At 38.2% G+C, this 72,089-nt stretch overlaps 2 protein-coding genes across 4 annotated transcripts; both read right to left on the bottom strand.

The window, feature by feature from the left end:
• Positions 1-15,222: 15,222 nt before the first annotated feature.
• Positions 15,223-21,470, bottom strand: GPRASP3 (G protein-coupled receptor associated sorting protein family member 3). Its single transcript, XM_072743883.1, has 4 exons — positions 21,060-21,470; positions 20,053-20,153; positions 19,576-19,650; positions 15,223-18,829 (listed from the first exon to the last, which is right to left on the bottom strand). Exon 4 carries the CDS (start codon positions 18,536-18,538, stop codon positions 16,886-16,888), a length of 1,653 nt encoding a protein of 550 aa, XP_072599984.1. The 5' UTR covers positions 18,539-18,829; positions 19,576-19,650; positions 20,053-20,153; positions 21,060-21,470; the 3' UTR covers positions 15,223-16,885.
• Positions 21,471-21,938: 468 nt separating this feature from the next.
• On the bottom strand, positions 21,939-61,289 carry ARMCX5 (armadillo repeat containing X-linked 5). 3 transcript variants are annotated; one of them, XM_072743885.1, is made up of 4 exons: positions 61,181-61,268; positions 56,981-58,919; positions 30,451-30,660; positions 21,939-25,185 (listed from the first exon to the last, which is right to left on the bottom strand). In XM_072743885.1, the coding sequence occupies exons 2-3, from the start codon at positions 58,415-58,417 to the stop codon at positions 30,628-30,630; spliced, it is 1,470 nt and encodes a 489-aa protein (XP_072599986.1). In that variant the 5' UTR covers positions 58,418-58,919; positions 61,181-61,268; the 3' UTR covers positions 21,939-25,185; positions 30,451-30,627. The 3 variants fall into 3 exon arrangements, with proteins under 3 accessions (XP_072599986.1, XP_025843934.1, XP_072599985.1); XM_025988149.2 differs by lacking the exons at positions 21,939-25,185; positions 30,451-30,660 and adding an exon at positions 60,902-60,960 and having other exon boundaries at positions 56,615-58,919; positions 61,181-61,289; XM_072743884.1 differs by lacking the exons at positions 21,939-25,185; positions 30,451-30,660 and having other exon boundaries at positions 56,615-58,919; positions 61,181-61,289.
• Positions 61,290-72,089: the final 10,800 nt, after the last annotated feature.

Below are 72,089 nucleotides of genomic sequence, written 5' to 3'. Positions count from 1 at the left end.
GCAGAGGGAGAAGCAGGCTCCATGCAGGAAACCTGACGTGGGACTCGATCCCGAGTCTCCAGGATCACACCCCAGGATGCAGGTGGCGCTAAACTGCTGCACCACTGGGGCTGCCCCATCGGTTTGTTCTCTATAGTTAAAAGATTCTGTTTCTTGCATTTTCTCTCTTTTCCCCTTTGCTCATTTGTTTTGTTTTTTAAATTCAACACATATGTGAAATCATATGGTATTTGTCTTTCTCTGCCTGACTTATACTTAGCATTATACTCTCTGGCTCCACCCATGTTGTTGCAAATGGCAAGATTTCACTCCTTTTAATGGCTGAATAATACTCCATCGTGTGTGTGTGTGTATCTATATGTCTTATATATCTATATAATATCTTCTTTATCCATTTATCTATCCATGGACTGATTCCATAATGTGGCTATTGTAAATAATGGTGCTATAAACACAGGGGTGTATGTGTCCCTACAAATTAGTGCTTTTATTGTTTTGGGGGCAGATATCCAGTAGTGTGATTACTGGATCCTAAGCCATTCTATTTTTAAGTTTTTGAGGAACCTCCATTCTGTTTTTTACAGCGGCTGCAGTTTGCATTCCCTCCAAGAGTGCTCATTGTTTCTTTATTTTCTCCACATCCTCACGAACACTTGTTGTTCCTTGTGTTTTTTGTTTTAGCCATTCTGACAGGCATTAGGTGATTATCTCATTGTAATTTTGATTTGCGTTTTCCTGATGATGGATGATGTTAAGCATCTTTTCATGTGTCAGTTGGCCATCTGGATGTCTTCTTTGGAAAAATGTTTGTTCATGTCTTCTGCCCATTTTTAAATTATGTTATTTGGTTTTTGTGTATTAAGTTCTTTATATATTTTGGATACTAAACCCTAATTGGATATGTCATTTGCAAATATCTTCTCCCATTTAGTAGGTTGCCTTTTTGTTTTGTTCATTGTTTCCTTTGCTGTGTAGAAGCTTTTAATTTTGAAGTAGTCCCAATAGTCAATTAGGCTTTTGTTTCCCTTGCGTCAAGAGACCTATCTAGAAAGATGTTAGTTACGGCCCATGTCAAAGAAATTATTATTTTTGCTCTCTTGTAGAATGTTTATGATTTTAAGTCTTTAATAAATTTTGAGTTAATTTTTGTGTATGGTATAAGAAAGTGGACCAGTTTCATTCTTTTGCATGTATCTGACCAGTTTCCCAGCACCATTTGTTATAGAGATGGTCTTTTTCCCAGTGGATATTCTTTCTTGCTTTGTCAAAGATTAATTGAACATACGAACCCATTTCTGGGTTTTCTTTCTGTTTTATTAATCTATGTGTGTATTTTTGTGCCAGTAGCATACGGTTTGAATTACTACAGTTTTGTAGTTAGTATAAGTTGGAGTCAAATTGTGATACTTCCAGCTTTGGTTTTAGTTTTCAAAATTCCTTTGTCAATATGGGATCTTTTGTGGTTCCATATAAATTTTAGAATTGTTTGTTGTAGTTCGTGAAAATGCTGTTGGTATTTTTACATGAACTGCATTAAATGTGTAGATTGCTTTGGGTAGTATAGACATTTTAAAAATACTTGTTCTTCCAATCAATGAGCATGGAATGTCTTTCCATTTCTTTGCATATCTGCAATATCTTTCATCAATGTTTTATAGTTTTCAGAGTACAGGTCTTTCATGTCTTTGGTTACATTTATTCCTAGGTATTTTATTATTTTGGGTACAATTGTAAATGGGATTGTTTTCTTAATTTCTCTTTCTGCTGCATCATTATCAGTGTATAGAAATGCAACAGATTCCTGCACATTGATTTTGCTATCCTATGAGTTTACTGAATTCATTCATCAGTTCTAGTAGTTTTTTGATGGTGTCTTTCAGGTTTTCTATATAAGGCATCATGCCATCTGCAAATAGTGAAAGTTTTACTTCTTCATTACAAATTTAGGTGACTTTTATTCCTTTTTCTTGTCTGATTGTTGTGACTAAGACTTCCAGTACTATGTTGAATAAAAATGATGAGAATGAATATCCTTGTCTTGTTCCTGACCTTAAGAGGAAAGCTCTCAGTTTCTCCCCATTGAGTATGATGTTCACTGTGGGTTTTTCATGTATGGCCTTTATTCTGTTGAGGTATATTCCCTTTAAACCTACTTTTTTTGAGGGCATTTATTATGAATGGATATTGTACATTGTCAAATGCTTTTTTTTTGCATTTATTGACATGATCGTATGGTTTTTATCCTTTATCTTATTGATGTGATGTATCATATTGATTGATTTGCAAACATTGAACCACCTTGTAATCTCAGGAATAAATCTCACCTGATAGTGGTGAGTGATTTTTTGATGTATTGTTGGATTTTGTTACCTAGTATATTGTTGAAGATTTTTGCATGTATTTCATCATAGACATTGGACTATAGTTATATTTTATTGTTATATATTTATCTTCTTTTGGCATCAGGATGATACTGGCCACATAGAATGAAAAGTTTTCCTTCTAGTTTTTGGAATAGTTTGTGAAGAATAGGTATTAACTCTTCTTCAAATGTTTGGTAGAATTCGCCTGTGAAGCTCTCTAGTCCTGGACATTTGTTTGTTAGGAGGTTTTTGATTACTGACTCAATCATTGCTGGTAATTAGTCTGTTCAAATTTTCTATTTCTTCCTGGTTTGGTTTTGGTAGGTTATGTGTTTCTAGGAATTTATCCATTTCATTTATGTTGTCTAATTTGTTGGCATATAGTTTTTCATAATATTCTCTTACAATGGTTTATATTTCTGTGGCATTGATTGTCATTTCTCCTCTTTCATTTGTCATTTTACTTATTTGAGTCCTCTCTCTCTGTCTCTTTTGATGAGTCTGGCTAGGGATTAACAATTTTGTTGATCTTTTTAAGGAACTATCTCCTGGTTTCATTGATCTATTCTATTCTTTTTGTAGTTTCTATATCATTTATTTCTGCTCAAGGAGCAGGGCACTCAGCTCCTTGGGTTAAATGATTAAATTTGTTGGAGATTCTCTGTACTTGAGTCTGGATATCTGTTTCCCTCCCCAGATTTGGGAAATTTTCAGCTATTATTTCTTCAAATACATACTCTGCCTCCCCTTCTCCTTCTGGGACCCCTATGATGAGAATGTTATTATGCTTGATTGAGTCACTGAGTTCTCTAAAGCTGTTCTCATTATGCAATATTTGTTTGTCTCTCACCTCTTCAGCTTGATTGCTTTCTATTTATCTATCCTCCAGGTCACCTGGTATGTTTCTCTGCTACCTGTAGCCTACTATGTATTCCATGTACTGTATTTTTAATTTCATTTATTGAGTTCTTCATCTCAGATGTGTTATTTTTTTATCTCTGATGTCTTTCACCCTTTTCTGAAGTCCAATAAGTATTTTTATAATCATTATTTTAAATTCTCTATCAGGCCTACTACTTATTTCTGTTTCATTTAGATCTCTTGCTGTGATTTTGTTGTGTTCTTTCATTTGGGACATATTTTTCTGTCTCCTCATTTTGTCCACCTCTCTGTGTCTGTTTTTGTGTGTCAGGAAACACAGCTATGTCTTCTGTTTTTGAAAGTAGTGGGTTTATGAAAAAGAAACCCTGTAGGTCCTTGCAGTGCAGTGTTCCCTACTCACCAGAACCTAGCACTTCAGAGTAGACTCCTATTTGTGTTGTGTCATTCAATTGTGTATGAGTCACTTTTCTTTTTTTTAAGAAAGTTTTTATTTATTTATTCATGAGAGTCGGAGGGAGAGAGAGAGAGAGATTGAGAGAGAGAGAGAGGCAGAGACACAGGCAGAGGGGTAAGCAAGCTCCCTGCAGGGAGCCCCATGTGGGACTGGATCCCGGTATTAAGCCCTGAGCCAAAGGCAGAGGCTTAAACGCTGAGCCACCCAGGCATCCCGAGTCACTTTTCCTTTCAGTCCAGACTTCTGCATTGATTCCCTGCCTGTTGTGGGCTGTGCTTGCTCTCTGTGTTGTTAGTGAGGCCCTTGTAGGCTGGCTCTGATGGCGTGACCACAGGAGGGCTAGAGAGCAGGGTGATGGTTTTAGCAAAATTTGCAGTGAGCTGCTAATCTTAGGCTGAATCCTTGAAGTGCTGTGGCAGCCACGGGCATGGTGTGCATTAGCCATAGTGGTCTTGACCAGGGGTGCAGCAGCTGGGTAGAGCACAGCTCACAGTGCATTAGCAAAATTTATGCTTGAGCCACGAGTCCTAGGCAGGATCCCCAAAATCATGAAGGCTGCTCAGGGCTTGGTGTGTTTGCGGGGGTGGAGGGCAGCAGCTATGCAGGGCACTCAGCGTTAAAAAAAAAAAAAATTGCACTGAGCCCAGGATCAAGGCCAGCAGGCTTGGAGTGGGTGAGTCCTCAGGAGAACTCGTGGGCGGGACACACTTTTAGTAGGATGGGTAGCAAATGTCTGTCCAGTGCTGCCTCCTGCAGGTGGGTCTGTGTTTGAACTTGGTAGGGGGTAGGAAAATGGTGTCTACCAGTTCCTTTGTTCCTGGAGAAGTCCCCCAACATGCTCTGAAACCCTTATAAACTGACCTCCCTCCCATTCGCCCCAGGCCTTGTGCTAACTCTTTAAGGGTGGGGATCCAGCTATCACTGGCTCTCTTGGCTGGCTAGCTCAGTGCTGAGTTAGCGGACTTTTAAAGCTCCAGGCTCCAAATAATGCGGGTTATACAAACTCCCAGAATTCAGATCCTCTGGTTTTCAAGGTCAGATATTATGGGGATTGTTTTCTCCGTGGCTTCCTGTGCTTTCTTCTCTCCATGTCCGCAGCTCCCTCCCTCCTGAAGGCAGCTCTTCGCCAGTTTCTGCCCTTCCTAAACCCTGTGATGTGGCTTCTTCTCCACATTTGGTTGTGGAGTTTGTTCTGCCAGTCTTTGCTTGCTCTGCAGCTTATTTACTGGGATGTAAGTAATATCTAGTTGTAAGCACGGGATGGGGTAAGGATAGGGTCCTCTTACTCTGTCATCTTCCTGGCTCCTTTCTATTTTGTTTTTCAATAGCATCTAATTTCTAGCTCATTCTTTGCACAACAAATGTATTTCATCATTTTTGTGACTCATTAGTTGGTAGATATTTACTGAGCACCCACCAGTGACAGAAAAAGCAGTGAAAGAGAACATGATGAATGTAACACAAAATGTTTCAGGGTTATGAAAATAATGATGTAGCAGTTAGGTTGCTACTTAATAGCTATATAACCTTATGCAAATGACTTTTTTAATAGTTTCGTTTATGGAGTACAGATGAAAATGGTGAAATGAGATGCCATACATAGAGTGTCTAGCATAGCGTAGGGCCTGGCTCCTGGAAGATAATCAAATCTGCCCTCCCCTCCACCATGGTTTTTGTGCTCATTGCTATATCCACGGGTACTTGTCTGCCAGATTGAGTTCTATTGTGCAGAAGATAAGCACATTACCAGTATTGTCATTCTCCTAGGTTGTTGTTTGGGTATATACGCTAATGAATGATTCAGCGTAGGCACCATATCAGTCAAGGTTTAAACTGGTCAGTACCTGGACCACAGAAAAAATGCTGTGTATAAAGGAGAATTGAGCAAGTGTTTAGAGCACAGTCATTGAAATCATACAAAACTATATGGGAGTTCTGGCTCTGTCACTCAATTAGCAATATAACCTCTGAAAGTTTTCTTAGCTTTGTTAAGCCTTGGTTTCTCCATCTAGCAAATAAGGATAACAAGAAATATATCAAAGATTTTAGAGTCAGGGAGGAAAATAAGCATACATTTACATTATATATAAACTTCAGAACCATTTTTATGTTGTAGAATGATTAAGGTGATATAACTGGGACAAGGATGAAAATATCACCCATGTAAAAAGTGTGTGTACATTCCTGCTTCCTGTACAAAAACCCTCTTGTTCAGCAGCAGAGAAGTGAGAGAACCTGATGTTGGTTCTATCCATCAAGTTACACAGAGAAATAATTTTACAAAAGAACAAAGCAAAATAATGATTCTGCTGAACAAAACACCATGAGAGGAAGAAAATCTGGATCCCAGGGCTATATTAACCACATTCTCACCTTATGATATTGCATGAGTCACTCCCCCTTCCTTACTTCCATCAGAAACACTAGTAATACCACCTAGCCCTGATGGTCATCCAGAAAAAGCATAATGAAGAGACACTTGCTCTGTTTTATTCTAAACTAATTACAAGGGTAAAACCATTAAAGTTAATACAAGTATGTATAATTTAGTAAAATAGAATAGAAAGCCCAGAAAGAGATCAAATTATTTATTTATAAGTGCTTATTATGATGAAACTGGCATTTTCAAATCACTGTGTAAAGAACTTTTAGATTATCTTTATTAAATATTCAAAAGAAAATAAAGTTAGATTTTATTCCTCACAGCATTTTATATACCATATAAGGTCAAATGATAAAAGTATTATTTAAAATAATATATTTATTAAGATCCCAATATTTAATAAAAAAGCAAACAGAACCTCTATTGTGCCTATACATACAAAACATTCATGAAGTAGTTCAGAGTCACAGTTTGAGTTGTTTCATTTGAATCATAAAGTTTGCCTGATCAGTAACGTGGTGTGTGAATAACTGAAGAAGGGACCTACACAAATTCAATGCATTGTTTCTTCCACAGTTTAAAATATATCAAAGACTATACTTTCCATTCAAGAGATTTTTGCATTTCCGAAGGACTAATGTTTAGTTCTCAACTTACATTTTATTTTTTAAAGACTATTTATTTGGGAGAGAGAGAGAAAGAGAAAGAGCAAAGGGACAGGCGAAGGGAAAGAGTCTCAAGCAGATTCAAAGCTGAGGATGGAGCCTGGTGCAGGGCTCCATCTCACGACCCTGAGATGACCTGAGCCAAAATCAAGAGTCCAATGCTTAACCGACAGAAACACCCAGGCACCCCCTTGACTTACATTTTAAATATAAGGAATTGTTTTTTCAATATCTAGGGCCTCATACTTCATTCATCAATTCCTTTACTCATGTAATAAAAGAACCCTCTGTTGACTAAGTGCTAAGTTTTTTTTCACTGTAGAATTGAAGATGGTAGTGAGGGTATTATGCCAAGTATTAATTGTTCCTCTTGATACTGAAACTATATTATTGAGTGTAAAGAATGTCAGCTTCAGGGAAAAGATGTCTTCATTGGTTACTTTTTGTTCCAATCACATGATAATCACAACTGTCTAGGCAGGTACAACTTAATAAAAAGACATAAGACATTTAACAACCAATTGTTTCTGTGGCTGGTTAAATAAAGGTAAAACATAATTTTTTTCATTCAAAAGTATGAACATTTATATTTTAATAGATATTGCCAAATGACCACTAAAAGGAACTATGCCAAATTATCCCTCTTTACCTACAATAGTATATGAAATTGCCTGATTCTCTGCAACAGTAATTTTCAAATTTGCCTATACATTAGAATCATGTAGGTAGCTTTTTAAAAATTATCAAACTCCACGTTTCTCTCCAGACCAATTAAATCATCATCTGTGGGAGCAGGAACTTGAGCATTAGTATTTTCTAAAAGCTCTTTAGGAGATTACAATGCAACCAGGGTTGAGAATAACGATTCTATACCTTCAACAGCAATGAAAATGTTTTATTCACACCTAGAAATTCTACTTCTAGAAACTTTCTGAGAGGAATACCTGCACAAATGAATGTGTATCCAGTCCAGGGCTCTGGTTTTGGCAGAAAGAAAATAAGGCAAGAGAATTGAGAGTGCTGGCATTAAAATTGTACAAAATAATGAATTTGAGACTTATCTTCAAAACTATTACTTATCCTGCCATGTGTGTGACATACTTATTCAAAAGTGGAATTTATGTAAGTTCTCAGACTGTATATTTATATAGAGCCTTTGATAAATTATATAAAGCCTGAACACTGGGGAATCTTTTGCTTAACATGAATAGATCTTTTACTGAAAAAACTTAGTAGACACTAACACTGTCAGTGTTATGAATATGCAGAAAGGCAATTCAGCCATCAGATGTCAGATTCCTTTAAAAGCCAGATGGATATCTATAGAAGTGGTCATAACAATTTTTAACTGCAGAAACCTTTTCCTAAACACACTTTTACTCATACATATGGAAGCCCCATACATATGGACTGTACCCACAGACCCAACTCACTCACCCTGCCCCTGAATCTCTGCAGTGCCTTCTGAAGCATTTTCAGGTAATCCTAGAACTGGAGTAAACAGATTGAAAATCACTGTTCTGGGGTAAAGCGTCCCACCTGGAGTGCTGGAAATGTGTTACAGGTGTGTCAGAGATATTGCTTCCCTGAGTGCTTGAAGTGGTTGCAGTAGGGAATGGGGCAGTTAGAGTCACTGGTACTGATGTCTTTAATGGAAAGCAGATGGTTTTGTTTCTCCCAGTACAAATATTATCATTTTCTGACATGATAAAGTTTAGGAAGCACTGATCTAGAGAAAAGAAATATTCAATATATAGCCATGGGTATAAAATAATGGTCCTTATACTTTATGTGACATAGAAACCAGTTCTGAAGACAATTCTGATTTTTTTATGATTACAGCATAAGTGCATGGTTTTCCATGGAGGCCACTGCAAAATATAGTTCATGTGCACTTACACTTTCATGTTTGTTAAGGAGTGCAATCAATCTCATATCATATTTTCATTGTATAGGATCAAGATGGTTCTTATAAAAGATTAATGCTTCATATTCTTAAACAGCAATAGTATAGCTGTACATGAAAGTCATATAATTTACAATTGCACCAAAACCTGTAAGATACCTAGGAATAAACCTAACCAAAGAGATAAAGGATCTATGCTCTAAAAACTACAGAACACTTATGAAAGAAACTAAGGAAGACAAAAAGATGGAAAAACATGCCATGTTCATGGCTTGGAAGAACAAATATTGTTAAAATGTCTATGCTACCCAATGCAATCTACACATTCAATGCAATCCCTATCAAAATACCATCAACTTTTTTCACAGAGCTGAAACAATCAATTCTAAAATTTGTATGGAAACAGAAGACCCTGAATAGTTAGAGAATGTTGAAAAAGAAAACCAAAGCTGGGGACATCACAATGCTGGACTTCAAGCTCTATTACAAAGCTGTAATCATTAAGGCAGTATGGTACTGGCACAAAAAGAGACACATAGATAAATGAAACAGAATAGAGAACCCAGAAATGGACCCTCGACTCTGGTCAACTCATCTTCAACAAAGCAGTAAAGAATATCCAATGGAAAAAAGACAATCTCTTCAACAAATGGTGTTGGGAAAATTGGACAGCCACATGCAGAAGAATGAAATTGGGCAGCCCCGGTGGCCCAGCAGTTTAGCACTGCCTTCAGCCCGGGGTGTGATCCTGGGGACCCAGGATCATGTCCCACGCTGGGCTCCCTGCATGGAGCCTGCTTCTCCCTCTTCCTGTGTCTCTGCCTCTCTCTCTCTCTCTCTGTGTGTGTGTGTGTGTGTGTGTCTGTCATGAATATATGAATAAAATCTTTTTTTTTAAAAAGAAACTGGACCACTTTGTTACACCATACACAAAAACAGACTAAAAATAGATGAAAGACCTAATGTGAGACAGGAATCCATTAAAATCCTAGAGGAGAACACAGGCAGCAACCTTGGTGACCTCAACCTCAGCAAGTTCTAGCTAGATACATCTCAAGGGCAAAGGAAAAAGGACAAAAATGAACTATTGGGACTTCATCAAGATAAAAATCTTTTGCACAGCAAAGGTAACAGTGACAAAACCAAAAAGGCAACCTACAGAATAGAAGGTATTTGCAAATGTCTTGTCAGATATATGGCTAGTATCCAAAATGTATAATAAAATAATCAAACTCAACACACAAAAAGACAAATAATCCATTCAAGAAATGGGCAGAAGACATGAACAGACATTTCTCCAAAGAAGATAGGGCAGCCTGGGTGGCTGAGCGGTTTAGCGCTGCCTTGGGCCCAGGGCATGATCCTGGAGACCCAGGATCCAGTCATCAGGCTCCCTGTATGGAGCCTGCTTCTCCCTCTGCCTGTGTCTCTACCTCTCTGTCTCTCTGTTTCTCATGAATAAATTTTAAAAAAAGAAGACATACACATGGCCAACAGACACATGAAAAAATGTTTCAAATCCCTTGTTTATCAGGGAAGTACAAATCAAAACCACAATGAGATACAGCTTTAAACCAGTTAGAATGGCTAAAATTAACAAGGAATAATCACAGGAAGGAAACAACAAATGTTGGCAAGGATGTGGAGAAAGGGAAACCCTCTTATACTGTTGGTGGGAACTCAAGCTGGTGCAGCCATTCTGGAAAACAATACAGAGGTTCCTCAAGAAGTTGAAAATAGAGCTACCCTATTACCCAGCAACTGCACTACTAGGTATTTATCCAAAGGATACAAACGTTGTGTTCTGAAGGGGCACATGCACCCCGATGTTAATAGTAGCAATGTCCACAATAGCCAAACTATGGAAAGAGCCCAGATGTCCATCAACAGATGAATAGATAAGGATGTGGTATACATATACAATGGAATATTACTCAGCCATCAAAAGGATGAAACCTTACCATTTATATCGATGTGGTTGGAACTAGAGGATATTATGCTCAGCAAAATAAGGCAATCAGAGAAAGACAATTATCATATGGTTTCACTCATATGTAGAATTTAAGAAACAAAACAGGATCACAGGGTAGAGAGTGGAAAATAAAATAAGATGAAATCAGAGAGGGAGACAAACCATAAGAGACTCTTAACTATAGGAAACAAGCTGAGGATTGCTGGAGGGGAGGTGCAGGGGGGCAGGGTAACCAGGTGATGGGCATTAAGGAGGCCACATGATGTGATGAGCACTGGGTGTTATAGTCAAGTGATGAATTACTGAACTCTACATCTGAAACTAATAATACACGATACGTTAACTAATGGACTTTAAATAAGTATAAAAAAGAAAGCTACATAATATAGTGTGGGCCCAGTTGACCATACTCTCCAATTCAACATTTATCTTCCATTTTTATATTAAAATGACATTTCATCATCGAGGAGGAGGGGATAGCATCTTCTTGATTCAAAGTAAAGCATCTGGAAACACATTATTGCTTCCTGCATCACTCTTACCCCCAACCATTGCTAACATACTGGGCATTTTGTCCATTCCTGACATATTTTAAAATACTTTTTATTGAGGTATAATTAACATACAGTGTTATATTAGTGTGTGTCCATAATACAATTCAGGATAAAATTCTTTTTTTTTTTTTTTAAATTTTTTATTTATTTATTTATTTATTTATTTATTTATTTATTTATTTATTTATTTATTTATGATAGGCACACAGTGAGAGAGAGAGAGAGAGGCAGAGACACAGGCAGAGGGAGAAGCAGGCTCCATGCACCGGGAGCCCGACGTGGGATTCGATCCCGGGTCTCCAGGATCGCGCCCTGGGCCAAAGGCAGGCGCCAAACCGCTGCGCCACCCAGGGATCCCCTGGGATAAAATTCTTTAACACAATGTCAGCATAGCTAAACTCTTCACTCTTCTGTTTTAAATTTAGTTCACAAAGTGTAAGGTGATACAACTTTTCTGGGTGTCAAGTGGTGGTGGTACTTGTGAGGGCCTGAGTCTGAAGATCACATGGGAAGAGTAGCAATGAGGGGGCATACGTAAAATAGGGAAAGTGATACATACATGTATATATTCTGCGCCCTTCCTATTAAGTGATGGGGCCCATCCTCATATCTCTAGATTTAATCCAAAATAATATAGACTTATATTATGAATGTTATGGAATTATGGAATATTATGTAAACTTTAAAATGTTATAAAAAAGACAGATTTTTTTTGCCTCTCAGAGTAACAAAGACTAATAATATTGATGAGTGTTAGCAAGTATATGAAGAAATAGACATTCATGCTTCATGGGTTGAGGGGATATATTTTAGAAATCAGTTGGCCAACATATATCTTTTTCTTTAAAGATTTATTGATTTATTCATGAGAGAGAGAGAGAGAGAGAGAGAGAGAGAGGCAGAGACATAGGCAGAGGGAGGAGAAGCAAGCATCATGCAAGGAGCCTGATGTGGGACTCAATCCCAGAACTCCGGGATCATGCCCTGAGCTGAAGTCACACTCAACCACTGAGCCACCGAGGCATCTCTGGCCAGCATATATCAAAATTTGTAAATATCTGTAAGAAAAGCAGTCCCTGACATCTAGGAGCTGGCCTGGCACTCACAGCCAAGCCTTGGTGTTCTCTTGTTGAAAATAAACAACTTCACAGGACATTAATATCAGATAAGATCACTCTATTACTGTGATGTATCAAAAGAAAAACAAGACCACTGTGTAATCATGTATGAACACTTGGAGACATTGTTCAAATCACAAAAATAACTAAATATCCCCTCATTCTGGATGATATGAGTGATTTCTACTTCTTTATCTATCACAATTTTAGCCCCAGCCTCGTCTTCCCCATTTGTAGAGTAAGATTTTAGATACCAAATCATGCTTCGATTACTCAAGCTTCCTGACAACTTTCAATCTACAGTGAAGCCTCACTCCCTTAAACTGCCCCCTGAATCACCTAAGTCTGAATCCTAGAAGTCATTTCTAAAACCCTCTTATTGGAGTACCAGATGATTTGCCATGGTACATGTTCTCTTTGTAACCAAACTTGGTTCAATTACAGGCATATTCCTGGTGGTTTTTGGCTGGAGAGCATTGCCATTCATGATCTTTGACAAAGAAGTTCCACCTCAAATAATTTATCATACAGAAATATTCAAACAGGCATGATGATATAAACAGAGATACATCAATTTTCACAGGAAAAATATGAATATAAAAGAATATGCTAAAAAGTATGTTGCATAACTACAAAATGCTGCCAAGAGAAATTAAAGGAGACCTAAATAAGTAGAGAGATCTATTTTGTTCATGGGTCAGAAGATTCAATATTATTAAGACGTTAGTTCTCCTTAGTCTATTAATTTAAAACTATATGAATCAAAATTCCAGCTAGAGTTTTTGTAGAAATGGATAAGCAGATTCTAAAATTTATATGGAAAAGCAAAAGTAAAAATAATCAAAATAACTTTGAAAAACAACAGAGTTAAAGAGCTCATGCTGCCTGATTTCAAGACATTATAAAGCTACAGTAATCAAGACAGCATGGTACTGCAATCAAGATACACAAGCAGATCAATGCAACGGAATAGAGTCCAGAAACAGATCCATACGTATGGGGACAACGGATTTTTTGACAAAGATGCAACAAAGAGAACTTAAGAGATTGAAAGAAGTCTCTTAAGCAAGTGATACTGCAACAATTGGATGTCATCGCTATGCCAAAAAATGAACTTTAACTTATGACTTAGGCAATACATAAAATCTCAAAATGGATCAGACCTAAATGTGAAACCTAAAACTATAAAACTTTTAGCATATAAAATCTTTGTGACCTTGGTTAGGGGATTGTTTCTCATATGTAACAGCAAAATACAACTGGTAAAAGAACTGTTCATCAAAATTTAAAACCTCTATTCTTCAAAAGTCCTTTTTAAGAGTAAAAAAGCAATCCATAGACTAGGATAAACTATTTGTAATAGACTTGTATCCAGTAAATGTAAAACCAATGCTTACAAATCAACAATAAAATGAACCACCCAGTTAAAAAAGAGCAAAACATTTACATAAACTTCACTCAAGATATATGGATGGCAAATATGCATATGAAAAGATGTTCAACATCATTCATTATTAGAGAAATGCAAATTCTAACTGCAAATGAGAATGAAAACAGAGTCAGTACATCTTGGGTATCAGTCTGAGCAATATTTTTTTGGATCTATTTCCTCAAGGAAAACAAAAATAAGCTAATGGAACTACATCAAACAAAGCTTTTGCACAGCAAAGGAAACCATCAAAAGAATGAAAAGACAACCTACTGAATGGGAAAAGATGTCTGTAAATGATAAGACTGATAAGGGGTTAATAACCCAAGTATATAAAGAAAACTCATACAATTCAATATTTAAAAAACAAAACACAATCCAATTAAAAGATAGGCAGAGGACCTGAACAGACACTTCTCCAAAGATGTACAGATGGCCAACATAAGTTGCTCAACATTACTGATCACTGGGGAAATGCAAATCAAAACCACAGCATCAGTTTACACCTGCCAGAATGGCTAGTATCAAAGAGAAATAAACCATATTGGTAAGGATGTGGAGAAAAGAGAACCTTCTTGCACTGTTTGTGGGAATGCAAAATGGTGGCTACTATGGAACAATATGGAGGGTTCTCAACAAAATGAAAATAGAACTATCATTCAATCCAGCAATTCCACTTCTGGGTATTTATCTGAGGAAAATGGCACTAATTCAAAAAGATACATGCATTTCTATGTTCACTGCAGCATTATTTACAATAGCCATGATATGAAAGCAACCTGTGTCCATTGATAGATAATGAATAAAGATGTGACATATATACAATGGATTATTTATTCAGTCATACAACAGTATGAAATCTTGCCATTCTTGACAACATGGATGGACCTAAAGAATATTTTAAGTAAAATTAGAGAAAGTCAAATACTATATGGTTTCACTTATATGTGGAACCTAAGAAATAAATGAACAAAACAGAAACAGACTCATAGATACAGAGAATAATCTGGTGGTTGCCAGAGGGGCGGGAGTAGAAAGGGGATGGACAAAATAGGAGAAGGGGATTAGAACGTACAAACATCCAGTTATAAAGTAAGACACAAGGACAGAATGTACAGTATAGAGAATTTAGTAAATAATATTTAGCAATTTTATATGGTGACAGATGGTAGCTAGACTTATCATGGTGATCATTTTGTAACATATAAATGTTGAATCACTATGTTATACACCTAAAACTAATATACTATTGAATGTCAACTGCACTAAAATTTAAAAAAAGAACTACAATGACATATGGCTAAAATTAAAAGACTGACCATACTAAATGTTAAAAAGCATGTGGAGAAATCAGAACTCTAACACTCTTGCAGGAATGTAAAATAGTACAACCACTCTGGAAATGTAAGTTAAATGTATACCTACCATATGATCTAGCCATTCCATTCCTAGGTATTTACCCAAAAGAAAAGCAAAGCACATGTCCAGAGGAAGAGTTGTATACAAATGCTCATAGCAGCTTTATTTGTAATAGCCCAAAATCTGGAAACAACCCAAAATCTCCATCAACTGGCAAATGGATAAGCTGTGATATAACCATATAGTGGACTACTTGGAAATACAAAGCAATGAACTATTAATACACGTAACAACATGGATGGGTCTCAAATAATTATGCCGAGTGAAAGAAGCCATACACTTCTGATCACCACCCCATACATTCTGTATTGTTCCATTTGTATAAAATTACAAAAAATGAAAACAATTCTATATTATCAAAAAACAGATCAGTGGTTGCCTGGGGGTGGGGAGACATGGGGAAAGGTGGGAGGGATTAAAAGGGGCATGAAGAAATTCTGGGGCGGGGGGGTTGATGTTCAATATCTCGACCGTGGTGATAGTTTCACCTATGTGTGAAACTGTATTAAATTATACATATTTTATTTAGAGAGAACACAGAGGGGAGGGGCAAAGGGAGGAGAGAGAATCTTAAGCAGGCTCCACACTCAGTGTGGAGTCCCAATGCTGGGCTCGATCTCATGACCCTGAGATCATAACCTAAGCTGAAATCAAGTCAGTCACTTAACCAAATGAGCCACGCAAGAGCCCCAAGATTGTATATTTTAAATATGTATGGATCAATATATGTTGATTGTATCTCAATAAAGCTATTAAGTAAAAAGCTTGTGGCAGATCTGAATACCAAGTTAGAAAGATAATTGTAAAGATGAGGCAAGTTGCAGAATACCAGACTCTTGTTTTCCCAAAAGAAAAAATATGTACATATTATAAAGAGGGATATGCAATGAAACACTGGGGCACTATGTGCTAATTGTTAATAGCAAAGAAACATTAAATGATTAAAAAATATGTTACAGAAGCACATTTATTGACATGGAAAGATGCTCACAATATACAGTTGGGGGGGAAGCAAGTTACAAACAGTACTTACAGTATGATCTTGTTTTAGTTTCTTAACTATTGAAAAACCTCAAAGCATATAACCTAATATTTTCACACACTGAGACATTCTCTTCAGCTTGCATCAGCAGTTGTAATTTCTACCATGAGTTATCTGATGAAGGTAGAATAAGTGAAAAATAGTAATTCCTCTTATATCAAACAGCCTATAGCAACTCCTGCCTTCTTTACATGTTGAGTGCACATTCAGCAATGAATGTGTAGGTGTATGGATGTATGGGAGTGCTGTTAGTTATCTTTTTGTGTACATATGCTTTATTTCTGCAATGAGATTACATATTCAGTATTTTTTTTTGGTTTTTGCCACTTGAAGCCACAAATGGACTTAAGCAAATATTAATGAACAAGTTAGCCTACTTAAGATGAACTGGTTCACTATCTTAAGTAAAATGTTAAAGTTACCCATCTACACAAGATAAAAAAAAAAAAACCAAGACAAAAATCAACAGATGTTTTCAGGTTACAATGCAATATTCATTGGTATCTCAAAAATGGTCTGGCTCAAACTTAGAGACTGTCGCAGGTAACATCATGTTAAAGATGTAATTTATAATGTACATACTGTAATAATCAAAACATTATGCAAGGCTCTTTAGGAAGAACCAGCCTATTAGACTTTGGAGATTGTTCAAAGACTAATATTATTATTATTTCTTATTATCTTATTTCTGGCTCATTTTACATTGTTTCAATAATTACTTTAACTTCACGGAAAATGGCCATCAGCGTATTATAACTCATGTGATCGACAACTACAATTGAACCCTTTCTGATATGCTCCTTTATGTTAATAAATATGGCCACAGCACTAACAAGATTGGCTTTTGCCTCTTTCTGGTTAAAGATGAGTTTTAAAGCTGCTAAGGCCTTTGTATTGATCATGTCTCTGGCTGCAGCTGGATTTTCAGACATATTCAAAAGTACTTTTAAAACAAGATTTCTGGTTTTACGATTACCCAAGGATAGCAAGTGGAAAAGCTCTGAAAAGTAATTGGCAACAATGTGGTGATGGTCAAAATCAGTAGTCAGTTGCCCTAGTATCCTTAATCCAGATTGCTGTCCCGGTGAGTTCAAGGGAAAAGACATGGTTTCCTTACACATATGCTTAACATGTAATTCAATCTTGCGTTGTCTCTCATCCCCAGAGGGGGGATTCAGAGTAATTATGGCCTTTTTTCTGATTTCAGAGGAAGGAAAACTGAGCAAGCTTTCAATAAGCGTCACGACACCCACCTCATTAATAAACTCTTGGGCAAAGGGGTGAACATTAATGATCCCCATTGCAATTTGAGCTATTTTATGAATGAGAGGATCAGTAGTTGACTTAAGTAAGGTAACAAGTTTTTCAAATTCCTCAGAATCCATGTAGCATTCCATTTTGCAAGGGCAAGCAAATGGCTTAATCCCATTCATTTCCCTGATCCTGATTTGGCGTCTAATCTCCTCTATGGTCTGGATGCAAGGGTCAGAACCAAATGGGTACTCTGGGACAGGCTGTGAGCATGAAGTAGTGCTCCGAGAAGGGCATGTTGTTGCCACAGGCAAAGAATGGGCATTTTCCTCAGCTGAGGCCAGGACAATATATGAAGGAGACTTTGTCTCAAATGGGACTTGGGATCTAAATCCTAACACTGCTGGAGTTACAGCAGGGGCTTTAGGCCAGATGGTTACCTCAGACCAGTCCTTAGGCCTATTTTTTTCATTAATTTCATCCACAGGCTGGGGCCTAACTATCCTGCTCACAGGTCTAGGATTAGGGTCAAAACTAGTTTCATCTCCATCCCAAAACCAGTTTCCAATAACGTTTTCTTCCTCCTCCTCCTCAGTCCCTTGCTTAGCTTTGCAGCTAGCCTCAGCCACAGACTCTAACTTTTCAGCACAGGACGGGGAACCAATACCAGCTTTACCTTCATCCTTAGCACTCGAACGATTACTAGCCTCTTCTCCATCCCAAAACCAGGAACCAACATTAGCCTCTTCCCCAGTCCAAAACCAGGTACCAATACCAGCCTTATCTTTACATGTGGACTTGGTCTCAGCATTAGCCTCAGCCACAGAAAAAATCCCAGATACTTTAGTGGCCTCATCTCTAGCTTTGGGACTGAAACCTGCCAGGGCTCTTTCCTTTCTCTCAGTAACAATCTTGTTCTTAGACTTTGCCTTCATGGCTGCCGCTGCATCAGCTTGAGACCCTGGCTTGGCTATTGCTTTGTCCTGGGTCTTGGCTACAGGTCTGACTACGCCAGTAGCCTCCCTCTTTGCTTCAGCTTGTAAACTGGCCCGTTTTTGAGTTTTGGCTTTGTTTCTACCCTCATTCTTAGCCCCAGTCATGGTTGAAGACCAGTTATATAGATAGCCCTGTATAATCTTGGCCTTGGTTCTTGTGTTGCAGGTCAATGTCTCAACACTCTTTGACTGGGTCAGACATAAACTTTGTAGCAAGAATTAGTCATCAGCTCAGCAGTCACACAGTCCCCTTTTCCAACACACAGCCTCTGTGAATGATACAGAGAGAAGACAGAGGCATTCAGCCTGAGTGAAGATGATGGTTCCTGAGTGCAAACCTGTTGAAGGTGATGATCCGCCACTCCAAGGCCACTACAGCCACCACTGGAGATGGACCTGAGGTGGAAGAAAATGAGCTTTAAGTCACTTCCAACTGTGATTCTCTATGCAGATAGCCACATAAGACATGAGAAAATAAAGATGAATTGTGTGGTAGAATAGTAGAAAACTCTGCTACCTCATTTTATCCCTTCCACACTCCCCCTAATGCCCAACAATGTACTGCCCAGGCACTAACACACTGTTTTCTCTATATCACATTGGAGCAGTGATAATGGAAAAGCTTGCTGAAAGTGAAAGAGCCTAACATCCAGCCCCTTTGGTATATACCACTATACTCTACAGGTCTATCCCCAGATAGGCTTCACACAAACCCATACTCATCTAGTGCAATTTTCTCCCCCTTTCTTATTTCCAGGAACAATAAGCCCTATAGCTGATGTACAGGCTAACCTATGGACAGGAAGTATACAGGAGGGCTGGAATTTTGAGTATTTGGTAGATAGACATATACTCTGGATTCTAAACCTAATATATGCCTTTCCAAACCTAAAACTTTGGTTATATAATGTTTCCAGCCTCCTTGGTCCTCCTTATGGCTTGCCATGCCATTTCCTGGGTATCAGTTACCATATAGGCAAAATCCTGGCTTAACTTATTCCCATTTCCTATAAACAAATGTGAAGATAGAAGTGTCTGGAAAGTTGGAAGACAAATGGCTTCAAGATATGATCTGGTCTTACCTACTTGCCAAAAGCCTATTTCCATCCCCAATCAATAGGAGTACTCATGCTCACACTCACCTTGGATCCAAATGAATAGTTTCGTTCTCTTGCTTAACTCAAAGTGGACAACTATCTACAAATTTCTACAGGAACCTATAAAGAAACAAACTTAAGAATAGATAAAAAGGCAAAAGAGAAAAAATAGACGAGACTGAGCTAGCCCAACACCCATGACAAGTGTTCTAACACGTATATCTGTTTACTTGAGGCCAAGTTAAAAGTCTCCCTGTTTGCTCCTACCAAATGATTCTGCATCCATTCCCCTAAGACCAGCAGCTTGTCTAATTATACTTCCTCCCAATTTTTAGTTCTGTCATTTTCCCAGCAGAGACCACATCTCGTTCCCTGAACAAAATATGAGATGCAAGAGTGGATAGGGTATTGTAGGCAATTGTATTTAGAGAGCCATCAGTGAAGGTAATAGTGACTATTATTTCAATACCATCTTTGCATACCCCTGCCCCTTACTTTTCCCCATGCATACATAGACCCTACCTCATTGCAACCTATGCCAGCCAGCCCACACAGCAGGGATCCTCAGGGACTTCTATCCTTCCCACCAAACAACAGTTCTTTAGCTGGAGAGGAGTCACATCCTGCAAAAAGGAGGAGGAGCATGAATGCAAAACACCAAGAGAATATATTGACAACAGCAGGAAAATACCAGGTTAATAGATTCCCAGAATTCAGGTCCTAACACCACCTGTTGAAGAATCAAGAAGTATAAATGTCATAGGTTCTAAATTGACCCATCAGAAAACATTCCCCTCTATTCTGACCCATTCCGACACCTCAACATATTAAAGTGGGGTGGAATGTTGGGGGAAAAAAAAGGATCCTGGAAGAGAAAGGTGAATTAATACCACCCTATTTCCTTACAGGGACCCTTCCAGTAAAAGGTGATCTACTCCTCTCCCTGTCATTTCCTTGCATTTAACTGGGTGCAAAATAGAAGTATGAAAGGCATATACTGTATTATGAGGTGGATAAACATTTCATTTTGCTGTCTTCATAATGTACCCACTCAACTGCCCTTTTCTTAATGCGCCAGACCTACCGCGCAGAGAAGACTTTGGCAGCTCTCGGACGCCGCCCCCCTCTCCCGCCCCGGCGGCTTCCCTGGGCGCCCCCCACCCCAGCACCCGCTCCGCCATTTCTTCCTCAGCAGCCTCCCCCCAGAGCTCTACCCCGGCACAGGCACCGTCGAGGGCGGGTCGCGGGTCCCTGGAAAGGTGGCTGCGGAGTGGAGGGCGCAGTTCGTCTCCACAGGATCCGAGGGAGCCAGCCTCTCCGGCCAGCCCCCGTGCCCTGGGCCCGGCCCGCGCGGGTCGCCGCCTCTCCTCGCCAGGGGTCCCGTGGCGCTGCGCACCTCTCTCAGGCACCAGCTACGACCGGGTCGCCTCCTCTTTGCCAGGCTGCCAGGGTCTGGGGCCCGGGAGGGCTGGAAGCGGGCGACAGTGGGGGCCTCCCCGCCTCCCCCACCCCACGACACCCCCACTTGCCTTCACAGGCTCAAGGTGCCGGTCGTTGGGCTCCCCCTCCTCTCAGAGCTCCTCACCCGGATTCCCACCGCCTTGCGCGCGGCCACAATTGCAAAGAGGCGTCCCGCCCCCCCCCCACCCCCGCGCTGCCGCACCAAACTGGGCAGGGGCTGCGCAGGATGCGGCACGAAACGCTCGCGGCGAGGGTGTCGGGAAGGGGGGCGGAGGGATACGGCACGAATGGGCTCGACGCCCCCTCCCCGGCCCACCCTAGTTCCGACCCAGAGGGGGCGGGGCCGGGAGGAGCCCCGGCCTAAGGGGCGGGCTCACAGCAGCCCGCCTCTGCAGACAGACCTCGGCCGCGACCACCCCCTCATTGCTGGCACCGCGATATGTGGGACCGGGGGACCGTTAGCGGTGGGGGCTAGCATCGAGAGACCGGGGGTGAGGGGGACGGGGGGGGGGAGGGCGGAGAAAGTGCGCTGCAGGCAGCAGCGGATGGATACCAACCGCCCCTCGGTGTGGGAGAGCCCCCAGGCTGCTCACCGTCTGCATGCCCCCCTCCCCCATTCCGTCCGCCACCCTACTCGAGGCTGGTGGGCGAGGGCCTGTCAGGACAGCAGGCTGCAAGGGGAGAGACGACCTAAGCCCAGACTGCCCCGGAGGTCCTGGGGTGGCCCTTTCCTTCATTGCTTCGCGGGGCCACGGAAGGGAGGAAGGTGGGCGGGGGTTCCCATGGAGGCCTCACCACTGCGCCTTTTCTAATGGAAGGCGACCTACACACCTGTAACCTGAGGAAACCAACCACTGCTCTGCGCCCATTCTTTCTGCCACACTGCTGTTTCCCCCGCCTCATTCAAACCGGTAACATGGACGGGATGAGCACTGGGTGTTATTCTGCATGTTGGTAAATTGAACACCAATAAAAAATAAATTTATTAAAAACAAACAAACAAACAAACCGGTAACATGCTTTGCCATTTCGCGGTCCTCACAGTTAGTTGCCCAAGACGGAGGGCCGTTTTTTCCCTATCAGGACCCGCACTGGGTCATACGATCTTTCCTGTCTGTTGCCCCCGTGGCCCGGTGCCGGGCTGGTCCTGGCTCCTCTTCAACTGGGCTATCAAGTCTCTTGCAGTCCCATCCAAGCTCTCACGATCTTCGGCAGAGTGGAAATGTGGCAGGGATTAGAACCAGCTTGGATCTCAGCCACTTGCCATACACACCTGTCTAGTTTCCCCAGCCACACTTTGGAGGAAGGCGTCATCCTGTACCTACTTCCCCAAGACAGAAGCCTGGTGGTTCTTGAATCCTCTCATTTCTTTACCTTTACATCCTTCCTGTCGTCTTGAGCCCTTCCTTTCTGTGCTCCATGGCACAAACAGAGCAACATGTTTAAGCTCCACTGTGGTTGAGCACAAACCTGCTGGTGCCCATTTTAAACCCAATTAAATGGCACTTTCACTGTGATAGGCTGAATAAAGGTCCCTCAATGATGTCCATATCCTATTTTACAGAACCTGTAAATATGTGATGTCACAGGGCAAAGGATAAGTAAGATTGTTGATGGAATTAAGATTGCTAATCAGCTGAATTTAAAATAAAAATATGCTGGGTCTCTTCCTGGCCAGTGTTAATTACAAAGGTACTTCAGATGTGGAAGAAGTAGGCAGAAGGGTCAGTGTCACAGTGAAGTAGAAAGAGAAAGCATTGCTGGCTTCGAAGATGAAACAAAACCAAGGCCCAAGGAATGCAGGTAGATTCCTGATGCTAGAAAAGGCAAAAGCATTTCAGAGAAATGAATCCTGGCCATCGCCTTCATTTCAGACCAGTGAGATCCTTGTTGTTTTCCCAACATCCAGGACGGTAAGATAATACTTTTGTGTTATCTTAAGCTGCCAAGAATGTAGTAATGTGTTGACAACAGCAGTAGGAACTGAATTTACTCACCATGTTGATAAAGTCCATTCCCCTTGACTTACTTTACTTAGCCTTGAACCCCTGGGAAGATCACCTTGGGGACTCATCTCTTACCCCTATAACCACCCTCTCCAGCAACCCCCGTCTCTATTTTCTAAAGAAGAGATTTTTGCAGTGGCCTTTGAGGTTTATCTTGAAGAAAGTCCCCATTTGCTGAAAATCACTGATGTATTTGAGGATGAAAAGGGAAGCATATTCTTTCCAGGAATTTTCAGATATTTTCATTTCAAGTTTTGTTTTTAAACATTTATTATAACTGTGCAATATTTAGGTGATAAAAATATCTGGAGATGATTCTATACAGTATCTGGACTGACAGTGGATATCAATTATCAGAGGAGGGCTTCTTTTTACTGTGCTGTTTAAATGGCTTTAGTTGAATTGTGGATCATTTTTTTCTTTGTTCCATAGCATACCCTCTTGGTTGAATGCCAGGCTTGAAGAAGGGAGTCTGAGCTCTGCTGGGATCTGTGGGTGTGTGTGAAGGTCTTTACCTCCCTGAACTGTTCTTTCACTTTCTTAAAGTCTCTGGTGCCTTTCATTAATTCAAGAAATACATATGAATATCTTTATCCTAGGCACTGGAATTAGAGTAGAAACAATCGTGAAAGAAATCCCTGTTTTTGTGGAAGCTACATTTACTTGTAGTTTCTTTCTTATCTTTCTCATTCAATTTCTTATCCAAAAATTTTGTGGTTATACCAGCATAAAGTTGTCTGATAATTACCAAGGTTATCAGGTATTCATCCCAAGACATATACTGACAGAGGAGTGGATCTACCAGAAGCTGACTGGTTACAATGTGAGACTTTGAAAATTTGTTGGACAATTTGTTCTCAATGGATTTACAGAACAGGCCCTATCGCTATTTAATATTAATTAAACTGAGAAATGTCCTATTTTATGCCCTTTGTGTGTTAGCACTTTGTGTGTATAAATCATATAAGTGCCATTTTTAATATGTGAGAACATATAAAAGATTGAAACATGATGGTGTCATATGTCTCTGTGGCTGCTAAGTAATAGTCTATTTACTTCCTTCTGAAAGGAATTCTGGTCTGATTGCAACAGCCAAAGTTTCACTCCTCAGTGTCTCCACTAGCACCTATATAACATTGACTAGCCTCTGAAATCTTGTGTAAGTGCATGACACTGAGCTTTTGATTTCCAAGTTATCCACTTCAAAAAATTATCCATTATACTATATACAGAAACTCTAAAGAGTTCATCAAGAACTGTTAGAACTGATAAACAAATTCAGTAAAGTCAAAGGGTACAAAATTGAAGTAAAGAAATCTTGCATTACTATATAGCAATATTGAAGCATCAGAAAGAGAAATTAAGAAAACAATCTCATTTACAACTGAACCAAAAATAATAAGATACCTAGGAATAAACCTAACCAAAGATGTGAAAGACCTGTACTCTGAAAACTATTAAACACTGATGAGAGAAATTGAAGACAACACAAAGAAATGGAAAGAAATTCCATGCTCACGGATTGGAATAACAAATATTGTTAAAATGTCTATGCTATCCAAAGCAATCTATACATTTAATGCAATCCTTACAAAAATACAGCAGTATTTTTCATAGAATTAGAACAAACAATCCTAAAATTTGCATGGAAGCACAAAAGACCCCCAAGCATCCAGAGCATCCTTAAAAAGGAAAAGCAAAGTTGAAGGCATCACAATTCTGGACTTCAAATTATAATACAATGCTGTAGCAATCAAAACAGTATGGTACTGGCACACAATCAGAGCAATAGAACAGAATAGAAAGCTCAGAAATAAATCCATAATTATATGGTCAATTAATCTTTGACAAAGGAGGCAAGATTGTCAGTGGGAAAAAGATGTTTTCAATAAATGGTGCTGGGAAAAATGGATAGCAACATGCAAAAGATAGAAACTGGATCACTTTCTTGCATCTTATATAAAAATAAATTCAAAATGGATTAAAGACCTAAATATAAGACCTGAAATCATAAAAATCCTAGAAGGATGGGATCCCTGGGTGGCGCAGCAGTTTGGTGCCTGCCTTTGGCCCAGGGCGCGATCCTGGAGACCCGGGATCAAGTCCCACGTCGGGCTCCCGGTGCATGGAGCCTGCTTCTCCCTCCGCCTGTGTCTCTGCCTCTCTCTCTCTCTCTCTCTCTCTGTGACTATCATAAAAAAAAAAAAAAAAAAAAAAACCACTTGAATTAAAAAAAAAAAAAAATCCTAGAAGGAAACACAGATAGCAACTTCTCTGACATCAGCCATAGCAAGTTTTTCTAACTAAGTCTCCTGAGGCAAGGGAAACAGCAAAAATAAACTATTTGGATTACATCAACATACAAGTTTTTGCACAGCAAGGAAGCAATCAATGAAACTAAAAGACAACCTACATAATGGGAGTAGATATTTGCAAATGACATATCAGATAAAGGACTAGTATCCAAGATCTATAAAGAACTTACTAAACTCAACACCCAAGAAAAAAAAAATCCAATGATGAAATGGGCAAAAGACATGAACAGAAATTTCACCAAAGAAGACATACACATGTCCAAAAAGCACATGAGAAAATGCTCTGCATCACTGGCCATCAGGGAAATACAAACCAAAACCACAATGAAATACCATCTCACACCATTGAGAATGGTGAAAATTAACAAGACGGGAAACGACAAATGTTGGAGAAGATGTGGAGAAAGGAGAACCTCTTACACTGTTGGTGGGAATGTGAACTGGTACAGCCACTTGGGAAAACTGTGTGGAGGTTCCTCAAAGAGTTAAAATTAGAGCTACCCTCTGACCCAGCAATGGCACTACTGGGTATTTATCCCAAAGATACAGATGCAGTGAAATGCCGGGACACCTTGCACACCACAATGTTTATAGCAGCAATGTCCACAATAGGCAAACTGTGGAAGGAACCTCGGTGTCCGTCAAAAGATGAATGGATAAAGAAGATGTTATATACACACAGTGGATATTACTCAGCCATTAGAAACGACGAATACCCACCATTTGCTTCGACGTGTATAGAACTGAAGGGTATTATGCTGAGTGAAGTAAGTCAATCGGAGAAGGACAATGTATGGTTTCACTCATACGTGGAATATAAAATATAGTGAAAGGGATTATAGGGGAAAGGAGGGAAAATGAGTGGGAGAAATTAGGGTGACAAAACATGAGAGAGTACTAACTCTTGGAAACGAACAAGGGGTAGTGGAAGGGGAGGTGGGCAGGGGGATGGGGTGACTGGGTGACGCGCATTGAGGGGGGCACTTGATGGGATGAGCACTGGGTGTTATACTGTATGTTGGCAAATCGAACTTCAATAAAATATATATGTATATTTTATATATATACATATATATAAAAGAACTTACAAAATTCAACACCCAAAAAACAATCCAATGGACAGAATATATGAACAGAGATTTCTCCAAAGAAGACATCCAGATGGCCAACAGACATATGGAAACATACTCAGCATTACTCATCATCAGAGAAATGCAAATCAAAACTACAATGAGATATCATCTCACATGAATTAGAATGGCTAAAATAAAAAACACAAGAAATAGCAAGTGTTGGCAAGGATGAAGGAAAAAAGGAACCCTCATGCCCTGTTGGTAGAAATGCAAACTGGTGCAGTCACTGTGGAAAACAGTAGGAAGTTTCTCAAAAATTTAAAAATAGAACTACCCTATGATCCAGTAATCACACTACTAGGTATTTACCCAAAGAATACAAAAACACTAATTTAAAAGGATATATTCACCCCTATTTTTACTGTAGCTTTATTTACAATAGCCAAATTATGGAAGCAGCCCAAGTGTCCAGGGGCAGATGAATGGATAAAGAAGATGTAGGAGATAGATATAGATATAGATATAGATATAGATATAGATATAGATATAGATATAGATATAGATATATAGATATAGATATATAGATAGTGGAACATTATTCAGCCACACAAAATAAGTTGGAGCAATAGAGTATAATGCTAAGTGAAATACGTCAGTTAAAGAAAGACAAATATCATGTGAATTCACCGATATGTGGCATTTAAAAAACAAAACAAAAGATCAAAATGGGGAAAAAAACAAAAAGCAGACTCTTAATTATAGAGAAGAAACAGCTGGTTACCAGAGGGAAGGTAGGTGAAGAATGGGTGGAATAGGCAAAAGACATTAAGAGTACACTTATCTCAATGAGCACTCAGTAATATATAGAATTGTTGAATCACTATATTGCATACCTGAAACTAATAAAACTTTGTATATTAACTATTAAAAAAACTGATACCACTCAACATCTTAAAAATAAATAATTCATTCAAAAATTGGGGAGAAGACATGAACAGATGTAGAAAGCCAAATGGAGTCTCTCATGTTAAGCAGGAGTCTGTGTCAAGCAGGGGCCTATGTCAAGCAATGACTCAAGGAGTTAAATACACTACAGCCATGAGATATTACAGAGACCAGCATCAACTGACACCACAGAACTGATAACACGTAGAACCAGAGGAGGTCTGCAGGGGCTCAAGACCGATTAAATCCCTTTAAAGGGGGTAGGATTTTTACAGCAAACTGTTATAGACTCTTCAGACATGACCCCTTTATGTCCGACCACTTAAAAAAAGGCAACTGCCATCAAAGGCTCTGCCCAATTGATCTCCAAACAGAATGGACATCTTTCACTGCTTGAACATAATATGCAGTTAGTGCCAAGAGCCAACCTACACTGGCCTTATCTCAACTGTGTGCTCACAGACTAACTTCCCATTTGGTTCATTAACTTCCTATGCCCTTCTTTTATCGTGTTTGTTGTGTGGTTTGCTTATGTTCTGCTCTATGTGTTATGTAAAAAGCCAAGTTTAATCACAGAGTTTGGAAACTGGAACCTGCTTTATAACTATGATTAACTTTGTCTTATGATTGAATAAAACTGACATTCTGGAAAAATACAAGTCATGTATGCACCTTTATAGCATGCTCATGACAAGAGACATTTTTTTTTCCAAAAAGACCTCCAGATGGCCAAGAGACACATGAAAAAATGCTAAACATCATTCATCATCAGGAAAATGCAAATGAGATTTGACCTCAGACATGTCAAAATGGCTAAAATCAACAACACAAGAAACAACAAGCACTGGTGAGGATGTGGAGTAAAAGGAACCCTCTCGTATTGTTGGCAGGAATGCAAACTGGTGCAGCCACTGTGAAAACAGTATGGAAATTCCTCAAAAAGTTAAAAATAGAACTACCCTACAATCCAGCAATCTCACTATCAGGTATTTACCCAAAGAATACAAAAACACCAATTTGTAGAGATACATGCACCCTTATGTTTATATCAGCATTATTTACAGCATTATTTCCAAAATATGGAAGCAGCCCCAGTATCCATCTATTGATGAATGGATAAAGAAGATGTGGTATAAATACAATGTAATATTAGCCATAAAAAAGATCAAAATCTTGCCATTTGCAGTGACATGGATAGAGCTAGAGAGTATAATGTTAAGCAAAATAAGTAAATCAGAGAAAGAGAAATGCCATATGATTTCACTCATATGTGGAATTTTAGCATCACAACAAATGAGCAGAGGAAATAAAAAGAGAAAGACAAACCGAGAAATGCTCTTAATTATAGAAAGAAAATAGTGGTGACCATAGGGCAAGTGAGTAGGAATATGGGTTAAATAAGTGATGGGGATTAAGGAATGCACTTGTGATTAGCACTGGGTGATGTATGGAACTCCTGAATCACTAAATTGTACACCTTAAACTAATATACACTGTATGTTAACTAACTGGAATTAAAATAAAAACTTAAAAAAAGACATCCATCTCGTATAGACACACTGCTAGGTGTATGACCCACCTACTAGCAAAACAATCAGATAAGGAACTCCGCCACCCCCATCCATGAAGTTACCTTTCAAAATGCCCTGGTTAAATGAAACAACTGAGCTCTTGACGCATTCTGCTTTTTCCTTCACTGTCCTAATTCCCAATCTTATGCCTTAAATTAGCCAATAAGGAGTGTATGTGTGGAACCCTAGGCTCTCTATTCTCAGATCCTAATAAATGAAAAATCCTACCTCTTTTCTCCCTCCCACCCCCCACCATATGCTTGGGACCTATGGAACAACTTTAGAACAAAATAATCCTCCAAGCATTAAGTCAGGGAGGGATACAGAAGCAGCTGTGCCCCAAGCTCCCCCCAGCCCCACCGTGCTGCATACATGCCTGTGAACTTTCAAACTAGCATATCCTTTTACTTGTGCAGGTCAAATAATTTCCTCTTGTCTCTCAATCATCAGAGTCATGGACCCGTTTTTTGCCCACTTAAGTTAATTTGTCTCTCTTCTGTCCTTCATTTGCCTCAGGCAAATTTTCCATCTAAGATTTCCCTTTTGTCTAAGATAGAGCCAAACTACGCATTCTTGGAATTTATCCATTCTCCTATCTCTGAGTTTCAGGAGCTTTACACAGGAACCCAAGTCCCTCACAGGACCAAGAAAGCTGGGTTCAGTTCTTGTGAACTATTTGATGAAACTGGCTCAAAAGATGTCTGCTTCAGTAGTCTTACAAGCCTCAGGGAAAGATCTCAGCCTGTGTCCACTACATGAGACAAGGCACATTAAAAAAACTTGTAGGGAGACCTGACCCAAGAATATCTTCAGGTCACATTTAGAGTGGGTTCTGCCTTAAGAGAGTTTATCTTGAGGGAAAACAGAGCCAGGCGCAATGACCTCAGTCCAGAAACAGCACCTTGTCATTAGGGAAGTATAGCTATTTTAATGGCCACATTTGGGATTAGGACTCCTATTTTTGCCTGGATTAGCATATGCCCTCAACTATATGTCTGTCACAACAAAAGCAGATAAAACAAAATAAAACAAAATAAAACAAAACAAAAACATTTTTTTTTAAAGGCAAGTTATTCCAGAAACAACTGTTGCATATCACTCTATAAAGCTCTGGTGTGCAGATCCCACCTATAAAGTGTAACATAAAGAGAGGAAAATATATTCCTCTACAACATGCATTTAAAGTTTAGAGTAGTACTCAACTCTGACATCATGAGGACTCTGGAATGAGAAAATTCGAGGGAGTCATTGGAGGAACTTAAGTGTTTGGGATAGTAAAGCTTAATATGGCAACAGCACCTGGAAAAATCACGTGAAAACCATAATTCAGGACATGGGATTATGGGTGCCCCTTGAGGATTTCTGGAATTAAAAGGGCTGGTAAGCTAAGGTTATTAGCTTTGAAGGGATAAGAAATCCTGAATTTCCACACTGTCAGCAAACCTAAGTTAACTGAATGTCAAATTACTTTTTAAAATAGAAAATATATATATATATATAAGTCCATAGTACATTTTGTTATGTTTCTCATTACCTAACCATCACTTACTGCTTTGCTATGACAGGACATCATCAACGTCTGCTTCTACACAGCAAAATGAGAAAAAAAAAGAGTAGAGGTAGTCCACACTCTTCTTAAAATCCGTGGTCAAGAAATGCTCACATCATTTCATCTCACATTCATTTGACTGGAATTCAATCACCATTTATTGAAAATACTGTCTGTTCACAAGCTGTGCTGGGACAAGTGGATATCCACCTGCAGAAGAATAAAGTTGTCTCAGCAGACCAGGAATACAGCAAAACTTCCTTCACTTGATAAAGAACATATACAAAAACCCTATAGCTAACATCATACTTAATAGTGATAAACTTGGAAGATCAGGAAAAAGGCAAGGATGTTCGTCCTCTCCCACCATTCCCTTTCAAAGTTGTCCTGGAATCCTCAGTTAATGCATTAATCCCAGGAAAGAATATTAAAGGAATACAAATTGGGAAGAAGAAATAAAACTGCCTTTATTTGCAGGTGGCATGATTGTCTATATAGAAAACTGGAAAAACATAGACAAAAAAAACACTCTTGGAAGTAATAAGTGATAGTATCAAGGCTAGAGGATAGGGCTAATATACAAAAGTCCATTGATTTCCTATATACCAGCAATGAACAAGTGAAGCTTGAAATTAAAAACACAATACCGGGATCCCTGGGTGGCCCAGAGGTTTAGAGCCTGCCTTTGGCCCAGGGCGCGATCCTGGAGACCCGGGATCGAATCCCATGTCGGGCTCCCGGTGCATGGAGCCTGCTTCTCCCTCTGCCTGTGTCTCTGCCTCTCTCTCTCTCTCTCTCTGTGACTATCATAAATAAAAATAATAAAAAAATAAAAACACAATACCTTTTATATTAGCACCCTAAAAAATGAAGCCCATAGGTATAAATCTAACAAATATATACAAGATCTATATGAGGAAAACTACAATGAAATCTTAGAAGAACTGAATAAATGTGGAGAGATATTCCGTGTTTATAGATAGGAAGATTCGATATTATCAAGATATCAGTCTTTCCCAACCTGGTCTATCGATTCAATGCAATTGCAATCAAAATCCCAGTAAATTATTTTATGGATGTTGACAAGCTGGTACTAAGGTTTATATGAAGAGGCAAAAGACCCAGAATAGCTAACTCAATATTGAAGAAGAACAGAGTCAGAGGACTGATATTACCTGACTTCAAACCTTATTATAAAGTTACAGTAATCAAGGTGGTGTGATACTGACAAAAGATTTGACAAATAGATCCGTGGAACAGAAGAGTCCAGAAATATACAGACATAAATACAGTTAATTAATCTTTGACAAAGGGGCAAAGGCATATAATGCAGCAAAGATAGTCTTTTTAACAAATGGTGCTAGAAGAAATGAACATGCACATGCAAGAAACCGAATTTAGACACAGACCTTATACTCTACAAAAAATAATTCAAAATGGATCACAGAGCTAAATAAAAAGAACTAAAAAACTCCCAGAAGATAACATAGGAGAAAACTTGATGACCTTAAGTGTAATGATGACTTTTTAAAACAGCTTTATTGACATATAACTAACATATTAAAAACTGCATATATTTAATATACACAATTTGGTTAGTTTGAACATATGTATACACACTCATGAAACCATCATCACAAAGTAATAACATATTATCTTCTCCAAAAGTTTACTTGTGCCCCATTATTGTTGGTGTTATTGCAGTTGTAAGAACACATAACACAAGATCTACCATTCCTTTTTTAAAGATTTTATTTATTTATTCATGAGAGACACAGAGAGAGAGAGGCAGAGACAAAGGCAGAGGGAGAAGCAGGCTCCATGGAGGGAACCTGACATGGGACTTGATCCTGGGTCTCCAGGATCACGCCCTGGGCTGAAGGCAGCATTAAACCTGAGACACCTGGGCTGCCCAAGATCTACCATTCTTAACTAAATTTTAAGTGCACAAAACTGTATTATTATAGGCATTATGTTGTACAAATCTCTAGGACATTTTCATCTTGCACAATTGAAACTTTATACATCCTCAACAACTTCCCATTTCTCCCTCCTCCCAACCCCTGTTAACCACCACTCTACTATCCACATCTGAGTTTGATAATTTTAGATATCACCTATATGTGGAATCTATCACAATCATGATGTGGAATCATGTAGTATTTGTCCTTTTGTGACTGCCTTATTTCACTTAGCATAATGTCCTACAGATTCATCCATGTTATTACAAATGGCAGGATTTACTTCTTTTTTTAAGGCTGTATAATATTCAATTCTAGGTATACCACATTTTATTATTCAATTTTCAATGGACACTTGGTTTGTTTCCATATCTTGGATATTGTGAATAATGCTGTAATAAATAAAGGAGAACAGAAATCCTTTTGAGATCCTGATTTCAATTTTTTTTGGATATATACCCAGATATGGAATTGCTAGATGATATGGTAGATCTATCTATCTATCTATCTATCTATCTATCTATCTATCTATCTATCTATCTAGAAAGATATGTATGCATGTATGTATTTATTTATGTTTGTTTTAGGGACCTCTATATTGTATTCTATAATGGCTGCACAATTTTACATTGCCATCAATGATGTGTAAGTGTTTCAATTTCTTCAAATCCTTGCTAATTAACACTTGTGACTTTTTTTTTATAATACCATCTGTTAAGACGGTAATATTTCATTTTGGTTTTGATTTGCATTTCCCTAGTGGTTAGTGATGTTGGGCACCTATTCTATAACTGTTGGCCATTTGTATATCTTCATTTTTTTTATCTCTTAAACTTTTTTATTTAAATTCTGTTTACCTAACATATACTGTATTATTAGCTTCAGGGATAGAATTTAGTGACTCATCAGTTGCATATAACACCCAGTGCTCATTACATCAAGAGCCCTCCTTATTGCTCATCATCCAGTTATCCCTTCCCTCTACCCACCTGCCCTCCAGAAATCCTCAGTTTCCTAGAGTTCAGTGTCTCTTATGGTTTGCCTCCCTCTCTATTTTCACCTTATTTCATTTTCCCTTCCCCTATGTTCATCTGTTGTTTCTTAAATTTCACAAATGAGTGAAATCATATGATAATTGTCTTTCTCTGACTGAGTTGTTTTGCTTAGCATAATACCCTCTAGTTCTATCCATGTTGTTGCAAATGGCAATATTTCTTTTTTTGATGGCTGAGTAATATTCCATTGTATATACATACCACATCTCCTTTATCCATTTATCTGTTGATGGACATCTGGGCTCTTTCATAGTTTGGCTATTGTGGACATTGCTGTTATAAACATTTGGGTGCATGTTCCCTTTTGAATCACTATGTATGTATCCTTTGAATAAATACCTAGTAGTGCAGTTGCTTGGTCATAGGGTAGCTCTATTTTTAACTTTTTGAGGAACCTCCATACTGTTTTCCAGAATGGCTGCACCAGTCTATTCAAGCCCTTTGCCTGTTTTTCTTCTATATCTTTTCTTTTCTTCTTCTTCTTCTTCTTCTTCTTCTTTTTTTTTTTTTTTTTTTTTTTTTTTTTTTTTGCTATTGAGTTGTGGAGATTCCTTATACATTTTGGGTATTAGCCCCCCCTAGATATATGGTATGCAAACATTTTCTCTCATTCTGTAGTTTGCCTTTTCATTCTGTTGATTATTTCCTTTGCAGTACATGAGCTTTTTTAGTTTGATATAATGTTGTTTGTCTATTCTGGTTTTTGTTGCCTGTGGCTTTGGTACTATATCCAAAGACTAATATCAAGAAGCCTTTCCCCTATGCTTTTGTCTAGGAGTTTTAGAGTTTCAGGCCACATGTTTAAAGTCTTTAATCCATTTTGAGTTGATGTTTGTGTATGTTAGGACTCTAACATATCTTTTCTGGAAGACACAGTTCAACCCATAACATGATAAAAATGTTTGAAATAAATAGTGGTAATGGATGTATAACTGTGAATGTAATTAATGCCACTTAATTGTTCACTTAAAAATGGTTGAAATGGAAAATTTTGTCACATATATTTCACCTAAATAAAAAAAAAAAGATATCACATCCTCTCTTCTCTCCTCAAACCCAAATTACTTTCTCTCAGCTGATGACTTTGCTTATTTCATTGCAAAAATAAAAGCAATTTGAAGAGACCTTCCACAAACTCCTACCACCATGTCTACTCACCATTTGCATCTGTGCCCATAAATTCTTCCTATTCTAATGTTCTATGAATGAACTGGCCATGATCCTATATAAAGCCAGCCTCTTCATATTTCCATTGAATAATGTCCCACCTCTTCTACTCATGGTCATTGTTCCAAAATTTCCTTCTCTCTCTCTCTCTCTCTCTCTCTCTCTCTTTCTCTCTCTCTCTTTTACCATAACAATTTCCCTCTCTAGTGAAACATCCCCATCAACATTTAAACATGCTTTACTATTTCCTATCTTAAAAGCAAATTTCTTCCTTTATCTCATATCATTCCATAGCTACCACTGCATTTATTTTGCTGCAAAATTCCTCAAAACAGTGGTTTATTGACACTGTCTCCTCCTTTTTCTTAATACTACTCTATTTCTTCATCTTCAACATCTAATGAAGTTTCACTGCTCTATTGAAACTGCTCATCAAGATTGCTAATGTTCTCTATGTTGGTAAATCCAATAATCAATTCTCAATCCTCATCTTGACCTATTATCCTAATGACCATATAATTTATCATTCAAATCCAAACATTTCTGAGAATAAAAAGAAAACTTTTTAAAAAGTGTTGTTAACAAGCTATTCCTATACAAATTCATAAACTGGGCTTGTCCTGGAAAAATAGGGATATTTGATCACCTTACCTATCAGTAATGTTGGGCTGAACAGTAAGGTTGAAAACTCCGATCTTGAAATATCTTGACTTAGTTTCCAAGACACCATACTCTTGGTTTTTCTCCTAATTTACTGGGTACTCCTGACTGCACATTCTTAGCTTTCTTTTTTGTTGTTGCTTTTGCTATTTCATTGTCATCTCCTCTATCTCAATACTGATATGTTCCAGCACTCAATCTCTGGGCTTCTTCCATTACTACATACACATTCTATATTTCTTAGTGATCTCATCATGTGTCATGGCTTTAAACACCATCCATTCCTTGATGAGTCTCAAATTTCTATCTCTAATCTGGATCTCTCTCAAAAATCATATATATATATATATATATATATATATATATATATATATCCAACTGCCTACTTTTCATCTCCAAGTATATGTGTAAAAGGCATCTCAAACTCAACATGTCCTAACCTGAGCTCCTGAGCTTCCTCCTGAAACCTGCTACTCCCAGTCTTCCCCCATCTTAATAAATGATTATTTACTAAGTTGCTCAGCTTCAGAATAATCATTGATTCCACTTTTTATCTTACATTATATTCAATTAATCCACAACCTCCATTGTCTCTACCTCCAAAATATATGCCAAAGTTGGACACATCACCATAGCCACAGCTAACACTTTAGTCCAAGCTAAAGAGACTATCTTCTCTTACCTAGACCATTGATTTCTTCCTACCTCCCAATTTTTCTCCTTATTTTCATTCTTGTTTCCCAAGGGTCTATTCTCTTCACAGTAGCGAGGTTTATCCCTTAAAAACACAAGTCATATCATGCTGATCCACTTATTGAAATCCTCTAATGGCTCCCCATAGCCCTTAGAATAGTATCCAAACTTCTTTCCAAGGCTTACAATATCTCATGTGATCTGGCCCCTGGCTACCACTCTAAACTCACGTTCAACCATCCTTCCTTTGTTTGCTCCATTTGAGCCACATTGGCCTCCTTGCTATTTCTTGAACACACCAAGCATATCTCTACCCAAAGAGCTCTGCATTTGTTGTTCCCACTGTCTATAATGATTTTCCCTAAGATAGTTTCATGGTCCATTCTCTCATTTCATTCAGATACTTGCTCAGAGAGAATTTCTTTGATTATCCAATGTAAAATGATATTCCCCCTTCAAATATACTTTATCCTCATATTTTATTTTTCCCCATAGCATTTATCACTATTAAATATTATATTGCATATTTTATACATTGACTTATTATGTTTTCCTTCATTCTTAAATGTAAGCTCCATGAGTATGACACTTTATCTTGTTCTATATACTCCCAACAACTAGAAATAGTGCCTATCACATAATAGATTGCTCAATAAATATTTGCGAATATATAAATGTTTCTGGAACTCTGAGGTGCTTTTCTGTTGTTGGTTATATAAATCAAATACCATAATTTAAAAATATGGGCAGAGTTATTATGCTTTACACTTCTATCATTGACCAAACAGACTAAGGAGCACCCCATTAAAAATCTTTAGACTATTTTATAGGGAGATGATATTTTGTGTTGAAGATGAAAATGTCTGACAGTGTTCCCCCCCCCCATTCTGCTATCTAAAGCAAGTGGAAAGCTAATGTGTACACCACCATGCTGGAACATAATACTAAAAAATGCTGTAGGTTTGCTAAGATTTATACAGTTTGGAATTTTAAAGAAGCTTCCACAAAATTCTATATATCTACCACAAAGATGGGGCTTCTTTTTTCTCAGGCTGATATAAAATGCTGAGCCAATAAATGAAAGTTTGAAGATGTATTAGTTTGCTGGGTCTATCATAATAAAATACTACAAACTTCTTGGATTAAACAACAGAAATTTACTTTCTCACAGTTCAGGAAGCTGGAAGTCCAAGATCAAGGTGTCAGCAGGTTTGGGTTCTCCTGAGGCCTCTCTTTCTTGGCTTTCAATAGCCACCTTATTGCTATGTCCTCATAAGGTCCTTCCTCTGTGTTAATGCATGTCTGGTGTCCCTCTGTGTGTTCAAATTTGCACTTGTTATAAGGATACTCATAGGAATGTGTTAGGGCCTAGTCCAATAGCCTCATTTTAACTTAATCACCTCTTTGCCCTGTATCCAAATATAATCACATTCTGAGATACCAGATTAGGGCTTCAACATATGAATTTAGGAACAATTCAGCCCATAACAGTGAATTATCATGGAAAAGACAATGTTAAAATGAACCCCTATCATATTTCTAGAAACTCCACCAAAGGACATGTTTCCAAGTTGCTTTATAGTTCATTGTGAGGTGAAACTACGAATGGTCAAATTTCACTTTTTAAAGGAAATCTGGGGAGTTTGACACTCATCTGTTTTTACTTATTATAATATACCCTTTTATGAATTCATGGATGGTGACATGGTGATGACTGGATGGAAGTCTGTCAAAGATGTCCATAATAATGCCCAAAACTCAAAGTATATGAGTAGCCTGCTTTACCACAGCATTTATTTACCTATCTGGAACTTGCTTTACTGTTTTCTGTGACTCCAGCCTTTACTATAAGTGGTGCGGTAGGTTGAATAATGTCTCCCCTCCCCAAGTATGCCAATGTCCTGATCCCTGGAACCTATCAGTATGTTACCCTACATGGCAAGAAGCTACTCTGCTAATGTAATTATGTTAAGGCTCTTGAGATAGGAAGGTTAATTGTCCTGGATTATGAGATGGACCAATGTAAGTACAGGATCCTTAAAAGAGGGAGACAAGAAGGTGAAAGAGAGAAGACAGAGATGAGGCAATAGAATCAAGGGTTAGAGTAATTCGAGGAAAGGGCCATTAGCCACGGAATGCAGGCAGACTCTAGAAGCTCAAAAAAAGCAAGAAAATGGATTTTCATCTCACAACCTCCAGAAGGAAGCAGCCCTGCTGATACCTTCACTTTAGCCCAGTAAGACTAATTTTGGATCTTTGACTTATAGAACACTAAGATAATAAATTCATGTTGTTGTAAGCAACTATATTTGTAGTAATTTGTTACAGGAGCTATAAAAAGAAACTCTGTCAAAAACTGTTAGAAGAGACATATATTGAAAAGGAAGGGCCGATTCACTAAGAAAATGTAACAATTATGGACATATGCACAAAACATTAGATTTCCAAAATATATTAAATAATTACAGAATTGACAGGAGAAATGGACAGTTCTACATTAATAAAGACATCAGTAACCCCACTTTCAAAAATGGATAGAAAACCAGACAGAAGATAATAAAGAAATAGGGGACTTGAATACCACTACAGACTAATGGGATCTAATAGACATAAAAAACATGTCATCCAACAACAGCAGGATACACATTTTTCTCAAGTACGCATGAAACATTCTCCAGAATAGACTATATGTAAGACCACAAAGCAAGTCTTAATATTTTTAAAAGGATGAAATCAAACAAAATACCACTTCTGATCATATTAGAATGAAATTAAAGAATCAACAATAGAAGAAAAATTGGGAACTTCACAAATTTGTGAAAATTAAATGATACACTCTTCAACAACCAAAAGGCCAAAGAAAAAATCACAAAGGAAATTTAAAAAATAACTGAAGAAATCAAAGTTAAAACAAAACATAGGAATAACTATGGGATGCAGCAAAAGCAGTGCTATAGTTCTAATTACTTACATTAAAAAGAAGAAAGATCTGGGATGCCTGGGTGGCTCAGTGGATGAATGTCTGCCTTCAGCTAAGGGTATGATCCCAGAATTCTGGGGTCAAGTCTCACATTGGGCTCCCTGTGGGGAGCCTGCTTCTCTCTCTGCCTACATCTCTGCCTCTCTCTGTGTGTCTCTCATGAATAAATAAAATCTTTTAAAAAAGAAGAAGAAGAAATATCTCAAACCAACAACTAAACCATATACCTTAAGGAATTAGAAAAAGAATAGCAAATGAAATCCAGAGCTAATAGATGGGAGAAATTAATAAATATATATATAATATAAAAATAGAGAAAAATCAATGAAACTGAAACTTAGTTCAAAAGATCAACAAACTTGTGGCTAGATTAACAAAGAAAAAAAGAGAAGACTCAAATTACTAAAATCATAAATTAAAATGGAAACTTTACCAATATCACAAAAATAAAAAGCATTATAAAGAGATACTATGAACAACTGCATACAAAGAAAATTGGATAATATAGGGGAAATGAACACCCTCATAAAAACACAACCTACCAAGACTGAATCAAGAAAGAATGGAAAATGTGCATAAACTTATATTTAGTAAAAAGATTGAATAAGTAATTCAGCAAAGTTCCAGGATTCAAAATCAACACACAAAATGGGTTGCATTTCTATACAATAACAATGAACAATCTAAAAAAGAAATTCAGAAAGCCATTTCATTTACAATAGCATCAAAAGAACACAATACACAAGAACACAATGAAGCAGGCCAAAGACTGTACACTGAAATCTATAAAACATTGCTAAAAGAAATTTGAAGATCTAAATATATGGAAACACATCTCGTGTTCATCAACTATAAGATTTCACATTGTTAAGATGTCACTATTACCTAAAGTGATCTGTAAGATCCACTGCAATCCCTATCAAAATCCCAATCATAGGGGTGTCCTGGGTGGCTCAGTCGGCTAAGCATCCAATTCTTGATTTTGGCTCAGGTCATGATCTCAGAGTTGTGAGATACAGCCTTGAGTTTGGCTCATACTCAGCATGAATTCTGCCTGTCCCTCCCACCCCCTCTCTGCCCCCCTACCCCTCCCCCTCTGCCCCCAGCCCCCTCCTCCCTCTCCCTTCCCTTCCCCCTCTACCGCCCCTTTGCCTCCCTTGTCTCTCTGCCCCTCCCCCTGCTGGTGCAAAGCACATTCTTTCTCTATATAATAAATAAATAAAATTCTTCTAAAAATCTCAATGATATATTCTGCAGAAATAGGAAAACCTATCTTAAATTCATATGGAATCTCAAGGGATCCCAAATTAACAAACTAATCTTGAAAAAAAAAGTTGGCACTCATTTTTCTTAATTTCAAAGTAAAGGTATTCTGGCACCAATTCCAATGTGTGTGTGTATGGTGGGGTAGAGTTCCAACACCACTAAGAGATGCTTGGGCACCAGCAGGGTGTATCAATTTTGATACTATCTACCTGGAAAGAGCATCAGATCCCAGTCCTATAGGACTACACCCCTTCAACCTTTGAATGACAGTCTTAAAACCAGATTACCATGGTTCCCACCGACAGACTATAGATGGGAGGTCCCAATGACCCCCTCCTTAAATTTGATTAATTTGCTAGGGCAACTCACAGAACTCACAAAAACATTTTATTTTTTGGATTACCATTCATTAAGAAAAAAAACATAACTCAGAAATAGCCAGATGGAAGAAATGCATAGGGCAAAGTATGAGGAATGGGTATGGAGCTTTCAAGCTCTCTCTCAGTGCTCATCTCCCAGAATCTTCATGTTTGCCAATGCAGAAGCTCTCTGAACCCTCTCCTTCTGGGTCTTTATGGGAGTTTTATTATATAGGCATGACTGATTAAATTATTGGCCACTGGGGATTCATTCTACTTCCAGACCCTTCCTCTTCCAGGAAGTAGGGGTGAAATGGGGGGTGAGGGGTTGGACTGAACCCCCAACTCTCTAATCATGTGGCGGGTTCCTCTAGAAGTCAGCTACCACCCTTGGGTGCTTTCCAAAAGTGACCTTATTAACATAAACCCAGTTGTGGTAAAAAGGTACGTGTTATGAATAACATGACATCCATTTCATGTTAATGGCTTTAAAGAAGATTTCAGGAATTGAGGACAAGAGACCAAATATTATGACAAAAGATTACCCCGTTGCTATTATCACTTAGGAAATCCCATGGGTTTTTAGGTGTAAGCCAGGAATCATAAATAAAGACCACAAATATATTTATTTCTTATAAACCACAAGATCACACAAAGCTTCCTACAATAGCTTCAGTAATCTAAACACTATGGTTCTGACATAAAGACAGACATATAAACCAGTGAAATAGAATAGAGAGGCCAGAAAGCAACCCTTGCATATATGGCCAAATGATTTCTGATGAGGACGAGGGTATCAAGACCATTCAATCAGGAATAGACATTCTTTTCAAGAAACGGTGTTGGGAAAACTGGACATCATATGCAAAAGACTAAATTTTGACCCTTACCTTATACAATATACAAAAATTAACTCAAAATGGATCAAAGACAAACTTGAGAGCTAAAGCTTTGCAAGTTTTAGAAAAAAACATAGGGAAAAACTTCATGACATTGGGTTTGGCAATGATTTCTTGGATATGACATCAAAAACATTAAAAATAGGTAACGTGGACTTCATCAAAATTAAAATCTTTGGCACATCAAAAGATCCTTTTAAGAGTGAAAACACAATCCACAGACGGGAGAAAAAACTTCTGAATCATAAATATAATAAGGGGCTAATATCAAAAATATATAAAGAACTCCTAAAACTCAAGAACAACAGAAAGACCAAATAACCCTATTTTAATGGTTTATTTTTAAGGGCCAAATCCTTGAATAGGAACTTTCTCAAAGAAAATATACAAGTGGCCAATAAGAACATGAAAGGATGATCACTAGTCGTTAGAGAAATACAAAGGAAAACCATGAGATACCACTTCACAAACATTAAGATGGGTATAATCAAACCACTGAAAACAACAAAAGTTGGCAAGGATGTGGAGAACTTAAAACCCCTGTGCATTGCTGGTAGGAATGTAAAACTGTGCAGCTGCTTTGGAAAACAGTATGGTAGTTCCTCCAAAAATTAAACACAGAATTAACACATGATGAAACAATTCCACTTCTAGTTATAAACCCAAACCAACTGAAAGCAGAGATTCAGGTATTTGTACAACCAGTGTTCTTAGAAGCATTATTCACAACTGCCAAAGAGTGCAAACAACCAAAATATACATAGAGATGAATGGATAAACAGAATGTGGTATATATAAACAATGAAATACTATTCTATCTTACAAAGAAATGAAATTTTGACATATTTTAAGGATGAACTTTGAAAATATTACACTATATTAAACAGCCAGACACAAAGTAACAAATGTTGTAATATATCTAGAGCTGGCAATGTTATACAGACAGAAAATAGAATAGTGCTCATTAGTGGCTGACCAGGAGTGGGTAGTGAAGTGGGAAGTTATTGTTTAATGGATAGAGAGTTTCAGTTTGGGATGACAAAAAGTGTTCTGGAGATGGACATGGTGATGGTTGATACACAATGTGAATGTACTTAATGCCAATGAATTGCACACATAAAGTTGGTTAAAATGGCAAATTTTATGTTACGTGTATTTTACCACAATTAAAAAAAAACAGAAATGTACAACACAAAAAGTGAACAGTAATGTATATTAGAGACTCTAGTTAACAATAATGTAGTAATTAATCAATTATTACAAATGTAGCACACTAACGCAAGATACTAATAATATGGGAAACTATATGGGAAAAGAGTGGTGGGAGAGACGTAATATATGGGAGCTTTCTATACTTTATCCTTAAGTTTTTTGTAAACTTAAAACTGCTCTAAAACAGTCAAGTAATTTTTTAAAGCCAATATTATTTGCATTCTTGGTTTGTCATTTCTTGGTTTTTTTTTTTTTCTGGTGCATTTTAAAAGCCAAATGCATAAAACCATAATTGAAGATCTATGTTAATGGATACACAATGTAAAAAGATCTAATGTGTGACAATAACATAAAGAGGGGACCAGAATTGTAAAAGAGCAGAGTTTTGTATACTATTAAAACTAAGTTAATATTAGTTCAAACTTGCGTGTTATATTTGCCATAGTAGTCACTAAGAAAAAAAAAAAACTAAAAACAGAAACAAGTAAATAAAAATGGTGCACTAGAAAAAATGTCAAATTGCTTTGTATAGTGACTATACCCTTTTATATTCCCACTAGAATGTACAAGGTTTCAGTACCTCTATATCCTTGCCAACATTTGCTATTATTCACTTTTTAAAGAATTATAGCAGGCAGCCCCGGTGGCGCAGCGGTTTAGTGTCGCCTGCAGCCCGGGGTGTGATCCTGGAGACCCTGGATCAAGTCCCACGTTGGGCTCCCTGCATGGAGCCTGCTTCTCCCTCTGCCTGTCCCTGCCTCTCTCTCTCTGTCTCTATGAATAAATAAATGACATCTTAAAAAAAAAGAATTATAGCTATTTAGTGGGTGTGAATTGATATTATCATGGTTTTGGTTTGAATCATTATTGATTATTTGAATATCTTTTGGAGAAATATCTATTCAAATCCTTTGCCTATTTTTTGTTTTATTTTTCTTTTCATTGAGTGGTAAGAGTTCATTTTATATTCTAGGTACCAGACCCATATCATACATATAATTTGCAAATACTTTCTCCTATGTTATGAGTCATCCTTTTACTTTATTGATGACATCATTTGAAACATGTTGCTATTTTTAAAGGCAAAGTGAGTAAGCCTAATAGCTTTGCTCTAAAAGCGCTGAAGGAAAATACTTGATATTCATTCTATTAATCACCAAACTCTGGTATTGATGTAGTGAATCCAATACTTAAGTTACTCAAGATATCTATGCCATTGATTTATTGAATTCTTGCAACTCCAGGATATTCTGATACATTTAGTTTTTGGGACAAAGATGCCAGAACAAAAGTATGTGTTTTAGAGAAGTTTGATCAACCAAAAGTGACATTTTGCTTCAATCACAAGAGAAACCTATCTGTATATGCTTCTAGTTATGACTGGTAAAGAAAACAGGTATTTTATAGTCTGTGTAACAAAAGGCTGGCTCCACATTTTGATCTTTGACTAGTGTCAGCTTTTAAGCTTCACTCCTCCTTCTCTTCCACCTCCCATATAAATAAGTTTTGTTTTTCTTTTTTTAGGGTTTTTTTCAAGGTTTTATTTATTTATTTATTTATTTATTTATTTATTTATTCATGAGAGACACAGAGAGGGAGAGGCAGAGACAGAGGCAGAGAGAGAAGCAGGCTCCATGCAGGGAGCCCGATGTGGGACTCAATCTCAGGACCCTGGTTTCATGACCTGAGCCAAAGTCAGGTGCAGCCACTCTGGAAAACTGTGTGGAGGTTCCTCAAAGAGTTAAAAATAGATCTGCCCTACGATCCAGCAATTGCCCTGCTGAGGATTTACCCCAAAGATACAGATGCAATGAAACGCCGGGACACCTGCACCCCGATGTTTATAGCAGCAATGTCCACAACAGCCAAACTGTGAAAGGAGCCTTGGTGTCCAACGAAAGATGAATGGATAAAGAAGATATGGTTTATGTATACAATGGAATATTACTCAACCATTAGAAACAACAAATACCCACCATTTGCTTCCACGTGGATGGAACTGGAGGGTATTATGCTGAGTGAAATGAGTCAATAAGAGAAGGACAAACATTATATGGTCTCATTCATTTGGAGAATATAAAAAATAGTGAAAGGGAATAAATGGGAAAGAAGAAAAAATAAATGGGAAATACCAGAAAGGGAGACAGAACATGAGAGACTCTTAACTCTGGGAAACGAAACTAGGGGGTGGTGGAAGGGGAGGTGGGCGGGGGGGGGTGGAGGTGACTGGGTGACGGGCACTGAGGGGGGCACTTGATGGGATGAACATTGGGTGTTATTCTATATGTTGGCAAATTGAACACCAATAAAAAATAAATTCATAAAAAAAAAGTCAGACGCTCTACCACCGCTGAGCCATCCAGGCATCCCCTGCCTCCCATATAAATAAGTTAATAACTTCTTGTGTCCCTTCTCTTTAGAAAAGTTTAGTAATCTTACTTCAAAATATTCATTTACCACACTAATTATTGATGATTTATATAATATCTGAACAGTATCTCCACATATTTGAAACAATTAAAATAATAAAATATAATAGTAAACTCTCAAATTTAGTAGCACTATGAGAATTCTTATCTTTTCTTGGCACATCACAGATTTGTGAATCTTAAGTTTATGTAAAAATTTTTTTCTTTTCAGACTTTTCCACAGCCCCCAAAAAGCTGCTAAGAAGCATTTATCTGCTTACAGATTGAGTTGTATTTTCTTTTTTTAAAAGATTTTATTTATTTATTTATTTATTTATTTATTTATTTATTTATTTGAGAGAGAGAAAGAGAGAGAGAGAGAGATAGCGAGGGGAGGAGCAGAAGGAGAGAGAGAATCTGGAGCTGACTCTGCACTGAGCACCGAGCCCAACATAAGGCTCAATCCCATGACCCTGAGATCATGACCCGATCATGCCTAGGTGTCCCTGCACTGTATTTTCTTAAAGGGGAAATTCATATTCTTCATCTGATTCTTTTCTGTGAGTTAACAGAACTTATATATTTTCTTCAATATTAGTAAAATTTTAATTTAAACAAAGTGATTTCATTTTGCCTCTATCAGACTGGCAGATATGTTTAAATATGCAAATACTCAGAACTGGTAGTGGGTGTGTGGGGAACCAGGGACTCTCATATACTGATAGTCAATGTGTAAAATGATATACCTTTCTAAGGAGATTTCAAATTCTATTAAAACTTAAAGTACCTATAACCCAGAAGTCTACCTGGAATCACCCAGAGAAATAAAAATGATATTGTAATACATGAAATATGATACAGCAATAAGAAAGATATAGAAACATACTTATATGGAAAAATCTCTAAATCATACAATTGGATAAAATGTTAAAGAATAATATATATACTATGACAAAATTTAATACTTTAATTCTCAGGATACTTGCATATCTTTGTATGTAGGCAATGCATAGAAAAGTTCTAGAAACTGACAATATGTGTTGCCTCTAGGACGGGGACTGGGATTGGAGTTGCATTCAAAGAGGTATTTATTTATGATGTCTAATTTTTTGAAACCTCACTGTATTAAGATACTGCACAAATAGAGGTTTGAGGGACCAAGTAAGTATCTATCCTATTGCCCTACCCATACTCTAGATAAAATGAGTAAAAATAATAAAGTAGGGATGTGTTGTCAGCAACTCAGATGCAAAGAGATGTCTAGTACTCAACTACCTTAGAAATATCAACTTGAATAACTATCCATGCACAAAAATACCTTCAAAAGAGCCAAGGATTTCAGATGAGGGATGACAGCACCTGGGTGACGCATAAAAATAAGAAAAGATGTTTTGAGGAGGGTAGGAAAGATAGATTCATATTAACTCCATCTACCCCCAGACCCAGTAGCCCAGCATGGAAAGATATCCTTCCCATGGAAAACGGAGAGCAAAGTGAGTACCCAATTTCACCAGACTCCAGAGCCAGACTGTCCGAGCACAAGGCCAACTCTTGTGGCTCTCTGTAGACTCCCACAAAACCAGGCACCCAGCTCACTGCAATGCCTACCATCTCCACAGCTTTAGGCATCTCCCATGACACTGGGTTCCCAGTCAGCTCCTGCCAACTCAGGCTCCTGGCTCACCTCAGTGCCTATCAGCTCCAGCATGCCCAAGTGGCTCCCATGGCTCCAGACAGCTTTCAGAGCACCAGACTCCTGGAGGGCTCCCACAAACCCAAGCCTCTGATTTCTCCTGGTGTCTGTCAACTCCTGAGGCTTCAGGTGGCTTCTGTGGCACCAGGATTCCAGAGGGTTCTCATAAACCCAAGCTTCTGCTTCACCCTGGCAACAACCAGCCCCAATGGTCTAGGGTGGTGTCTGTGGGCCCATGCTCATAGGAGGCTCCTGCATACCTAGCTTCCTGGGTTACCACATTGCTGGCTGGCTCCTGAGGCCATAAGTGGTTCTGTGGCCCAGGCTCTCAGCACATCCTCATGCTTGCCAGCTCCCGTAGACCCAGGTGGTTCCTATCACCTCAGGCAATCAAACAGCCACTGTGAATTCAGGCTCCCAGCTAGGCCCAACACCAGCTGGCCACTGCAGACCCAGGCTTTTGATCCACCCCAGCACGAGGCTAGTTCCTGCAGCACTAGTCTCAGTCCACCCCCGTGCAGCCCTTACTTCTAGGCCAGTTCCTATGGATCCAGGCTCTTAGCCCTGCCCTAGCACCAGGCCAGCCTCTGTGATCCAGTCTCAAGGACAGCTCCTACATACCATGTGCCTAGCCTTCCCCATCACCAGGGCAGCCACAATGGCCCCAGCCTTCAGGCTGGCTCCTGTGAAACCAGGCTCACAGCTTCCTTTAGTACAGGACTGGACCCTTTGGACTGAGACATCAGGCCAACTCCAGTGGTCCCTGGTGCCTATCAGGCCCCAGTGAACTTAGGCTCCAGGCCTGCCTCCTTGGAACCAGGTACCAGTTGAATCCCCATGTACGCAAGCACGAGATCTGCCCTTGCTGACCCAGACACCAAACCTGCCTGTCCAATAGAAAGCCCAACATGGACACCAGTGCATAGCTCATTCAGAATCCCTGGATGAGTTGTTTGGTGATGGGCATATATACAGAAGAATATTATTCAGCCATAAAAATGTAAATCCTGCCTTTGAGAACAGTAACAATGGACCGTGAGGGCATTACATCATGTGAAATAAGCCAGAGAGAGAAAGACAAATATTGTATGTTCTTACTCATATGTGGAATATAAAAAAACTCACAGAAATAGAAAGTAGCATGGTGGTTGCCAGGGGCTGAAGATGGGTAAGATGAGATGTTGGTCAAAGGGTACAAACTTCCACCTATAAGATGAATAAGCTCTGGTGATCTGATGTACAGCATGGTGACTATAACTAACAATACTGTATTACATATATAAATAAGTTGTTAAGAGAGTAAGTCTTAATTAAATATTACCACAAAGAAAATGGTAATCATGTCAGGGAATGGTGGTGTTACCTAATCTTATAGTGGTAATCATCTCACAATATATACATGTATCAAATCATGATGTTATACAAGTTAAATTTACATATGTTATTATGTTAATAATATCTCTGTGAAGCTGGGGAATAAAAGAATCTCTTTTTTAAAGATTTTATTTATTTATTCATGAGAGACACAGAGAGAGAGGCAGAAACATAGGCAGAGGGAGAAGCAGGTTCCATGCAGGGAGCCTGATGTTGGAACCCATCCCGGGACTTCGGGATCATGCCCTGAGCCAAAGTCAGATGCTCAACCGCTGAGCCACCCAGACATCGGAATAAAAGAATCTTTGTTACTGACAAATTTTACACAGATGAATGTAACTTAGAATTTTGGACAACAGTATCCCTAAAAATAAATCCAAGAATTTGCTACAATATCCCACCAGTTAGAAACTGGGGATCTATTCCAATATACACATGAAAATTTATATTATGGAAAAGCAAAGTAGGACACAGCCCTGTGTGGTAAGGCAAATTTTCAAAGAGAAAGGGAAGATGGAGAAACAAAAGGGTGAAGGCAGAGGAACATCACAGTTGTCATTCTAATGAAGTTCCCACCACATGGAAGAATACATCAAAAGTAGAAAATATGCATTAATCTCCAATACCATGCTTAAAATATTTTAAAAATTAAATTGTCCCTTTTCTTTAGGGAAGATGAGAGTTTTGGGGCAGAGTTCCCATACAGAATAGAGAAAGAAACTAGATTGCAATTGTGTGAGGACTAAGTAAGAGATGAGAAAGCAGGAAAAAAAAACAATGTAGAAATGGAAAAAACACTGTTGTGAAAGGGTAGAGAAAGATGGAGTAGTAGATGGAAAAGTGTGTGGAGTTAGAATTGAAAAAATTATTATTCTTTTTCATATATATAATAACAATATATAATATATATACTCTCATGCAGTTGAGAGTTCTAAAGGAACCTATAGATAGAGTGGGCTTAAAAATGGTAAAAATAGGGCATCTGGGTGGCTCACAGTTCTACAATAATAGTTGAAGACTCCCAACATTACATTCAATGGGTAGAACATTTGGTAAGAATATGGAAAAGGAAACAGAGGGTTTCAGCAGTGTTATAAATCAACTAGACCTATCAGACATATATAGAATACTCCACAAAACAACAGCAAGATACACATTTTTCTCTGGTCTACATGGAACATACTCCAGACATGTTAGGACACAAAACAAGTCTCAATAAACTTAAAATGACTGAGATGATATGAAGTATCTCCACTGACAAGAGATGAAGCTAAGAATCAATGACAGAAGGAAAAGTGGAAAATTAACAAATGTGGAAATTAAACAACACAGTCTTAAACAGGCAATGGGTCAAAGAAAAAGTCACAGGGAAATTAGAAGATACTTAGAGATGAATGAAAATGAAAAAAAAATAATACATGAAATCTTAACAGTTTGCAGCAAGGGCAGTGTTCAGAAGGAAATTTATCACTGTAAATGTGTGCTTTAAAAAGTAAGAAAAATCCCCAGTCAATTAACTAGCTTTCCATCTTCAGGAACTAGGAAAAGAAGATGAAACCCAAACCTAGCAGAAGAAAGGAAATAATAATGATTCAAGTGGAGATAAACAAAATGGAGAATAAAAAAAACAGTAGAGAAGAGACAATGAACAAAACCAAATGTTGGTTCTTTGAAAAGATCAACAAGACTGACAAAACTTTAGCTAGACCGACAAAGAAAAAGAAAAGACACAACAAATAACAAAATTCAGAAATGAAGGTGGGGGCATTATTACTAACCATACAGAAATTTTAAAAACTACAAGAATACTATAAACATTGTACACAACAAATTAGATAACCTAGATAAAACTGAGAAAGTCCCCAAAACACACAAATTACCTAAACCAACTTAAGAAGAAATAGAAAATTTCAACAGACCATAAATGGTAAAGAGATTACATCTGTACTCAAAAACCTCCCAACAAAGAAAAGTCCAGGACCAGATGGTTTCACTGGAGTATTGTACCAAATATTTAAAGAATTAACACCAATCCTCAACTTTTCTAAAACAGAGCAGGGAACATTTCCTAACTAATTCTATGAAGCCAGCATTACCCTGACACCAAAGGCAGATAAAGAGATCACAAGGAAAGAACAAAAGAGACCTTATGAATGTAGATACGAGATATAGTTGCAAAAATTCTCAACTAAATACTAGCACACTAAATCTAACAGCATATCAAAAGGATTATACACCATAACCAAGAGGGATTTATTCCAAGAAATCAAAAGTGTAAATATTTGTAAGTCAATCAATGTAATACATCACTTTACTAGAACAGTGTAATACATCACCTTAAGAGAACAGCAACAATAAAACCCACATAACAGCCTCATTTAATGCAAAAAAGACATTTGATTAAGTCTGATACTCTTTCATGATAAAAAAATTTCAGAATATTAGGCATAGTAGGGAACTTCCTTAACATGATAAAGGGCATTTATGAAAAGCCCTCAGCTAACATTATACTCAGTAATGAAAGACTAAAAGTTTTCCCCCTAAATTCAGGAAAAAGACAAGCATGCCCATATTCCCCAATGTTATTCAACATTATTCTGGAAGATCTAGCCACAGTAATTAGGACAAAGAAATAAAAGGTATCCAAATAGGAAAGGAAGAAAAAAAAGTATTGCTATTTGTAGATGACATAATCCTATATCTATATTTCTCTAGAAATTCCCAAAGAGTTCACCAAAAAAGTGGCTAAATTTAATAAACAAATACAGCAAAGTTGCAGGTTACAGCACACAAAAATTTACAAAAGATCAACACATAAAAATCAGTTGTTTCTATATACCAGCAATGAATAATCTGAGAAGGGAATTAGGGAAGCAATTTCACTTACACTAGTATTTAAAAGAATAAAGCCTCTAGGAATAAGTGTAACCAAGGAGATTAAAGGCTTGTATATAGACTACAAAATACTGCTAAAAGGATTTAAGGATTTACATGAATATAAAGGTATCCCATGTCCATAGATTGGAAGACTTAATGTTGTTGAGATAGCAATATCCCCAAAGCAATCCATTGATTCAATGCAATCCCTATTAAAATCCCAATGTAGGGGGATGGAGTGACTGGGTGACAGGCACTGAGGGGGGCACTTGACAGGATGAGTACTGGGTGTTATAATATATGTTGTCAAATCGAACTTCAATAAAAAATATACATAAAAAACTCAATGGCTTCTGTGATGTAAATGGAAAAGCTGATCCTAAAATTCAAATGGAATGGAAAGGGATTCAGATTTAAAAAAAATTTTTTTAAAGAAGAAAAAGTTGGAGCACTTACACTTTTGATTTCTAAACTTATTACAAAGCTACAGTAATCAAAACCCTGTGGTACAGGTATAAGATAGACACAGAGATGAATGGAACAGAATTGAGAGTCCCAAAATAAACCAATATGTCTATGGCAAATTGATTCTGACAAGAGTGCCAAGTCCATTAAATGGAGAAAGACTATATTATTCATCAAATGGTGCTGAGACAACTGGATTCTCATATGTAAAAATATGAAGTTGGATCCTTTCTTCATTTTATATGCAAAAATCAACTCAAAAGGGATCAATGAGTTAAATATAAGTTACAACTATAAAACCCTCAGAAGAAAACAAGAATAAATCTTCCTGGCTTTTGGATCTGGCAATGTATTCTTAGATATGACACCAAAAGCACAAGCAACAAAAGACAAAAAATAGATAAATCTGACATCATCACAATTAAAAACTTTTATGCATCAAAGGACATCATTAACATTAAAAAACCTAGAGTAAAATACTTGCAAATCATATAGCTAATAAGTGACTTGTATCCTTAATATATAAAGAACTATTACAATATAACAACAAAACAACTCAATTTAAAAATAGGCAGAGAACTTGACTAGACATTACTCCAAAGAAGATATGCAAATAGCCAATAAACACATGAAAAAATGCCCAACACCATTAGTCATTAGGGAAATGCAAATGAAAACTACCATGAAATTGTACTTCATACCTACTAGGATAGCTACTAAAAATGTAAAATAACAAGTATTGCTAATTATGTAGATAAACTAGAACCCCTGCTGTTGCTAATGGAATTGTTAAATGGTGCAGCTGCAGTGGAAAAATTGGGTAGTTCCTCAAATTGCTTAACATAAAATTATTATATGGCTCAGAAATTCTAGTTCTAGGTTTATATTTAAAAATTTTGAAAGCAGGGGATCCCTGGATGGCTCAGCGGTTTAGTGCCTGCCTTCGGCCCAGGGTGTGGTCCTGGAGTCCTGGGATCAAGTCCCATATTGGGCTCCCTACATGGGGCCTGCTTCTCTCTCTGCCTGTGTCTCTGCCTCTCTCTCTCTGTGTCTCTCATGAATAAATAAAATAAAATTAAAAAATAATAATAAAAATAAATAAAAATTTTGAAAGAAGAGATTCAAACAGATACTTGTTCACCAATGTTCACTGCAGTATTATTTATAATAGCCAATAAGTGGAAACAACTTAAGTGCCCATCAACAGATAAAGTATATACGAAATTTGGTGCACACACACAGATACACAGATATACAGACACACACACACACACACAGTGGAATACTCAGGTACAAAAAAAGGAATAAAGTTCTAATACATGCTACAACATGGATAAACTTTATTTTTGGAGAGAGAGTGTACACATGGGAAAGGAGGGGCCGAGGGAGAGGGAGAAGCATACTCTGTGGTGAGGGATGGAGCCAACACCCCCGCCACTCGGGGCTCAATCCCAGGGCCCTAGGATCATGACCTGAGCTAAGACAGATGATTAACTGACTGAGCCACCCAGGTGCCTGAACATGGATAAACACTAAAAACATGCTAAGTGAAATAAACCAGACACAAGAGAACAAAATCATATGATTCTACCTATAATAAATATTCAGGGAAATGAACAATGGGTAGTGGAAGGGGAGGCGGGTGGGGGTATGGGGTGACTGGGTGATGGGCACTGAGGAGGGCACTTGATGGCATGAGCACTGGGTATTATACTATATGTTGGCAAACTGAACTTCAATAAAAATATATTTATATATAAAAGAAATATTCAGAATAGGCATTTTCACGGATACAGAAAGTAGATTAGGAATTACCAGGGGCTGAAGGGAGGGGGGAATTGAGAGTTACTGCTTAATGGTTTATATAGTTTCTCTTTTGGGTGATGAAAAAGTTTGGAAATAGATAGTACTGATGGCTGCACAACATTGTGAATGCAATTAACATTATTGAATTGTGCACATAAAAGTCATTAAAATGGCAACTTTCATGTTATATGTATTTTACCATGCTAAAAAGTACTTAAAAACATGTTGAAAATGATGGACCATAAATGCTTAGTTGGGTAGGGAATAAAGATAAAGCCAGGAGGTGTCCTACAGGAACAAAGCAGAAGAGATAAGGGACCTGTGCAATCTTAAATCACTCAAACTTAAGTTTGAGACGGGCCATGTACATTACTAAGAGCTATGTGGGGTTATGGAGTTACAAAGTGGGTACATATGCTGGCTCCAGACTCAGACTGCAAAGGTTTGAATCTCAGCTCTGCTGCTAACCAACTCAATGAGCTTGGGCAAGTTAGTTAACCAATCAGTATATCAGCTTTCTCCATGTAAAATGTGGATAGGGGGACCTACTCCATAGGGATGTTTTAGGATTTAAATGAGTTAGTACAAGTAAAGCACGGGGGATGGTATCTGGCACACAGTAAACACTTAATGAATGTATAAGTATTAATAATTATTATTACTACACATAATAAAAAGTTCAGGCTTTGAAATTCAGACATTCTCAAAGCCCAAGCTTCCCCCTCTATGCTGACTCTAAATATAAGCTCCAACTTACTAAGAAGATTCCAAGGCACAATATAAAGACACAAATGCTAAAATAGAGGAGTAAATAAAAAACTTTGGAAATGCAGAAGGGGCTATTAATTCCAACATGGACACAAGGAGGATAAGCACGTCAGGGAAGACTTCAAAACAACTTTGCATTTGAGCTGACCTTAAAAGGAATGAGTAGTATGCCCAAAAGCAAAAAAAGAAAAAAAAAAAAAAAGGTTTGTAAAAGCATTGCAGTTGGCCTAAGCAACAAACAAAAGCAGGAAAGTGCATTAAAAGTATGGAAACATTGGCCCATTGTGGTTTGAATGTAGGCCACATAGTGGGATATAATGGGAAAAATAGAAAGGTGCTGAAGGATACAGAGCTCTGAATGTCTTACTGGGGAATTTGGTGATATTGTATAGATGAATTCCCATAGAAAAGTCCTCTTTTAAAATTGAGGGTATGGTAGACAGTTTCAGTGTGTGCTAACAGTCCAGGTGTGCTGTAGGAAGATTACTTCGTAACAGGAAGATGAGAAATCCATCCTGATTTTTACTACCAGGCAGCAACATTTTAGAAGTAGTATCAGATCAGCCCTGATACTACATGGAGTTGCCTGAATTATTTTTCCAGGAAAGGAGTGAAACAAGGGATGAGCAATAGGATTTTGACTTCAAGCACACCCCAGGAACAATTTAGGAAATGAATGTCTCCCCTAATTCCCACCCAAGGAGAAACCATCAGCTTCTTGCTTTGAAACAAATAGCTGCATACCCCACTCTTTAGCTGATGGAAAATTCCATAGATATCAACTGATTGTGTGCTCCATAGGGCATTTGAGATACAGAATATTTCCAAAGGGCCTGGTCCAATTGTATTGTGACAACCCCAACTCTGAAAATAGTACACATAGTTGGAATTCCAGGGGATTAAAAAACAAATTATAAACAAGCGCCTGGGTGGCTCAATAGGTTGAGCATCTGACTCTAGATCTCAGCTCTGGTCTTGATTTCAGGGTTGTGAGTTCAAGCCCTGTGTTGGACTCAATGCTTAATGGAGCCTACTTAAAAAAAATTACAAAGAACTTCAAAAATCTAAGCTGCAATTACACATTGCAAAAACCCTACTTTTTTCACACTTAATGTACATGTGTGGCCATTTATCCTTCATTTCAATTCCTAAGTGTATAAAAGATGAGTTCAGAACTGACCTTAATGGAAATTAAACTAGGCATGGCTTCTAAAACTAGGAGTATATGAAACCTTGTTCAAGTTTTTCAGTTTAGGTCTTCCATCAAAAACATAAAACTAGGAACAAGAGGAAGTTTAAAAGAAAGACTAGTATTTGTACACTGATCCTAATATCTACATTTCTCAATTCTTGGTAGTAAAGGAAAGAGAACAATAACAGCAAAGGAGGCAGAGATGATCCCAGATCCCAATCTATACTCTGAAATCTATGCCAGTAACCCCCAGCCAGAACCTAGTTTTCATTAAGTATAGACAGGAGGAGCTGAAGCAGTACAGACAAGGCTTCAGCTCTGTAACCTGCACCAGTAGATAGGATAATGGAACTAGGGGAATTAATTTCTTCCTAACCACACATCCCTAAAGGACTTTGGAATTCTATAGCCATCTCACTGAGCTCAGCTTGATGAAATCTGACCAAAAGGGGTCAGCACAAACAAGGTGCTGCCACCAGGATAGGTGCAAAGTACCAAGCCCAAAATACTGGCAAGCAAACAAAAGCAAGGATGAGAGTAAACAGTCACCAAGGCAGGACAAATGAGACTATCCATGAAGCAGTTTTTGTAGTTGGTCTCCAGGAAGACCTTTCTTTAAGGCCCAGGACTACAGGGGATGAAGCAGTAAACCTGGTACCTTGATGGGGGTACCTGGAATTTGAGGGCATGGTGGGGCTGGGTCCTTTCAGAATCATACTCCCATGTCTTTGCTGAATGGGGGTGAGAACCAGGAATCCTCCTGGGACTTAAAAAGCTTCAAGGTATCCTGATGAGATATCCTATGTTAAAGGGTGAACAGAGGTTCTGGGACTCAGACTGGAATGAAAGTATATATGTTCCCTTTCTCCTAGGACTGTGTCCTCACCCCCTTCCCCAGATGAGCCCAGAATATCATCTAGTAGCATAGTCCTCTCTCATGGTATTGAGTGATTCCATTCCTTGAACACGTTGAAACTACAGGATCTATGTGAACTTATTTTGTTTGTACCCTCCCTCCCATACACACAGACAGTACTCTTTATCATCTTTGTGGTAATTATGCTTTATCCTTCTAACTAGACTTCATAATGTTTTTTTTTTTGTTTTTTTTTTAATTTTTATTTATTTATGATAGTCACACAGAGAGAGAGAGGGAGGCAGAGACATAGGCAGAGGGAGAAGCAGGCTCCATGCACCAGGAGCCCGACGTGGGATTCGATCCCGGGTCTCCAGGATCGTGCCCTGGGCCAAAGGCAGGCGCTAAACCGCTGCGCCACCCAGGGATCCCTCTAACTAGACTTCAACTGAAGAACTACGACAATGTTTTCATCAGTTTTAGCGTATAACTTTATTAACATGTAAATAAAGTCTCAAATGAATACACTTATGTCAATATAAAGCACAGAAATATAGCTACTCAGGATGAATAGATTCATTATCAGGTAATGTTGCAGAAATACTAAAAATATCTCAATTTATATAGCACAATAAAAATCAACAAACACTCAAAGCTCTCAAGATCATTTGGTATCCATAAAATCACTTCCTTCAATCAATAGAAATAACATAAATATTTAACTTACAATTATAATATGCATGGCTTCATCTTACAACACCAAAAAAATTGTTCACGGTTTTGTGAGAACATATAGCTATTCAGAGTTTGAGTATTAATCGTATAACTTTATCTCTCACCTCAGGATCACTGTGCTCTGCTAAGTCTTGGAGTTTCTGACCAAACTCTTTTGCTTCCTGGAATATGGAAATAAGCTCAGATTTAGTGAACTCTTCCTTGGTAAACAGCTTCGCCTTCTTTTTGAATTGGAAATTTATATTCTCAAATATTTCAATGATACTAAGAATATTGGCCTTTGACTCATTCTTGTTAAAGGGTGCGACCAATGATGATAGTACTTTGGCACTAATCATTTCTCTTGTATTGGCTTGATTTTTAGACAAGCGCAAGAAGACTTTTAAAACATAAAACTTAGTTTTGACACTTCCATTGTTTAACAAAGTAAGGAAATCTGGAATGTAATTTGCAATTATATGGTGATCCTCAAATTTCATACTCAGGTGCACTAATAATTTTAGTCCAGCCAGTTGCACAGGGGAGTTCAATGGATAAGAGATTATGTCCTTACAAACTTGATGTATGTATAACTCTGCAGGTTTTCGTTCTTCAGAAGACTCAGAGTTATCATCTACCATATTTAAAGCTCTAGGGTGTTCTGTAACATTGGGATTACTGACCAAGTTTTCAATCATAACAGTAATACCTACATCATGAATTATATCTTGGGTAAATGGATAAGCAGGACTGATGCCCATTATCATAGTAGCTATTTCATGAATAAAAGGATCCTTAGTTAACTTAAGTAGGGCAACGAGTTTATCAAACTCTTTAGGCTCCAAACTAAAGTCACGTGATTTACAGCGGCAGGTTCTTGGATTGGGCCCATACTTTTCCCTATACCTGACTTGGTTTTTTATCTCAGCTAAGGTTTGGAAGTAGGGCCCTTTATAGGGTGGGATCTTGGTCAGAGGCCGAATTCCCAGAGGAGTTTCAATCAAGGTCTCAACCAGAGTCCAATTCCCTTCTGGAGGCAAGGATCGCTCCCCCCCCTCTATTGGGACTAGGACACTATACCTGGCCCTTGACCACGCTGCTGCTTTTTGCTTTATGGTGAGTTCAGGTTTGGGTATGGGCTTGGGCTTTTCCTGGATCTTAGGTGGAGGCTTATAAACTTGAGAAGGAGTCTCCTCTTCAGGCCAGAACCAGGATCCTACACTAGGCTCTTCTCCGGTCCAGAACCAGGAGCAGACATTTTCTTCATCCTCATCACTGGACTCGATTATAATACCAGCTCTGTCCCCAGCCTCAGCCCTGAATTTGATGTCGTCCTCTCTCTTTCTCTCGGGCCTGGACTCAATACTGGCCTTATCATCAGCCTTGGCAAAGGACCTGATAGCAGTTTTACTTCCAGCAGCAGCCTTGACTTCACACTTGGTCACTGCACTGACCCTGGCCATAGGCATCACCTTTGACTTGGTTTGGGTCACTATACCAGGTTCTGCCACGGACTTTGCCTTAGTCTCAGTCATGACTCTATTCTTAGTCATAGTTTCCATCTTGCCCACATCCCTTGTCACAGCCACGGCCTCAGTGCAGGTCACTGTCTGTGTCCTGGCCACTGCTCCATCCCCAGCCTTGGCCTGGGTCACTGTTCCTGTTTCCAGTTCTGCCTCACCCACTGCCTTGGCCTGGATCCTAGCCTTGGCTCTAGGGTTGGCAGGGCTACTGATTCCAGCTTTTAAGACAGTCCCAGCACCTGCTCTGTCCCTGCCTCAGCCTCAGAGCCAGTCATGATCCAAGTTAAAGGCAAGGCCAAGTTATATACCCCAGCCCCGTCTCAGCCTTGACTGAAGGTCTGTCCCAGGTTGGTGTTTTCATACAAAGTCCATTCGTCACTCAGCCCCCTTTCCACCTACAAGCTCTGCCAATGATATAAACAACGTGCGGTGGAAGCTCACTCAGGGAAGGGAAGAATGGCTTTGTGACTGAGCGCAGCCCTGTGGAGGGTGGTGGTCTTCAGCCACTCCAAGGCCACCAGATCTGCCACTGAAGTTGGACCTAGGAGTGGAGGAAGGAAATGGGGCTTTGAGTCTCTTCCAATGTATTTCTTACGCTGATTAGCACAGAGAGACAGGAGAGTATGAACATTCAGGGCTAAGTGGGAGAGGTAGATAATTATCAAACTCTCTCTCTCCTCATTTCACACTCTCTACAAAACTTCAGGTGCTACTAATTTTCTTTCTAGACACAAAACAGGAGTATGGAGTGGGAAAGCTTAATGGGAATGAGAGAGACTAAGGAATCCCTAGACTGGCTTTTTATCCCTGCTGGACTACTACTTCATCCTACACGTCTACTGAGGAAGTCTCCATATTCATACCAAACTTCACTGATCTGGAGTAATTTTCTCCTCCTTTCCTTGCTTCCGATGTTGACAAGCCCTATGGCAGACCTACAGGCAGATCAATGGACAAATAAACAAATCGGAGGATATGGACACTGACCTCATGGTAGAAAGATCTTGGTCCTTGGTCTAGTCCTATATTTGTAGTTTGTGTAAAGTTTCCCTCCTTCTGGTCCCATACCACCATCACCCTAATTCAGGACTGATCCTCCTTCTCCCTGTTGCCCACCATCTTACTATTCAGTGACTGTCCTTTCATTTCTCTAGTTTAAAATTGGCTTAGGTGAAGCATAAAAATAGGAAAAGCAAGTGGGAAATCGGAAAAACAAGTGTTACCCTTCTATACTCCCAAAGCTTTCAAAGACTCCTATCTAAATCAGCAGGGAACCAAAGAGGGGTTAGTAAACTGGCAAAACAAAAGAGAATAGAATTCCCTAGTCTCAATCTTCTCCTGTCTACCCTCACACCAATCGTTAACAGATACAGGGCATGTTTCTTTTCATTATTTCCTAGGTTCAAGCTGGGTTACCATTTGTAAACCTTCACAACAGAGTTCCACAGACCTGGAGATGGGTCCATAGCCAGAGAGTCACAAATGTGGTGATAAGTAAATGAAGACACATGAGACAATGGAGACTAATTCCTTAGGAGAGATCGGCACCTGGGACACCTATCCTTTCTGGAGACAGGTACCTGTTTGACAAAAGTTTGTGTCCCTTTCTTCCTCCCTCTCCCTTCATGTTCCTCTGCTCCACTCCTAAAGTCTGACAATTCCCCTACACAGACAACTCCAACATCCCTAACAAGATAGTGGTGGTGGTAGTAGAGATGGAATGCTCAGACAAGCCATGGAAATTGGCTGCAAATAAATGAAAAGTATTATCTCCAAATTTCATCCAAGCGTTTGTTTCCTTCCTCTCCCTAAAGCCTATCATTTTCTGCAACACAGCAGGAGTAAGGGAGGACTGTTTACAAAGCATGTAGAAAGGAGATCTGGAGTTTCACCTAGATTCCTGCCTGTTCTAGTCTTAGCCATCTACCAACTCCAAACACTGCCCACTCCACAGAAATTAGGCCAAGCGTCCTTTTCTTATCCCCTCCCTCTGAGGTCCAAGGCCCTCTACAGATCTTTACAAAAACATCTGTACCGAAAACTTCGGAACAGACCTAAATATGTAAACGCATGCTACACACCCAAAGACCAAACAAAAAGGCAGTGAGAGAGACTTGGTTATTAATGGTCAGACTAGTAACCAGGACATGAGACCATTTTCTAATCCAGGGCCTTGATTATCAAACACTTGAAACTTCCTTTTACACTCTCCCTCCCAGGGTTCCCCTGACAACCACGCTCACCTACAGCAACAGCCCCTCCTTCTACTATACAAACCGCCATTTCTCCGCTAGAAGCCGCTACTATACTCCTTTACCTTCCCAAATACGGTCGGAGGTGGAGTTAGTGTCTGGAAATCAAGCTAGCAAGATCATTTTAAATTTATAGTTGCGTGCCACTCAAATTAACCGACCCCCTCTCCCTTTCACCGCCCGCGCCCCACGACCAGATAGATCACTTTTCCCAGATTTCTCTCTGATACCCATATCCACACTCCCAAGAGATGCCCGCCTTCTCACTGACCTGCTCTGCTTGGATCAGAGGCAGTTCTCTTATTTCCTTGCCTCAAGGGGTGCTGTGCCCTACAGAAAGAGGGACGGACAGTCAGCTGGACACGAGGACTCGAGACAATGGCGGCGACTGTGTTTGGGGATTGGCCCGGCACCTGGGATTTCAGACGTGAAACCTGCTTTGTCATATTAAGGGCCGTAACTGGCAAACAATTGCCACTTTTTGGTATTCCCTTCCTCCCCTACCCAAAGCTCCTCCGATACCCACGTCTAGTGACTAATTAACAGCTACCTTCTCCTCCGCAGACTTTGCTTTGCCACGTCCCCGTAACCATATCCGCAGCCGCAGTCTCTGGAGAGTTGTGTAAGGCGATCCGGCCTTACAGAAGCGGAGTGATACTAAGCTTTGTATAGCGCCACTGCGCCCTCTGTCGGTGAGCGCAACTCTAGCCTTTTCTCATCCTGGTAAGAGCTGGAGCGGCATCTGAACGTAGAAGAAGCGGCGCGATACAGAGAGAAGCAGACCAACACTAAAGGGTCTCAGCATTAGTTCCCTTCTTTCAGGATCTTCCCCCAACCAAGCCAACACTTTTTTTTTCTTGAACTGAAGCGCATGTGGATTATCAGGCGGTGGCGTCGCTGACTCCACTCTGGCCCGACCATGCGGAGGGATACCTCAGTGTCTTACACACTTTCCAAAGTCCTTGGTCCACCTAAAGAGGCGGGTTGGGGGAGGGGATGAGAGGGTTGACAAAGAGGCTCAAGACTGAGGGAAGAGGGTACATTCTAATCTATTCCAAAAGCCGTCAATGAGAGAAGACACCTCAAGCTGAAACGCCAAGCACTTAATTCTCTGCACAAAATGGGATACTGTGGGCTTGGCGTCTGGAAGACTACTCTGGTCTGACTTGCTGAACAATATCAAACATCATGGGCTTTTATTGCTATCTTCTCAGTTTCTCATCTTATTGCCTACCATGTTTCTTGTACTGAAATAGTCAAGACAAAATGGGATAAAGATATGGGGAAAGCAGTAACGGAGAGAAGCATCTTAATTCCAAATACTCTTGTGTGTACCTATCCCATTCTCACGCCCTGCCTCTCCACCTGTCCACAATATTTCTTGCACCTAAATATGCATGGTCTTGAGCATGCACAAGAGGGTAACAACTCTGTACTCATGAAAGAAGCTTACTCATCAAATAACCTTGTACCTGTAAACCACCTATGTTGGGGGTTCTATGGTGGCCTTCCCAAATTTTTTCATTGCTTATGGGGCCGTGGAAGGGAAGAAGGTGGGAAGGGGTTCCCGTGGAGGCCTCGCCACTGTTTCTGTTCTAAAGGAAAGCAGACCTTGCCCTCTAACACAAAGAAACAAACCACTGATCTGTGCAAAGTCATTATTTATGCCACGCTGCTTTTTTTCTCACTTGAAATGGTAGCACACTGTGCCATTTCTAGGTCCCTACAGTTGCTCAAGAAAAAGGGCCTGTCTCTGTAAGGATCCAAACCGGTCATGCAATCCTTCCTATCTGTCACCTCATGGCCAGGTGTCAGGCGCTAGTTAGGGATGGTCTGGCTTCTCTTCCACATTTCTATCTAAGGAAAGGGATACTACCCATGTACTTCTCAAGGCAGATCCTAGCTGCTCTCCTGCCTCCTTTTCTCTCACCTGCCTAATGAATGCATATGCTTTCTCCCTGAATATATAAAATTCTTTGAATTTGCATTCCAAGCGCTGTCAGGAGGGAATTTGAATTAGACTGTAAGTTCCATGAAGGAAGGGCCACTTTCTCAGTCTTGTTCACCACTGTATTCTCAGTGTCATACATGGAAGACAAAGTTAATAGTTGAAGGAAGTGAAGACCATTGACTCATGAGAATTCCACGATATCTTCTGTTGATTATAGATCAATGCCTGCCTAAAAGTATGTCTTTGTCTTTGATGTCTGTAACCCCAGAGCGTAGCCTAGAGTCTCCCACACAGGAGATGCTTTATATGTGATTTTTCAATAGAGGAGGGAGGAAGCAAGAATTTACTAAAATATATTTTAGAAAGAAACTTGGGGTATCTTAATATCTCATACTGTAATAACATTTGGTGGATACATATAATTTGGATTTGGTGCTTTGTTACTCTTTTTTGGTCTTCTTTTTTTTTTAAAGATTTTATTTATTTATTCATGAAAGACACAGAGGAGAGAGAAAGGCAGAGACACAGGCAGAGGGAGAAGCAGGCTGCATGCAGGGAGCCTGATGTGGGACTCCATCCCAGGACTCCAGGATCATGCCCTGGGCCAAAGGCAGGCGCTAAACCCCTGAGCCACCCAGGGACTCCCTCTTTTTTGGTCTTCTATTCATGTTTAGAATTATGCCTTACTAAGCTCCCTAATATAGTACAAACCCCTATGAACTTAAAAAGAAAAGATAATGACCAACAATCCAGTAGAAAAACAAATGACAAGACTGTTCATTAAAAAGACAAGTCAAGGGACACGTGCACAAATGCACGTAACTATTGACCAGCAATTATACTTAAAGAATCTATCCTAATGTAATATTTGTACATTGCAAAATACTATATGTAAAAAAATATTCACTGCAGAATTTTTAATAGTAAAAGATTGGAAAGATTCTAAATAATTATAAATAGTAAAATTGTGGTGTATCTCCCTGTAATATGCAGCTGTTAAAAAGAAAGAGCAGCTCTATCTATGTATACTGATATGGAATGATGTCCAAAACAATTTTTAAGTGAAGAAAACAGGGTGCATAGCAATGTTTATTGTGCCATCATTTGCTTAATGATACTTTACTACATATATGTATACATTGAATATCCCTGTTAATATCAACAAGTAACTGGTAACAGTGCTTGCCTTTTTTGAAGGGTAACCTATTTGCAGAGAAAGTGGAATGAGACTTGAAGACTTACCTGTGTGAACTTTTGTGCTTTTTGAATTTGGAACCCCATGTTTGTATTAACCACTCAAAAATAAAATTTAATTTAATATATTCCTTAGAATCATAGGATATTTAAAAACCTATACCAAAAAAAAAAAAAAAAAAAAAGAAACCTATACCACATGTTCTTAGGAATGCTAAAACTCTGCAGGCCTACACCCTTGGATTCTAAGCTGGGCCACTGTGTCAGGAAAAGACAGTGAGAGAGTCCTTTTTGTTTGTTTAGGAATATTTCTAATTCTGCAATAACATTAGTGAGGGGAGGTGGCTTACCCTCCAGATTTGAAGGACAAGCTTCTAATACTTCTTTACACACTTTTCCTGTGCGATTCACAATGTAGTTTACTAAGTAAGTCCATAATAAATGCTATTCTAGTACTACTACTACTACCAAAGATAATGCTTTCCATTTAGGAGAATGTATTTGAATCCATACAGAAATCAGATGTGGAACAGCACTGTTGATACTTATAAAACACTCAAAGAATAGAAGGGGTACCTATTGAAAACAATGATTATGGGAGATATACATTCTATTTCTTGGGCACCTTTATTGTTTTGGAGAGGTTCCAGATTTGGGCACATCCATTGGAGGAAACAGAGAACAGTGAGATAGTTCTCACGATCATACTTTTAAATGAATCCATAGGTTGCTTTAGAACTGCTCCTTAGGGGCACCTGTGTGTCTCAGTCAGTTAAGTGTCCAACTCTTAGTTTCAGCTCAGATCATTATCTCATGGGTAGTGAGACTGAGCCCTGTATCAGGCTCTGTGCTCAGCAGGGAGTCTGCTTGAATATTTTCTCCCTCTGCCTCTCTTGACTCTCTCTCAAAAATAAATAAATGAATCCTTAAAAAAAAAAAAAGAAATGTTCCTTATCCCAAAAATGGTTCAGCTTCTTTTCTATTGTATTTTTTCTTTTTTTTTTTTAATTTATTTATTTATGATAGTCACACAGAGAGAGAGAGAGGGAGGGGCAGAGACAGAAGCAGAGGGAGAAGCAGGCTCCATGCACCAGAGCCCGATGTGGGATTCGATCCCGGGTCTCAGGATTGCGCCCTGGGCCAAAGGCAGGCGCCAAACCGCTGCGCCGCCCAGGGATCCCTCTACTGTATTTTTTCTATTGAAATTGCTAGGAATGTGTCTCTTCCATATCCTTTAACTTATTTTTTATTACATAAGTTATATATGTTCACAGTAGAATTATATGGAAAATTAAAAATATATATATTGCATTTCCTAACACTGATAAATACTCCTAACATTTTGATATATACCCTCCCAGACTTTTATCAATGCCAATATGTGTATATATATTTACACACATATACACACACACACATTTTTCAAGAAAAGATTTCATTATACTTATTTCATTGTAATCAGTTATCTTTTCAGCAGCATAAAACATGCTGTTTTTTTTTCTCCCATTTTAAAAACACACTATCTTGAGGCCCCTATTTCCCCCAAAGCTTCTGTTTCCACCATTTCTTGGTTCAAAGATTTTTCTACTTGTTTATTTATAGTAGTTTGCAATTTGCTTTCTTAAAATTATGTTTAGGAAAACTTTAATGACATAGGGAAAACTCTTATGAAATGATGCCAAGTGAAAAAATATATTCTCTAAAACAATTTTATCCAGAATATAAATTATATAGGGAAATAGTATGTGCAAAGAAAAGCAAAAATCAGGAGTGATTGTATTTATGATTTCGATTATAGTTTTCCCCATAGTTTTATAACCTGTATTTCCCACATTTCTACAGTAATTATATTATATTCATGAAAAATTCAGTATTATTTTTAAAAGATCTCACAGTGGAGTGGAATTGATATTTGGGAGTGATATTTATATATATTATAGTAAGTATATTTTTAATTTTATAATAAACTACACAACCATTGTCTGAAATTGCCGTACTGTTTTATATTCCCAACAAAAATGCATGTGATTTCAAATTGCATCACACTCTTTCCAGCACCTGATATGTCAGCCTTTTTATTTTATTTTTTTAAGGATTTTACTTATTTATTCATGAGAGATACACACAGAGAGAAAGAGGCAAAAACAGGCAGAGGGAAAAGCAGGCTCCATGCAGGGAGCCCAACATGGGACTCTATCCGGGTCTCCAGGATCACGCCCTGGGCTGAAGGTGGCGCTAAACCGCAGAGCCACCGGGGCTGCCCTGTCCCTGTCAGCCTTTTTTTTTTTTTTTTTTTTGGTCAGCCTTTTTAAAATTAGGAATTAGGGACGCCTGGGTGGCTCAGTGGTTGAGCATTTGCCTTTGGCTCAGGGCATGGTTTCGGGGTCCTGGGATCGGGTCCCACATTGGGCTTCCCTCAGGGAGCCTGTTTCTCCCTCTGCCTAAGTCTCTGCCTCTCTGTGTCTCATGAATAAATAAATAAAATCTTTAAAAAATTAAAATAGATTTAGAAATTATCGAGATTTCATATAAGTTTCTCATTTTAGTTTTAATTTGCATTTCCATGATGATAAATAATGTTGAATATCCCTTTATGTGCTCATTGGCCATTTATATATCTCCTTTTGTGACAAATCCACTGTTGTTTGCACATTTGATATTACATTTGTTTTGCATTTTACATTGGATTGGATTTTATTGGATTTTTAAATATTTTATATTTGATTTTATATTGGATTGTCTGTCTTCATATTATTGATTTGTAAATTTTAATTTTTTTTGATTTGTAACTTTTAAAATATATTCTGCATATAAATCCTTTGTTAGATATCTCTTGCAAGTATTTTCATCATCTTAATGTTGTCTTTCTAGGAGCAAAACATTTTAAGATGTCTAATTCTTTTTTTCTCTTAGGGTTCATGATTTTTTGTCCTAAAAATCTTTTCTTTTTTTAAGATTTTTTTTTTGATTATTCATGAAAGAGAGACATAGGCAGAGGGAGAAGCAGGCTTCTCACAGGGAGCCCAATATAGGACTCAAACCCAGGACACCAGGATCACGCCCTGAGCCAAAGGTAGACACTCAACCACTGAGCCACCCAGGCGTCCCTAAGAAATCTTTTCTACCTCAAAGTTACAAAGAATTTCTCCTACATTGTCTTGTAGACACTTTATAGTTCGAGCTCTTATTTTGAAGTCCACAATAAATTTCAAGTAAATTTTCTGTAAAATGTATGGTAAGGATCTAGGTTCATTTCCCGCCCCCCCCCCCAAAAAATAAATATACAGTAGAACCAGCTTTATTTGTTAGAAGGACTGACTGCCCATTCCCTTGATCACTATATTATCTGAGTACCTTTTAAAAAAATCAATTGATGGCTTATATTTGTCTATTTCTAGACTCTATCTTGCTGCATTAATCCATGTTTATGTCCTTATACCAATGCCTCATTTATAGCTTAAAAATCAGCAATGTAAGACCTTCAACATTGTTTTTCTTTTCCAATATTGCTATTGCTCTTCCAGGTCCTTTGAATTTTTAAATAAATTTGATAATTTGGTTGTCTATTTTTATGAAAAATATGTCTAATAAGAAACTTGGATCCGGAATATATAAAGAATTCTTACAACTCAATAACAAAAAGACAAAAAAAAGATCCAATTAAAACATAAAGCATTTGGATAGGGGCTTCCCCAAAGAAGATATATAAAAGACCAATAAGCATATGAAAAGATGACCAACATCAGAAATCATTAGGGAAATGCAAATTAAAAACCATAGGGAGGGCACCTGGGTGGCTCAGTCAGTTAAACATCTGCCTTCGGTTCAGCTCATGATCCCAGAGTACTGGGATCTAGACCCACATTGGGCTTTTTGCTAAGCAGAGAGCCTGTTTCTCCCTCTCCCTCTGCCTGCCACTCTGCCTATTTGTGCTCGCGCACTCTCTTTCTCAAATAAATAAAATCTTAAAAAAAAAACTACAGGGAGATACCACTCTATACCCATTAGAATGGCTATATTAAAACAACTCAAAACAGAGATCCCTGGATGGCTCAGCGGTTTAGTGCTTGCCTTTGGCCCAGGGTGTGATCCTGGAGTCCTGGGATTAATTCCCACATCAGGCTTCCTGTGTGGAACCTGCTTCTCCCTCTGCGTATGTCTCTGCCTCTCTTTCTGTGTGTTTCTCATGAATAAATAAATAAAATCTTTTTAAAAAACCACACAAAACAAAAAAACCCATATAACATAACAAGTGTTGGAAAAGATGTGGAGAAACTCTTGTGTATTGCTAGTGGGAATGCAAAAATGGGGCAGCAATTGTGGAAAATAATATGGCAGTTCCTCAAAAAATTAAACATAATTTACCATATGATCCAGCAATTCTATTTCTATGTATATGCCCAAAAGAATTGAAAGCATGGACCCAAACAGATATTTATACACCAATGTTCACTGCAGCATTATTCACAATAGCAAAAAGGTGGAAGCAACCCAAATGCCCATTGACAGATGAATGGATAAACAAAATATAGTATATACATGCCGTGGAATATTATTTAGCCATAAAAAGGAATGAAGCACTGGTACATGCTACATCCTAAATGAACCTTGAAAACATGCTAAATGAAGTCACAAAGGACCATATATAGAATGATTTCATTTATATGAAACATCCAGAATCCACAGATCTAGAAAGTAGATTAGTAAAAAAAAAAAAAAAAAAAAAAAGAAAGTAGATTAGTGTTTGCCAGAGGCTAGGGAAGGGGAGAAATGGGGCATGACTGCTTAATAGATATGGCAGATATGAGAATGCTTTTGGGGTGATGAAAATGTTCTGGAACTAGATAATGGTGATGGTTGTACAAAATTTGATTATACTAAATACCACTAAATTGTATACTTTAAAATGGTTAAAAAGGTGAATTTTATGTTATGTGACATTTTCCACAATAAAAAATAGCTAAAACATGGACTAACCTTGGAAACATTCCTAAATGAAAAGAAGTCATTTATGTAAAATATCCAGGATAGGTAAACAACAGTGACAGAAAGCAGATTAGTGATTGCCAGAAACTGGATGGAGGAGAAATGGTAGTGAGTGATTAATGGTATGAAGTTTCTGAATAATTCCTGAAACTAGATAATGATGACGGTTGTATAACATTTTGGGTATACTTAATGCCACTTAATTATATGCTTTAAAATGCTAAAAAAAGGGGGGGGGGACCTGGGTGGCTCAGTCAGTTAAGGTCTGCCTTTGGCTCAGGTCATGATCCCAGAGCCTAGGATCAAGCCCCCACTCCATGGAGCCCTCTGCTCAGCAGGGAGCCTGCTTCTCCTCTCTCTGTCCCCTCTCCCCACTCAATCTCTCTCTCTCTCTCTCTCTCTCTCAAATAAATAATCTTTTAAAAAATAAAATGCTTAAAATGGTAAATGTTATGCTGTCTGTATTTTACCAAAAATTTTTAAATCCAAAATATCACTGCTTTAAATTTTCCATAAAGTAGTGTAACACAACCTCAAATACTACACTAAATCTATTTTAATACCCTCTAACCGAGATGTCCCATGGTTCTGCATGCTGTATGTTGTCTCGCAAAACAAAGAGCAATGGATACAGCTTACTCAACTTCAAGTGTATTCCTGTGTTCTTTGGCTGGAGGACATTGAATTTAAAGCTTATTTTAAAAGTTGAAACTGTATTGCCTAATTTCAAAATTATTTAAAAATTTTCTATAGTATATATATTATATATATCTAAATTGTTAGCATAATTTCACTGTTATTGAGGAATATACTGTTAAAAATCAAAATTCAACTGAGTAAATATTGAAGATCTTATTGACTTTATTCATTGAATCATGAATCAGTCAGCATCCCATTTAGCAGATAGAAAGGAGCTCCAAGGAATTATACAAAATGAAAGGCCTATAGGTAGAAAGGAGCAAAAACAAGAAAGTTATACTAGCAAAAAGTGGATTTGTTGTACAAAGATTGCTTTCCTTTAGGGGAATTGCAGGGGTCTACCAGGTAGACTACTTCACTAGTGCTGATCAGGTAGCTCCTGACTGACTTGTCCAAGATTACACTTCTGGGGGAGGTCAAAAATATAATTAAGGTACAACTTGACTTGGTAACTTGGTTCTTAGCAGAAATGACTCCACTTTGGGCCTTTCGTTTTGTTTTTAACAATATTGTTGATTTCAGTTGCTTGCAATGCATTGAGAAATTTGTTCTCATGAAAAATGTTCCATGTTCTATATTCACTTGAAAAAAATGTTTCTAATATTGTATATAAATGTATATAATAAAGAATGAACATTCTTTAATTGTTTATTTTACTATTCTATGTCAATGAGGTTAAGTTTATTAGTTATTTGTTTCAAATTTTCCATATGTCAACTGGATTTTTCTGTTTGTTCTAACACTTATCAAAAGACTCATGTTAATGCCTACCACCTTGTGTTTTTTTAACTAGTCCTTTTACTTATACAATTTATCCTTTCTATGTCTTGGAACTATGTTATTTGGAATACACGAATGTAGGATTATAATATCACGATGGATTGACCCTTAACTTTATGAAAGTTCCCTATTTCTAATGTTTATTCCCTTTATGTCTACATTTTTAATATTATTATAGCTACATCCTATAAAATTCCTGTGCTTTAATTTTTATGCTATATCTGTTGATGCAGCCTAATAGTTTTCTCTTTAAATTCAGCTTCACAGTTGTCCCTTTTTAAAATATTTATTTCTTTATCTTTGGTGGGGAGGGGAAAAGGGGGAGAGAGAGAGAAAGAGAGAGAGAGACAGAATCTCCAGCAGTCTCCCCGCTGAACATAGAGCCCAAAGGCAAGGCTTGATCCTGTGACCCTGAGATCATGACCTGAGCCAAAATCAAGAGTTGAACACTCAATCAACTGAGTCACCCAGGCACACCATAAAATTGTACCTTTTAGTTCACCTTTATTTAATGTAATTATTGATATAATTTATTTTTTAACCTCAAAAGACATTGTTATTTTTAGTATCACTTTATAAAACCAGTATCATTTAAATATACCCACACATGTATCCTATATGTCACTCTTCATTACATCCTTATCTTTGTTTGATCATGGGTGGTTCTTTTTCTACTTAAAGAATACACTTAAATATTTCCTTTAGAATGGGTGTGCTGGTGAAACATCCCTTACTAATTTAAATTAATAAATTTTAATGTTTACCTCAGTTTTGCACTTAGAATAAAATTGGAAAGCATAGAGAGTTCCTGCATACTCCTTATCCCCACCACCTGCACCCTGATCTTGGTTTCCCCTATCATTTACGTCTTGTATTATTGTGGTCCATCTGTTACAACTGATGAAACAATCAATATTGATTCATGATTATTTTAATCCATAGTTTACATCCCAGTTCACTCTTTATATTGTATTTTTGACAAACATAATGACAGGTCCATCATTACTGTAACACAGAGAATACTTTCATTGTCCTAAGATGCCCTTTTGCTCTATTTATCCTTCTTTCCTTCACTCCCCCCAAATCCTGGCAAACGATCTTTTTAGGGTTTCCATAGTCTTGCCTTTTCCAAAATATTATATGTGGCAATTGGAATCATACAGTAGTTAGCCTTTTCAAAGTGTTTTTTTTTCCATGTAGCAACATGCTTTTAGGTTCCTGAATGTCTCTTTGCAACTCAGTAATTCTTTTCTTTATCACTGAATAATACTGCATTATATGGATGTACCAGAGTTTATTCACTTACCTATTGTGGGTCTTTTATTTCAGCTTTATTGGGATATAGTTGACAGGTAATAATTGTATATATGTAGGTGGTACAACATAATTTTTTGATATACACAGTAGAATGACTACCATAATCATACTAATTAACATTGTTACCCCTTTCTTGGACAGGGAACTCTTGGTATGTACTATCTCAGCAAATTTCAAGTATACAATATACTGTTATTTACTGTAGTCACCATGATGTAATGATTGTATCCAAGTTTTAGCACTTATGAATAAAACTGCTATAAATTTTTGCATGCACGTTTTAGAGTGGACAAATATTTTCAATGTATTTGGGTAACTACCAAGAAGCATGATAACTGGATCATATAATAGGAATATGAAACATTCATTGTTTTGTTTGTCTGAAAATGCCTTTATTTCACCTCCATCTTGAAGGGACTTATTCCTGGTAAAAGAGCCCTAAGTTGGCACTTTGAATATTTCATCCTACAGACTTCTGGACTTCCTTGTTTATTTGAAATTCAATTGTCACTCCCAATGTCCTGTTCTGAAG

This window comes from Vulpes vulpes, chromosome X (assembly GCF_048418805.1).
Source record: "Vulpes vulpes isolate BD-2025 chromosome X, VulVul3, whole genome shotgun sequence".
Classification (NCBI taxonomy): domain Eukaryota; kingdom Metazoa; phylum Chordata; class Mammalia; order Carnivora; family Canidae; genus Vulpes; species Vulpes vulpes.
The sequence above is the reverse complement of the archived record's forward strand: the minus strand, read 5'-3'. Positions and strand labels throughout refer to the sequence as shown.

Coding starts and splice junctions, on each gene's coding strand:
- GPRASP3 (XM_072743883.1), bottom strand. CDS start 18,538: ATGACTGGGGCTAAGAATGAGGGTAGAAACAAAGCCAAAACTCAAAAA.
- ARMCX5 (XM_025988149.2), bottom strand. CDS start 58,417: ATGGAAACTATGACTAAGAATAGAGTCATGACTGAGACTAAGGCAAAG.